Source organism: Chlamydotis macqueenii, chromosome 5 (assembly GCF_036417535.1).
Source record: "Chlamydotis macqueenii isolate bChlMac1 chromosome 5, bChlMac1.mat, whole genome shotgun sequence".
NCBI classification, from domain to species: Eukaryota; Metazoa; Chordata; class Aves; order Otidiformes; family Otididae; genus Chlamydotis; species Chlamydotis macqueenii.
This window is the reverse complement of record NC_141560.1, coordinates 60,681,561-60,753,471: the sequence shown is the minus strand read 5'-3', so window position 1 is coordinate 60,753,471 and position 71,911 is coordinate 60,681,561. Positions and strand designations below refer to the sequence as shown.

The window sequence follows — 71,911 nt, the reverse complement described above, 5'->3', positions numbered from 1 at the left end:
GGATCAATAATCATCCTCTCCATAATATAATGTAGCTTTATACTAGTTCTTCCTCATCTTAGTCAACTGATGTGACTACACCTAGAATCATAGAATCATAGAATCATAGAATCATAGAATGGTTAGGGTTGGAAGGGACCTTCAAAGGTCATCTAGTCCAACCCCCCTGCAAGGAGCAGGGACATCCCTGACTAGGTCAGGTTGCTCAGAGCCTCATCCAGCCTGGCCTTGAACGTTTCCAGAGATGGGGCCTCCACCACCTTTCTGGGCAACCTGTTCCAGTGTTCTATAACTCGCATCGTAAAAATTTTTTTCCTAATTTCTAATCTAAATCTACCTCCCTCTATTTTAAAACCATTACCTCTCATCCTATCGCAACAAGCCCTACTAAACAGCCTTTCCCCATCTTTCTGATAGGCCCCCTTCAGGTACTGGAAGACTGTTATCAGGTCTCCCCAGAGCCTCCTCTTCTCCAGGCTGAACAGCCCCAATTCTCTCAGCCTGTCCTCATAAGAGAGGTGCTCCAGCCCTTTTATCATCTTTGTGGCCCTCCTCTGGACCTTCTCCAACTGGTCCATGTCCTTCTTGTGCTGGGGGCTCCAGAACTGGACACAGTACTCCAGGTGGGGTCTCACCAAGGCAGAGTAGAGGGGGAGAATCACCTCCCTTGACCTGCTGGCCACGCTTCTCTTGATGCAGCCCAGGATGCGGTTGGCCTTCTGGGCCACAAGGGCGCATTGCCTGCTCATGTTAAGCTTCTCATCCACCAGCACTCCCAAGTCCTTCTCCTCAGGGCTGCTCTCAATCCATTCTCCGCCCAGCCTGTATTTGTGCCTGGGATTGCCATGACCCAGGTGCAGGACCTTGCACTTGGCCTGGTTGAACTTCATGAGGTTGGCACGGGCCCACCTCTCCAGCCTGTCCAGGTCCCTCTGGATGGCATCCCTCCCTTCCAGTGTGTCGACGGCACCACACAACTTGGTGTCATCGGCAAACTTGCTGAGGGTGCACGCTATCCCACTATCCATGTCGCCGACAAAGATGTTGAACAGGGCTGGGCCCAGCACGGACCCCTGAGGGACGCCACTCGTGACCAGTCTCCACATGGACATTGAGCCGTTCAGCACCACTCTCTGAGTGCGGCCATCCAGCCAACTCCTTATCCACCGAGTGGTCCGTCCATCAAACCCATGTCTCTCTAGTTTAGAGAGAAGGATGTCGTGCGGGACAGTGTCAAAAGCTTTGCACAGGTCCAGGTAGATGATGTCAGTTGCTCGTCCCTTGTCCACCGATGCCATCACCCCGTCACAGAAGGCCACCAAATTGGTCAGGCACGATCTGCCCTTGGTGAAGCCATGTTGGCTGTCACCAACCACTTCCTTGCTCTCCATGTGCCTTAGCACGGTTTCCAGGAGAATCTGCTCCATGACCTTGCCAGGCACAGAGGTGAGGCTGACCAGCCTGTAGTTACTTGGGTCTTCCTTATTCCCCTTTTTAAAAATTGGGGTTATGTTCCCTCTCTTCCAGTCATCGGGGACCTCACCAGACCACCACGACTTCTCAAATATGATAGCCAGTGGCTTGGCAACTTCATCCACCAGTTCCCTCAGGACCCGCGGATGGATCTCATCAGGACCCATGGACTTGTGCACCTTTAGGTTCCTTAGATGATCCCGAACCTGCTCTTCCAGTACAATGGGCAGTTCTTCATTCTCGCAGTCCCTGTTACCTGTTGCCTACCAAACTTCAATATCTAAGAACAAAAATGAAGTTTACGCTAAATAAGCACAATTTTTTTTTCCACTTTTAGTACACCCAAACACTGTAGCCTACATCACTAATATCTGTGCAGGAGCAATGTACCATTTGTTTTCCCTTTTACAAATGTTGGTGTTACCAAAATAAGCATTTTTTTCTGTACATATTCTACTTGAAATCAATCCCTTACAAGTTCTGATTGCCATGAAAAGTTAAACTGGGAAACATGGCTTAGAGTACTGAAAAAGGAAAAGAGTTTTAGAAAAAGACTCAAAGAATATAGCTATTGTTTCACTTTAAAGGCAGACAGCTTTGGTCCTTATCACCTCTATATGAGGTGAACTGCTTTGTTTAAGTCCTTGGACTTTCCTTAGTGGCTTCTATGTAGGTATACACGGGAAAAGTAATCTTAGTTTTCTTTTTAAATTACCAGTTCATCTGTGCTGTATTTCTAATCAGACAATCTCATTGCTCAAAATTAATTTGGTTTAACTGTTTTTTTAAAAATTTACTTAGAAAGTGCTTTAATAATTTAATTTAAGACACCTAGCTGAAAGTATCCAAGTTCTAATTTCAATTAATCCATAAACTCTGTGCATTTGGACTCATCTTCCAGAGTGTTCTCCTGCTGACACATCCTCAGCCTTGTACTTTTTCTATTTGTCATAGTATTATCATGATTCTGTATCTGTTTGGCTAAAAGACATAATGTGAGTATATTTACAATATGGTTGCTGGAAGCTAAATTAAAGGGGAGCTAGCTAGAAAGGTATTTATTACTTAAGAAAATTAGGACCAAGGAAGAGAAAGACAAGTGTAAGGAACACCAGAAAGCTTTTACCAAGCTAATTGAGGATGGAAATACCCATTGGCAGAAATAATTTTGACATCATTTGTATATGAATATTAAAAAGCTGAGCTCTTTACTGAAGTTTTCTACTGTAGCTTCTAATCTGCAAAGCTGGACAAACCAAACTGTCTCCTTTCATTAGAACAGGCTTTAAACTTAAATTACTGACTCCTGTTTTTCTTAAGTTTTTCCATCAATGTTATTTAGGAAACAACAGTAATAAACCTGTTATTTTCTAACGGAGCTAGATGAAAATCAGAGTTAGTATATTTGAAGCAAGCACTCTATAGCTCTCCTCTAAGCTTATTGAGATAGAAATTTAATCTCCAGAAATTCTGTAATTCAATCCAGTATCATCTCAATCTAGAGATCCAGCTACTCACATCTGAAATAAACATGTGTCTGTGTGCAGAAATGTAAGTTGGATCCACTCTATGTGCAACTTCTGTTTTGCATACCCAGCATGTAAATGCTAAGCTTGAAAGCCTTGCAAAATTAAAATCACTTCAGTAAACCATTTATATTAACCCGAATAACTACCTAGTATGAAATTATGCTTACATGTATTTTTCACTTAAAAACAAAGCAAAAAAAAAAAAAAAAACACAAAAAAAACCAAAAAAAAAAAAAAACCAACCAACCTACATTTCCTTTTTACCAAGGAAATCCACAAAAAAATGCCCCAGTTGGAGATTCTTCTGATGACAGGTATTTTATTAAAAGTATACATGCAGCTTACCTCCCACCCACCCACCCCCCTTTACCTTGCAGTCCTTCATGAGATTGCTCCCCAACTATAATATAGCTATCCCTGCAGCTGCATGTGAGGCTGTTGTCAGGTGCCAACGCCATACTAGCTCAGAACTTGCAAAAGAACTAGGCTTTTCTAATCTCTTCTTTTCAAACCTTCCATTTTTACTCAAAATTGCACAAGAGAGAACCCAGACAAATTAGATCTTGTTATTCAAATACATATCTTTTTACCTTTTGTTAATGATTACTCATTTCCTAAGTTCACTAAACCTGTGAAGCTGGCAAATGGGAAATTATTCTATGCTGCTAAAATGGCTTGTGTTGCCCCAGAGAACTAAGTATGTTCAATCCACAGAACACTTTTAACATTTTTCTGCTTAAGTTTTACTGTATGACATAAAATCATGCTGTATGAAGCCAGAAATATCTACTGGTTAATAAAAGCTAGCTTCAAAATCAGATTTAGATTTTTGGTGGGGTTGGTTGGTTTGTTTGTTTGTTGGGGTTTTTTTTTTTAAATATCTAAGGGTCTTCAGATGTTTGGCCTGATTTAGGTCACATTCTGATAGTGGTTTCTGTTCCCTTCCCTCGTCTCTCTTCCCAGAGTAGGTATAAGCAACAATATGGGTGTGAATGGGAAAAAGCCTCCTTTATGCAATTTCTTTAGAAACCAAACTGATTTCATCAAAATAGGAAAAAATTACATTATTTCAGTTAGTAGCTGCACTTGCTTTAAATGGATTAAGGACTAAAGAATGTCAATATAAAAATACTCTACAAAAATGCAAAACAAAATACTATAAGTAGACTAGATTTAATAATGGGAATAATAGGTCAAACAATGGAAATGCTGTTTATTGTAATCTAATGGTTTAATGTTCTTAAACCTATTTAAAAATACAGATTTGTAATAACATGCTCATATGTACAAGTAATGATCTTTTTATAGTAAGGAAAGGCTTTGAACTTTTCAGAGAGTTAACAAGGGAAAACAAAATTACTTCACTGATTCACAAAAGGTTAACCTGGATTTATAACTATTTGCCTGATTCTCTGTATTTTTGCTTCCTCTTGAAGACTGAAAATGCTAAGCAGCTTTTCCTCACCCTTTTTCTAGCTCAAGTGGACCTTTGATCCCTAAATAACAGAAAATCTGGCCCTTACAGAAACCTACCAGAGTATTAATGCTATGCTTTGTTATTAATAAAAATTACATTAAGAACAACCATTGATAGCTATTATGTGTGAATATTACCTTAAATTGTAAGAAGACATGCTATATTTCTGCCCATGGAAAAGTAAGGCAAACAGAAACGAGTAGTTCTCTACATCCAACAAAAACCCTTTTCTACAAGCAAATAAAAGTATACACATGTTCTGTGGTGTATTTCTAGGGCTTCCTACATACACAAACTGTGACACAGCATTTTCTTCAATGAAAAAATATTTTGATAATAGCAAGTGCAGTATTTTAATAATAGTAAATAATTTCCTATCCACACTTCTGAGTTGATCAATAATATATTTTTATAAAAATAAGAGTAATGCAGTGCAGCTATAGAACACTGATGCTCTTCCAACTCAATAAACTGTAATTTGTGTTCAGATCCAGTAGGCATTTATTAATATGATAAGTATTTCATATAGAAGATGACTGCCACAAAACCTCTTAGGCAGACAGATTACAATGGAAACAAGCCAACACATTTTAAAACTGCTACAAAGATTATTAGTTCTTAAACACCATACAATCAAACCACAGAACTCACTAAGACATGATATTGCAGGGGTCTAAAAGGTGTCAAAATTAGACATTAACATAGAAAATTGAATACTAGTAAGTATAAAAATTACGAATTATAGAAATGCTTTAAGGTAATTCAAAGATGAATTGGCAGTGGTTAGGAGAAAAGCTCTTCTCTTGGCAAATAATAAAAATGATAAATTTTAAAGCTTTCTGACTTTATTGTAAAGCTGCTGCTAGCCAATGTCAGAAACAGAACACTGCAGTACAGCATACTCACTCTGCTGATGCTAAAAAATATGAACAAATCTATCATTTTTAGACGACTAGAGAATGTAAAAGCTTTGCAGCATACATGTTTCACTGAACTAGACCTGCTAAGATGAGAATCACAGTTGGGTTGGGGTTTTGGTTGTTTTTTTTTCCATAAACCATTCTTTGAATACGTATGCAATCTTCCTCTTTGAAAGTTACGATGATTATGCATTAGTACAATTATATCAGCTAAAAATATTCACTGTTCTAAATGCAAGTCTGAAAGCAAAGCAAGCTGTACTGTTGTGGGCATTGCCCCACTTTGCTTAGTTGCCTGTATGAACATTCACTGATGAACTATCAGTATCTCCCATAATTGAGTATTCTAGGCAGTTTTCACTGTCTAATTATAAAGTCATACCCCAAATACTTTTCCAAATTTCTGACAAAGAACACCATAAGAATCCTGTGCAATTGTAACTGGCACACTAATTGTTTTAGTTAAGAAATCTAGCAAGTCTTCAGGGTCTTAAACAGAGAATAAGTAGGGGGGTTTAATTTATTTTTTCAAATATATCTGATGAAGTATAAAGGACTGGTTCTGAGCAGCAGGAAATCCAGGTGCTGAGTTAAGGTACAGGGAACAGCATTTCAGAAGATAACTGGATGAAAGCAAAATCATTGGTTTTATTAGATAGAAGACTCTGAAACCTACTGCAAAGGGTTTTCCAAAGAAAGGGAAAAGAGAAGTAACCTCCCAGTTAATTATAAGTCCACCACTGTTTAAAAGGGTTGGCTTTAGAAGGCTCTTGCCTCAGTGAGTATTGTTAAACCAGCCTCACTAAAGGTCATCTCCATAGACATTTAGAAGTTTGATACCAATAAATACTCTGCAAATTAAAATCCTGTAGAAAACAACCACATAGCCTTCTACATCACTTTCACACCACTCATGCTTATTGTACAAATTAGGCCGATAACTAATATATTAGTGCATTTTTCCAAAAGACAATGCAAACAGTTCTTATAGTAGTGCATCTGCACAGTATAAATGAGTTCGTCATTAAGAGCATTCTGCTTCAGTAGAAGTGCTTTAAAAGTTGTTTAAATTAAAAATATAGGTGTGTTCTTCATTTTGGGTTTGTTTTTTGTTTTCTGGTTTGGTTTTTTTTTGTTGTTTTTGTTTTTTCCCCAGGCCTTTTTTCTACAGTACAGCTCTCCTTGAGACAGACTGCTATCACAAGTAAAGTTATATGAGTACATTTGGTTAAATGTTTGTGCCAGCTGCTTCATTCATGGGATGGGTCAGGAACTATATATACATGGCTTTGGAGAAAAATGAGGCACACTTGAAAAGGCAGGCAGAAAAACTGTTAGGAAAGTAAGAAAGTGCAGGAGGTGATTATGTTGGAGAAATTAGCATGGAGTAAACTAGGGTGTGAATTTTCAGTGAATTAATTACTCAGCAGTAATTCTCTACATGGATGCTTTGGTTCATATTACATGCATATCTATACTACATTAATGGGGCACTCTGCATAAAAACCAACCTAGCCAGATCCACAACCTGTACAGTGATGAGATGCATTATTTACTGGAGATGGTACACTGCCACACTGCTACATCTACCCTGTCATCAGCACTCCGTCTGGAATCTCCACTCAGCAGGGCTCAGCTCTGTAATCACTGCAATGCAACCTACTACACAGGGTAAGTCAAAGTGATTCCAGCTTGGCAATAGGAAGGAAAAACTCAGTTCTGCAAAGCTCCTTTCCCACATTTTGTGGGTTGTTTTAGTAGACAACAGCAGCCAGTCCAGGTTCTGAGCTATGCCAAATGCGCAGCAAGAGGCATTGCTCTTCCTCTCAGGCAGATGCTGCCTCTGTGACAGTGAGTCCTGTTTCTGTGCCGCACAGTCTGCAACACAGTAGGTTCCTCATGACACTTTACAGACAACCCTCCTCCAAATAACCAGTGGCAGTGCACTCAAGTTAGAATTATCCATATCTTCTGCAAGTTCAGAAGAAACAAATCTAGACGAAATACCATGTCAATTGTAAAACATTTTATTGAATTAAAGCATCACTGGTGTTCAGGGCAAGTGGAAGAGAGAAAGGGGGAAATAAAAGGTGGGGGAGGAATTTGGACAATGCACTAAGGTGACTGATGGATGCAAAGTGATACTGAAATTGATAGCTATTCTGTTTGCTAGGGGTTTTTTTGTGTGTGTGGAGTCAAGGGGATAAATAGAAAAAAAAACCTTGAGATAAATTTGTTACTGAATAATCATGTAAACAATTGAGCTGCTACATTCTCAGGCATCAATAATGGTGTATTCCACATTAGTGGAATTTAAGAAGCAGGTGAAATGTATAAAATAGATGGCATTTCACAATCTTTTTTGTCTTCTGTACTACAGTTCATTGCCTTCATCAGTTATACTAGTGCAGCTGGTCTATGAGGCTGACAAATTGTGGCACAGATGTGAAGGAAAGCTATGAGCAGCCAAGCACAGAAACTTCTTAGGTTCCTACCTGCTGAAGCCAGTGTGAGCTATGGAATAGTATATATCTTACTGGTCTTAATATAATGCAGGATTGAGTCCCAAAAAAACCAATCACAGTTTTAAGAAAACAGTGATAATTTGCTGCTATTCTTTTCCCAACCAAATGCTGGGGTTTTTTCTGTTGTTATGGTAATATTGTATTTTATAGTATGCTTTAAAAGAAACAAAAAATGTGATACTTCAGTCTATCAATATGTACCTACCATGTTTTGCAGGTTTTCTATTCTCTTATCCCCTTCCTCCCCTGTCCCTCCCCTAAATGATAAATTCTCCTTAATTTTCACTTGTGGAGTCTCTGCCCTAAACAGTGTTGGAATGCTTATGCTGGAAACACTGCATGAGAATATTCTGCCATCCAATGCAGAATAAAATTATTCTTCTTCTTCTCACTTTAGTTTTTAAGATTTGCAAGTATTTTTATTACTATTTTTACTCTCAGAATGTTTATTTCAATAACATTAACTGGTTCTAATATTGGTTTAAATCTTGTTGGCTTTGCTGGTGCCTCTAGGCCCACTGACCCCTTCTTTCAAACTGAATTACATTGATTTCAACTGAGTTCTTCACAGTTCTGTTCTTGCAGATCCACATGCGAGGTCCAAGCTCTTGCAGTAATATGACTATCGGTAAATGCAGGGAAGTATCATTATACAAAATTCTGGTATGACAAGTACCTGCCACAGCTATGTTCAACCTTATGCAACATGTACATGCCCAAAACTTACTTTCAGGTAGTTTATTTAAGATTTTCTGTAACACAATCTGATAGGTAAACTGTCTTTAATGCTTATTGGTATGAGATGGGGAAATCTATCTTGAACAAACTTCATCTCAGACAAGATGCGATGTAAGAACTCCTGCATGACAGCACCCTTTAGGCCTGATACAACCCTTGGGACATTGTGGCACATGGTCTTGAAAGTATGAGGTTGGCTCTGGGAAACCGGAAGTTCTGCAATATCATTTGTTTGGACTTGCCGTCTATACAGTTCAAGAGTTATTACATGTATCACTTTCTCCCAGTCATCTGAACTATGAGTCACACAAACCGAAAGCGGAAGGTGTATGTGCGAGCAAAGCAGATGTGGATGTTTGTGGGGTTTATCAGGTTTACTTAGCTCATTTTCTGTCCTGCCCCATCTATGGCAAGTAAGTTCAAATCTTTGGCATGTCTAGGTAGCTGCTACCTCAGCGACAATCTGGGACTGAGACATGACTGTTAAAGGATAAAACACTGGTAAGTTTCTGGAAGTTTCCCAGGACTCAAACTTCCACCTACAACTATAAGCCTGGCCATCTTTGTTTTGTTTAACTGAGCAGGACCAAAAAAAACCAAACCCCACCAGCTGTGTGCTCAGTACAGCAAATATATTAAAATGTCTCTCAAGAATCCTTGTTGTCCCTGGTTTGCCTGCAGGACACTCTGCCACAGACAGGCCAATTAATAGCTAAAAGCACATGCAAAGATAGAAATAGTTTCCAAACCCAGAACGCAAACCTGAAATTGGATCCATACAGACAGGGTCCTGGAACTCAAATGGCAAGTCTCCTCTTTCAAATCCGATTGCAAGCTCAGGACCACAGTCTATAATCAGCTAATTTTTGACCTCAACCAAATTTGAAATGTGTCTGACTGAAGGGAAATTTATGCTTAAATAAATTTATTAAATAAAAAATCCTTATGAGAATACATATATATTAAACTATCCTTCATGAAGGTGACAGAATCGACTGTAACTCACACTCTAGGCTTTTAGAACTGGAGCTCTGTAATGGTTGAAGCACTGGAGCAAACTGCGAAGAAAAGAGGCACCCAAGCTGCTGCCATTAACTGGGTACGCCACTTGCGCAAATTTCCCTTCCCTCCTAGGCTCTACCGCCAACCATGTAGCGTAACGGCTTTCTCGAATACGGATGCTGCACTGCGGAAATGGCACAGTTCAACCAAACTTCATCTGTCCTCCTCCCACTTCAACATTAAAGCCACCCCCGCTCTCGGTTATGATTGGCAAGACGGGCGGAGCCCTTCGCGGCGATTGGCGACTGCTGGAGGGAGGTGGGGTAGGTTGCGTGAAGGGTAATAAAGTTAGTGGGGCTGCCCTGCTGGGCTTTAGACGCGGCAGCGAGTCCGCTGTCTATGGAGGCGTTGGAGGGAGGTGCTGGGCCGTTGCTGCTGCTGCTGCGGTGACTCGGGGACTCGCCCTGTCTCGCGCGCTCCCCCCTTCCCCTCCCCAGCCCCGGTCCCCGGCTCCCTTCCCCTTCCCCCCCTTCTCTTGCCTTTTCCCCTGCCCTTGGTAGCCGCCGGGACCCGGGGAAGCTGACAAGGCCTTAGGGAAGGTGAGAAATGCGGGAATGGCGGGAGAGTGATTTGGGCCTGGGAGGGAACTGGTAGTGCTGCGGCTGCCGCTTAAAATGGCGGCTGCCCGAAGTGGCCGCCATTTTCTCGTCGGCTTCTCGCTTTTTTTCTGCACAAAATGGCGGATCGGGTAGATGGCCGCCCTTCTTGTCTGCTTTCGGGTTATCGTCGGCGCTAAGCGAAGTGGTAGAGGGAGACGGCAGCCCCCGCTAGGTGCGGTAGGGACGCTGAACGGAAGCGTGTGAGGTTAGAGCCGCATATCTGCAGCGAGGGAAATGGGGTCGAGTAGTGCCTGTTCGCAGCTCTGCGCGTCAGGGGGACTGCAGGATCCTCATTTCCAGCTGCGGTCTCTGGGGGCTCCGGGTGCCCGAGAGGTTTGCCCTTGGAGAGGGGTAGCCTTGATGCACATCACGGGCTGCGGTCTTTGGAGCTTTTAGGATCCGCATTGCCCGGAGGCGGTGGCGGGGATTTTCGCTGAGGGCGAGAGGTTTTTTGGTCGTGTCCCCCCCCCCTTCTTGTCTCTCTGTATTAATTTACTGCTGTTTCCGCCCCTCGTGGAGGGGAAAGTGGACTGCCGAGAAGCCGTGTCTGTCGGCAGGAGTCTCTCCCATGTTTCCTGTCCAGGCTTGGGCGGCGAGTAAAGTGAAGGCGCTGCTGGGGTGAGGGTGGTGATGCGGCGGCGGGGGGGCGATACCGATTGCTTTCCTGTCACTTTCCAGACCGGGGCGGGTGCCGCGAGTGAAGGGCGCCGTTTTCCGCAGGCGGCGAAGGAGCGGAGCCTCCTCGCAGAGAACAAAGAACCTGGCGGCGCTTGAGCCTGGAAACGGGCGGCGCCCGGTGGGGGAAGGGGAGGCGGCTCGGTGCGCCTGGAGCCGCAGGCTCCATGTGGCAGGGTAGCGCCTGCCTCCTGCGGGGGGCGCCCCTCCTGCTCCCGCATCCCTTTTGTTCGGCGGCGGCCATGTTGGGAGCCGTTCCTCGTGCCCGCGCGGGCTCCGCCGCCTTAACGGGGAGAGTTGCTTCTGTTCGGCGTTTCTCAGGCTGGCTTTCCGAGGAGGTGACTGTGTGCTCAGAACTACGATGTCCCAGAGTGGATCTGTGATGGATCTCAAAATGCCTCTAGGTTTTTTGTTTTTTTAAGTGCTCCATACGCATTTCTATCCCATGTTAGCTTTCTGCTATGTGAGCAGTGCAATGGAATCTTTCTTCCTGCTGCTGTCTTGCAAGCTAAAATTTAAGTGGGAAGGGCCGATATTATTTCATTATTTAGTAACTTAGTTGGCCGTTAGGACTTGGATATAGAACGCATTTCTCTTACTACATGAAGTGTGCATCTTGTGATCTGGTACTTTTTGAAACTTGACTTCTTTGTCTTGCTGTAATTAATCATAGTTTGTAAGACACATAGCTGGAGGATTCATGCAATTATGCTGTACTAGTAGGAAGAAGGACCCTACACCTTATGTGGTTTGGTGGTTTTTTGTTGGTTTTTTTTTTTCCCTGCAGATGGTCTTGGGGATTGACAGGGTGAATTTGAGACTCTTCTTAGTCCATTATTTTCTTACCTCTCCTCCCCCATCCCCATTGGAAAACGTGACTGTAATGATGAAATTTGCTTGTCTCTTTTAGTATCTTGAGTATTGCATAAATAAGAGTTTTCTTTCTTTTACGAAGTCTGGTGTTTGAGAGTTTCTGTTCTCTAGCAAACGTTTATACTTTTATTGTAAGTTAGATAACTATGTCTGCTAGGAAAACAACTATAATATGAATGCTTGATTTGTCTTTCTAGGTTTTGTTTTTCCCCACTCCGTCAACTTAATTTTATTCTTTTGAAGATTCTTCGTTGTCAAGCCGCCAAAGTGGAGAGTGCGATTGCAGAAGGGGGTGCTTCTCGTTTCAGGTACTAATGTTTTGGGGTTTTTTTTGTGATGTGTGTTTTGGTTTTGTCTGAACTCTTGGCAGTGGAAACTGTCATTTGAGGAGAATTTAAACTTCTGTTTTTACCAAAACTGACATGTAATTGAAAGCACTGGGATTTTGAACTTACACAAGATTACATGGCTGTTTTTTAACAGTGCTTCTTCAGGCGGAGGAGGTGGTAGGGGTGCACCTCAGCACTATCCCAAGACTGCCAGCAACAGGTATGTCATCTTGATTTTCGATGTGGCTTGATTTTAGAGGTGGAGAATACTTGATGGTGAATACTGAGTTGAAAATAGAGTATCTTGAAAGTTGTACAAGGAATACCTACTGAGTTCATGACATGTTAATGTCCTCTGGTTTCTGTCAGGATAGCATATAGTCTGTTAAAAGTGTGTGTCATGACGTGTGTAGGATTTTTCATGCATTTAGAAGATTTTCTTGGGTGTCTCTTTCTTAATTTTTAAGAGAATACTTTACTGTGCAGCAGATGTTGCAGTGTTGATAGGCATAAGTGCATGCTTTTAACAAAGCTAGTAACAGAATTAGCCTAAGTAAGGCAATCCTGAAAGGTTAAAGTGCCAGTTCTTGAAATTGTTTGTTTAAAAATCATATTCTTAAAAACTTACAGCGAGTTCCTGGGGAAAACCCCAGGGCAAAACGCTCAGAAATGGATTCCTTCACGAAGCACTAGACGAGATGACGACTCCGCAAACGACAAAGAACGACATGATGCAATCTTCAGGAAAGTAAGAGGGTAAGTTATTGGTAGGATTATTTTTTCTTCAGTGATATGTGTTTCTAATGGAGAAAAGGAAAGCCTGCAGATATTGAGTTCTGTGGGGAGTGTGTGTGGGGGTGTGGTGTCCTTTGAAAGGAATGAGGCAGAAACTGAGAGGCCAGCGGTAGCAAACACTTGACAAGTAATTTTTATGAGAGGGTTAGTATTTTCAATAATACTTTACATTCCAGTTGAATGGAAAAACTCACTTTCAGTCTCTGTTTATTAGCCGTAAGTAAAGGTAAACTTGGATGTAAAATTACTTGTAGCATACTTACAAGATCTGTAAGCTGGATTTTTTGTTTTGTTTGTTCCTCTTTAGCATACTAAATAAGCTTACTCCTGAAAAGTTTGACAAGCTATGCCTTGAGCTCCTCAATGTGGGTGTAGAATCTAAGCTCATCCTTAAAGGGGTCATACTGCTGGTAAGCTGGCTGTACTTAACTTTAACTACAGTTTTCTTGCATGTTACAAATAGAGATTAGCCTTGTTACTTCCGTATCCCATCAAAACCAGCTAATGTGGTGTTTGATAATCCAGGCCTACAGTAATGTCATTCCTGTTTTTTATGTGAAAAGGATATACTGGGGAGGAAGTAGACTTAATGCCCTAACTTGGTTTTTGAAGTCTGAAGAATCACTAAATGTGACTGGGGATTTTTTTTTTGTTTGCTAACTACCATCTTGCATTATAAAACAATCTTACTTCCCTGGCCCCTCCACTTCCTCTTTTCCTGAAGAACAAGTGTGGTGATCTTGGAAAAGCCTCTTGGTACACTGATTTTTAAGTGTCGTGTCACTTTGTTTTATCTAAGATCAGGTTGGCGATACTAACTTTGATGTTCTGATGATAAACTTAAGATCTGTCCCATTTGTTTGCTAAGGATTATAGAAGGTCTTTGGTAGCATAGAGTAGGCCTTTTCTTTTGCTTCAGCATCAAGATTAGTGTTAAAAAAATCCATTATTTCTGTATGTTCTAATGAAGTAGCAAAAAATAATTGGATATTCTAGATTACATAGAATGGTAGTATTCCATTGTGTGTCTTACAACTCACTTTCCTAATAATGTGTGCATCCTACTACATCTACATTACTGAAAATAAATTCATTTAGATTGTAGACAAAGCCCTTGAAGAGCCCAAGTATAGCTCACTGTATGCTCAACTATGTCTGCGGCTGGCAGAAGATGCACCCAACTTTGATGGCCCATCAGCAGAGAGTCATCCAGGACAGAAGCAAAGCACAGTGAGTATATCTCAATCTGGAATGGTAAGTTTTGCTAGCGTGTATAGTTGCACTGATTAGCTTAATTATTTACTTTGTTCTTTTTTAGACATTCAGACGCCTCCTAATATCTAAACTTCAAGATGAATTTGAAAACCGAACCAGAAATGTTGATAGTAAGCTTTAAAACCACTTTAATACAGAATTTATTTATCTTTTCTTTCAACAGCCATGTTAAACAGGCTTCTTTCTTTTGCAGTCTATGATAAGCATGATGGTCCCCTCCTCCCTGAGGAGGAGGAACAGAGAGCCATTGCCAAGATCAAGATGCTGGGGAACATCAAATTCATTGGAGAACTTGGCAAGCTTGATCTTATTCATGAATCTATCCTTCATAAGTGCATCAAAACAGTGAGTGTTTGAATTGGGTTGGGGCTAAGAGCAAAATAGGACTTCTAAACTGAAAAAACAAATGTTCACGCTGCTTTGGGAATCTTAGAGTATAAAATACCACAAATGTTTCCTGTTAATTATACTGTTTGAAATAAACAGTCTTCTGGTGTGATTAAAAGTAAAATTTGCTTTATTCAAAGCCATGGGAATTGACTCCCAAGTGAAGATGTAGTTTGACCTAAACAGAAGTACCACAGGTACTTTAAAGTAAGTTCACTTAAGGATAAGTACTTCAATTAGCAATTCTTAAACTAGTTTTTGAGTCCATTTGTCTTCAGAGCAAGATGAAATGTTTTCTGCCTGTGCCTGTATATAAAGGTGGCACTTAAAAATGACAATTTATAATATGTTGAAATACCTAATTCCCCTTTACTATTTTAGCTTTTGGAAAAGAAGAAGAGAGTCCAACTCAAAGATATGGGGGAGGATTTGGAGTGCCTCTGTCAGATAATGAGGACAGTGGGACCTAGATTAGACCATGCAAAAGCCAAGGTATGTGCATATCCACTGCAGTCATTAAACTAGGTAAATTCTATGACTAATGCTTTAATTGCCTGAACCGCCTATATTCAATATTTTTTTTTCATAAATAAAAGCTTGAGGTCTGACTTAGAGAGCAAAAGTGCCAACTATTACTCCTATATCAAATCTCTTGATAGCAACATGAGCCAGTCTGAAATGGTGTTAAATGCCTTTCCAGAATGCCGTTAGGGTTATTAGGAAGTCATAAAAGCAAGAATGTTTTATTTCTAAATGCTGCTTGAAAAGATTATGTGAGGAACTGTACTCAGAACATAAATATATCTGTCAGATCACCTAGTTTGGACCTAGACTTGAGAGTTCTGAATGTAAAGATGTCATAGTGATGAGAGTTTTGGCAGGTTTTCACTTTTGACTCAGATAAGGTATCTTGATTGATTAACTTTCCTGAAGTTCTTCTGCTATTGAGGAGATAGAGGTGGCAGGAAAGGGCAGTCTGTTTTATTATTTGATCTTGGATATCTTCAATGTGGTCACCTTTTGTGAAAATACTCAAGACATTGGTCATATTAATGCTCGACTTGTGATGTCATTTTTATTCCTCTAGTCCTTAATGGATCAGTACTTTGCCCGTATGCGCTCCTTGATGTCAAGTAAGGAATTGCCAGCAAGGATTCGTTTCCTGCTGCAGGTATGATAAAATGGCTTCCTGTTTCCTTTTTCTTGCGAAGTTGTCTGGAATCCTTTCCTAGTAATTTGTTATGTTCCAAGGATACTGTGGAGTTGAGAGAACACAACTGGGTTCCTCGCAAAGCTTTTCTTGACAATGGACCAAAGACTATCAATCAGATCCGTCAAGATGCAGTAAAAGTAAGTGTTGCATGTAAAGGCTTTTGCTTAAGTGTTAAAGTGAATCCTTAGGCTGTTTACTCCTAGTCACAAAACTTATGAGATGGACTTTTATAGGTCAGGGCTAGAAACTTTACTTTCTCAGGGACTGTTACTCCAAACTGACCAAAACTAAAATTCCTATTTTAAAGGATCTGGGAGTTTTTATTCCTGCTCCTATGTCTCAAGGGATGAGAAGCGACTTCTTTCTGGAGGGACCCTTTATGCCACCCAGGATGAAACTTGACAGGGATCCACTCGGAGGGCTTGCTGATATGTTTGGACAAATGCCAGGTACGTGGAAACAGCAAGGCTGCTGCGATTATTGTAGTTGTACAGTATTTAAGAAGAACAAAAATTCTTTTGTCTCTTTAATACAGGTAGTGGAATTGGTACTGGTCCAGGGGTTATTCAGGATAGATTTTCACCCACCATGGGACGTCATCGTTCAAACCAACTTTTCAATGGCCATGGGGGACACCTCATGCCTTCTGCTCAATCCCAGTTTGGAGAACTAGGCAAATCCTTTCTGAAAAGTCAGGTAAGGAAGATGTTGGTCACAGGGTGACTTCAGCATGTTTAGAAGCTCTTCTATAGATGCGTATGTTACGGATTATAGATTGTTTATGTTGAAAGACTTCCTCAGATTTGATTCTGATAAGAACTGATGCTCAGCTGATACAAAAAATTCTAAACCACTTCTTAAATTGTGTAAGAGATGAAAGGAATACACTTTTTTTTTTTTTTAAACTGCAGGAAAAGGTGCATGTGGCTTTGGTGGGTCAGAATGGTGTGTTTTATTTAAAAGATAGCTCTGTTTTTAGGGATAGATGCTACTCTCCCACCACCCCTGCTCCTTCTTTCTCCGTTCCTGGCAAATAGAATCTTTATTCCTCTGGTCCCTCTGGTACTACTTACCATGTGATGTACACCACTCCATCATCTGCACTTCTTTCTCTATATCTCCCTTTCTGAAATAGGGGCAAAGCCAGCTCTACCATAACCAGAATCAGGGACTCTTATCCCAGCAACAAGGACAGTCGAAGGATATGCCACCTCGGTTTTCTAAGAAAGGACAGCTTAATGCAGATGAGGTACATTACATGCCTACATTACTTAAAGCCTATTCTAAATATTGCCCAATGATTATAGCAAGACGCGTTATTATGAGGACTAATGCTGGAACTCCTTTCTCCTTCTCCTCCTCCTTCTTTGTCCCTTCCTTTTTCACCTTATCCCTCACTTTCCTTAGGGTATCCAGCATCCTATGAGCAAGCCTGAGATATGAGGGCAATTTTTTGGGATGTCCCTCCCTTCCTGTCACACCTCCCCAAGAACACTACTCTGACATCAGTTCCCATGCATCATATTGATAACAATACATTTAATTAAAACTTAAGAAAATCTTGATCTTCAGAAACCCTGAAGTGCTGGACCAGGCTAAATTTAAAAAATTTTTTTAAGAACTGGCTGATAGGCAAAATGTCAAATGCAGAGTAAACTGCATTATTTTGAGTATTAACCAGACTTGTATCCTGATTTCTGAGCAATTGGTGGAGTTTCATCTCGGCTGTAAAATACATCAGCAAACACGCGAAGTATATTCTTGGGTCTCTAACATACTGCATCTAAAAGAAGTAAATACAGATCTTGCTACCAGTGGCGCTAAATACCAGTAACTTGCAGCAAGTTGTGATTCATCGAGTTGTGCTTTTGGGGGAATTTCTATAGACATGTGGCTGAATCTGTATTTGAGTGTTAACACTACAGAAATGGAAAAGTCACGCTTCAGTTGGTGTGAGTCCATGGCTGTATATTCTTGGTTAGAATACTTGAAACAGTTTGCTTTTTTTTTTTTTTGACTTAATTGTTTACAGATTAGCCTGAGACCTGCTCAGTCTTTTCTAATGAATAAAAACCAAGTGCCAAAGCTTCAGCCCCAGATAACTATGATTCCTCCCAGTGCTCAACCACCACGCACTCAGACACCACCTTTGGGACAGGTAAATATACAAATTACTGTGTATTGTTGGCTATGCTTAGTTTCTTCATACATGTAAGACTTAGACCAATTTCTGATACGGGAAGAGAAAGAAGTCTTTAATTGCATAAAGCAGGATAGACAAAAAGTGTATGGTAAAAATCTAATTTGACTTTCATTTGCCTTTGTACATATTTAGTGTTCCTAAAATTGATAAAAATGTAGGTAGAGGTTCTGCAAAAAAAAACCCCAAATTCTGTAATCTCTTTTCAGCCTCCTCAGCTTGGTCTTAAAACAAATCCACCACTTATACAAGAAAAGCCTGCAAAGACCACCAAGAAACCACCTCCTTCGAAAGAAGAGCTGCTTAAACAAACTGTAAGTTAAGTATGCAATGGTGATTCTTGAAGCCTTGTATATGCTTTTCAAAAATGAATGTTTAACTTTTTTTTTTCTCTAGGAAGCTGTTGTGACTGAGTATCTGAACAATGGAAATGCTAATGATGCTGTCAGTACTGTGAGAGAAATGAGAGCTCCAAAACACTTCATTCCCGAGATGTTAAGCAAAGTAATTATTCAATCCTTAGATAGGTCGGATGAAGACAAAGAGAAAGCAAGTACATTGATCAGCTTGCTCAAGCAGGAGGGAATAGCCACAAGTGACAACTTTATGCAGGTACTGCAATCTAGGCTCACAGTTCTTGTTGCTTGGCTGTTCGTGATGTTTAGCTTACATAAAGGCAGCATGGAAACTTCTTTTTAAAGTCCTGTTGATCTGAGGAGGTAAAAATAATGTATAAACCTGTGAGGGGCATAAGTAGTGATAAAAGGAAGAAATGTAGGTACAGGATTTCATGAACTGGAAATCAGGAACCTCTTGGCAGGTGATGCAGTGCCGGAAAAAAAAAACCATGAGGCTCCTGTAGAGTAAGAGTATGAGAATAAATAACTTGTAACTTCAACTTCTGTGTGTTTACTCTTCTTTAGGCATTCCTGAATGTATTGGACCAGTGCCCCAAACTGGAGGTGGACATCCCATTGGTGAAATCCTACTTAGCACAGTTTGCAGCCCGTGCCATTATTTCGGAGCTGGTGAGCGTTTCTGAACTGGCTCAACCACTGGAAAGTGGCACCCATTTCCCTCTCTTCCTGCTTTGCCTTCAGCAGTTAGCTAAGTTACAAGATCGTGAATGGCTAACAGAGTTGTTCCAACAAAGCAAAGTGAATATGCAGAAAATGTTACCAGGTAAGAGGTATCACGTAGGTTTTTATGACACCACACGTTAGCGTATGCAAGATGCTTTCTCCTAGTTTTTGGTTGTTTTGTTTTTTTTTTTTTACACCAGAGTAAAATAATGTACAGAATTAATTTGATGCAATCAACTGTTAGTTTCTTCAGAATTGTTTCTTATGAGGTGGTTAGACCTGTGAACCATTGACAGCTTTTGCTTAGCACCAGCACTTAAGTGTGTCTGTCTCCTTTACTTGTCAGAAATTGACCAGAACAAGGACCGCATGCTGGAGATCTTAGAAGGCAAGGGGCTTAGCTTCTTGTTCCCACTTCTGAAACTGGAGAAGGAACTGCTAAAGCAAATAAAATCTGATCCATCCCCTCAAGCCATCTATAAGTGGATTAAAGATAACATTTCACCCAAACTTCACATAGATAAGGGATTTGTGAATATATTGATGACCAGGTGAGATGTTACCTTAATGTAGGTTAGGCACACTTTGTTAAGCTACTAGTAGGTCACTAACTCTGTAAAGACTAACATGTAGCTCTGTGCAGGAAAGGGTAGAGTGCATGGGGAGGGGGATATATTGCTCTGAGTGACCCTTATCTGTATTAAACACCCTTTGTGTTTGAGAGGAAAAGTAAGTCTTCAGGCTTGCATCAGTATGAAGTGTTGCTTTTGCTTGGGAAGAAGTCTATACCTGTTTGTTTTTTTCTAAAATGCTTCAGAACCATAACAGAAGCAAAACTGGCATTTTCATGGTGCAGTCAACCACAATACTAACCCACTGCAAGTGCCTAACTTGTGATACAAGCAGGATGGTATTTTTAGTAAAAGCTAGCAAACTGAACTTGAAAGTAACTGTCTTCTTACTGGTTTAGAGCATAAAATACAACTACTATATCTTACTTTACAGAACTTCACTCTTTTTTTTTTTTTTCTTTCCTTCAGTTTCTTGCAGTATATTTCTAGTGAAGTAAATCCACCTAGTGACGAATCGGATTCTTCATCTGCTCCATCTAAAGAGCAGCTAGAGCAGGAAAAACAACTGCTTCTTTCCTTCAAGCCAGTAATGCAGAAGTTCCTCCATGACCATGTTGATCTGCAAGTGAGTGCTTTATATGCACTCCAGGTGCACTGCTACAACAATAACTTTCCAAAAGGTATGTGCATTAAAGTGTTCTCCAAAATTTAACGTATCTCCTTGCTTGTGTCTTGTGTACGGCTTTAAGACTTGTCACTATATTTCTTATATCCAAGTAAGCTGTTCAGAAGGTTAAACCTAAAAAAAAATTAAATTTACTTCTATAGGCATGTTACTGCGCTTCTTTGTTCATTTCTATGATATGGAGATCATTGAAGAAGAAGCCTTCTTGGCATGGAAAGAAGATATTACTCAAGAGTTTCCAGGGAAAGGCAAAGCTTTATTCCAGGTAAATTTGCTAATATTAGATATGTCTTCTGTGATCTTGCTGCACTGGAGTGTTTAAGAACCCTTTCAAACAGTGTTAAGATTTGTTAAGATGTAGAAACTTGATGGAGTATTTCACTAGGAAGGAGTAAGGCAAGATGATCCAAATCTTTCTTTATTAAAGACCTGCATTTAGTGTGAAGTGTGGATGAAAAATTTTAAAAGTAATTTGGGGATAAAAGTAGTGCTCTGCAGAAGTACATAGTGGGGAAATTACTTCTACTCCCTTAAACCAATTTTATGTAACTGCAGGTAAACCAATGGCTAACCTGGCTGGAAACTGCTGAAGAAGAAGAATCTGAAGAAGAAGCTGACTAAAGAACCAGCCAAAGCCTTAAATTGTGCAAACATACTGTTGCTATGATGTAACTGCGTTTGACCTAACCACTGCGAAAATTCATTCCGCTGTAATGTTTCACAATATTTAATGCAGAGGTATGTCAGTAGGATATTCTCTGCAAAAGGTTTTTGTAGTGTGTCTTAATAGTCTACAATAAAAATATTTCAAAGTATCTTTAGTGTTTAGATAACAGTGTATTAGCAGCATGCAATAATTACATCCTAAGTTCTTGAGCAGAAGCAGTCTGTTGCAAGGGTCTTTGCTGCCAGTTATCATAGGCTGTTTTTAAGTTAGGAAACTGAATAGCAACACTGAATACTGTAGAAATGCACTTTGCTCAGTGTAATACTTGAGTTGTTGCAATATTTGATTATCCATTTGGTTGTTACAGAGAATCCTTAACTGTAATCGATGGTTGTTGCCGTAATAGTATATTGCCTGTATTTCTACCTCTAGTAATGGGCTTTATGTGCTAGGTTTTAATATCCTTGAGCCTGGGCAAGTGCTTAAGTCTTTTAAAAAGAAACAGTTTACTTGCACAAAAATTGATCAGCTGAAGAGATGATATAATGCCCTTAGGAGAGGTTTTTGTGGGTGTGGAACATGACATGGTAAGAAATTGGAATTGGTCCCTCTCTTATAGTACTGAAATGAAGTCTACTTAATTTATCAAGACATGTTCATGCCCTGATTTTATATACTTGTCTCTATCAATAAACATTGTGATACTTGACTTCTTTCTGAATGTCTCCCAGCAGAAAAGCTTTTATTGGTAACTAGTTTACTTTTATGGAAGGAAACATCAGTGGGAGTTGACTGAAACTGGGACCGTCTTTAAGATTCTTTTTGTAGTAATTGTCTTAACATGCAAATAAATTCTAAATAAGGTCACAGACAAGATTAGACACTACAGATTTGCTATGACAGGAGGAAAGTTAAGGAGTTCTGCTGAAGAAATGGTAGGAGTTTTGCCTTGTGGCCCAGTGTATGCTTCATCAGTGAGTATGTGCTTTTTAACTTGCTAATACTTTGAACAGGTCAATGCATGTCTTTTAATCAAGTGGTACTATTAGCTGCTTGTTTCTGAAATCAAATTGGCAGAAAAACCCCATAAAACAGTTTAATGATATTGCATTGTACAGACTTGAGATGTCATCTATTAAATACTCAAAATACCTTACTTCCTAGAACCTTGTCCCTAGTGAAATTTTTTTTTATCCTTACTGATATGCAAACTAACTATTGAAAGGTGATGTATATGTAATGGCAAAACAGTCATCTGTCCTTGAATGGAACTTGTTTTTGCCAGTGCTGGAAGTGCTTTAGACTATGCACTGTCTTTTCCATTGTGGGACATCAAGAAGTTGAACACAGGAATACTACTTGAGATAGTAAAAGGGCTTGTTTTGAGGGGAGGGATAGATTGCATTTGGGTCTTGTTCTCTAAATTTGCTGGCAACTTGCTGTGAAAGGCAGGTTTCTTAACCTCCAGTTAAAACTAATGAGTGGCATCTTCTGTACTTCTAAGTTAGAGTCCTTCAGTGGGTTTCTTCAGATGCCTCAGTAACTTGCTGTAAAATGTGTAGCCCAGTAAATCAAGTTACTGTGCCTCTCTAAACCAAATTATGTTCTTCAAGGGTATTTAACGTGAATTGCTAGCAGAAATTCTGTGACGCTTAAAGACTGTTTCCATGTTTCAGAAAAATGTGGCATATCTAGCCATGAACAGGAGAGCAGGATATTTCTCTGGATTCTAGCTCAATTAAGAGAGAAAGGAAAGCATTAACTATACTTGAACAGCTTGAGGTTGGGAGCTGGCTGTTATTGATGTAGCTGCAACTTCAGTGTTAGTGACATCACAGGGCATCCAAAAAAAGTTCATAAAGGTATGTTTTCCATTTCCAAAGCTTTCCATTGCTTCAAAAATAGCTGCATGGAAAAACTTTGCTATCTAGTAAAATACAAACCAGTTACAGTATCTCCCTGGATCTGTTCCGATCCAGGTATAACAGAATAAGCTTCACTTTTAGATGACCAAGAATTTTCTGGAACAAAATTAGGCCTTTTTTTCTGAGGTTCAGGGACTGAATAGGATTCTTTAGGTAGAAGTTCCTTGAATGATGTGGCTTTTAATGTGGTGATGTTAAAGTGATATAGACTCATTTGGGTTGATTTTGTAGAGCTCACATCCATTTCTTCTGACAGATTCCATACAGCTGGTGGGTTATGCTCAGTTAATGAGTTAATTGAGCAGCCATGACAGCAGAGTTACACTTGGTGTAAATACATGGCTAGAGTGAGAAAAGCAACTATCTGAGTGGGATTTTCATCTTCAAATATTTTGAAGCTTATAACAATGTAAATTACATTTAGTATTTGTTTATGTTAGCAGTGGAAGTGCCTGAAGGATCTGATGTGTCAAGTATTCCCAGAATTTTATTATCTAAGGAGATATGCAAAACACTTAAGTTTGTGAGAGGAAAAGGGATCTTTAGCTGGTTTGATAAAGTGTGTGAAGAATGAAGAGTTTATGTAATTTGTTCTATTACAAAATAGGTGTGTTTGGTAGGATGAAGTGAAATTTGAGAAATGAAGGGGAAGTCAGCACAAACATTAGAATTCTTGAAATACAGGTGAAGGTTTGATTTGCATTTCTATGGTGAATTTGTTTAACCCTTTAAGGAAAGACTGTATTCTTTCAGAATTCATAGTTAAGATTTAATCACTTTTAAAGTGTAGAATACTGGGTGACTGGCCTTTCTTAGAGAGCACTCTTGCAGATCTGAATTAAGTATTCAAAATAATACTAAATTACACTGTGGTTAGAGTTTGTTGCGGTAGAGGCTTGTTTTGTTTCTGCTGTTAGCAAGGGCTAGTACTGTCCTCTGCTTCAGCTCAGAGATGCATGGTATGATCAGGTACTTGAAAATACAGTTAATTGGAATTGGTCTTCTAATATTTTTCCTATATATTAGTCAAATTATAAAGCCAATGTCTATTACATTTTGGTGTTGAGAATTTACATTCTGAGGAAATGAACTTCGCACATTCCTGTGATTCTACATTGCCATTATTATTCAGCAACAAGGTGACATCATACAGATACATGTCTGGAGAATCAGTTCACAGCTGCTCCTTTACAAAACAGTTGCTCTCCTCAGCAAAGTGATAAACAAGGTGCCAAGCATGTGTGTTAGGCCATCTCTGCATTCCTTCTGAGCCAGATGCATAAAGCAGGGGAAGTATGTAAAGCCTTGTTTTTCTCCATCTGTACACATATACAGATGTGTATTTTGTATATATGTACATCATATACATAGTATATATCCCCATTCATTTGCATTCCTTTAGTTCCTCTTAGGCAAATACCATTCAGTTACTCAATTACTTTAAGCTGGCATTGCTTGCTGAGTTTATATTTCAGATTCTGATTAACAGCAAAAGCATTAATTCTAATCTCCCCAGGAGCGTGTACTCAGGTGCAGCTGATGCTTTAGCTTTAAACATTCTTTCACCATGGAGCATGGTGAGCTAATCTGAGAAGTTAGGACTGTCTTTTTCATAGAAATAAAACTGTTCTGAAGTAGAGCCTTTGTCTTCAATAGGTGAAACCTGTGGAGGCCCACTGAAATCAGCAGGAGTATACTGCTCATAGCAGTCCAATGGCTGGAATATCTCCAATAAAATGCATCTGCAGTATAAGCCCTATTAAAGATGTTATCTTATCAACTGCCCTTACTGAATTCTTGCCACTACAAATTCCATTCCAAAGTCCTTCCATCATGAAGGACTGAAAAAGTACTCAATTCAGGAAGAATGCCAATATGCAAATAATTCAGTATCTTGCATATTCTTCTAGAAGACTCTGCACACTTGATCTGGCTTGTAAGAGGACATTTCATTGATTCAAACTCTTCCCTCTTGCTTGGTCAAAGAATATAAATTCAAGTAAAACTGTTATTTCTGCCATCATATGAGCTTTGGATTTCATCTTTACATGAGGAACATTCAAGATGATAAGAAGGAGCCAAATCCACATATTATCTGTGTAGTAAAAGACATAACCAGCATCTGAGAAATTGAACACTACACCCTGGAAACACACACTAGAAGCATGGGCTTTTCTATAGAACCTACTGCATGCATCAGAACAGCTCTGTTGTACCGCTGTGGTACGAGTACATATACCCATAGTGGAAGAGTCCCAGGCTCACTGCAGCACCATAAATTTGAGTAAGAGTTATACAGTGTATTGTCTTTGCATACCTACCACAGAACTTCTGAGAGTTCCATCTTGATTTCTCAGATGCTGATTTGCTAGATACTTTCACAGATGCACAAGAAATACTGAAGTTTCACCGACACTATGAGGAAAAACTCAGTGTTGATGTTTGCTGAAATAACATTTCCTAAATTTGGAAAAAAAAGTCTTAATTATAACACAAAAAAAAATTATAAAAGCCAAAATGTGAAGGGAACTAGTAGATGGACACCAACTGTACACTTTAAGTTTTAGAATGTGATCAAGCCTCACATAAACTCAATCCTACTTGACTGTTCTTGAGGGGAAAGAGAGGGGTAAATTACATCTAAAATTGGAAACTAATTCAAATGAATAACAAAGATAATGTCTGAGTTACTGTATTGCTGGGTGGGATTCCTCCTACTTAAATTTAACTATCCAAATGTTGAGTGTCTAGACATCTATACACTCCTTAGGCAACAGACAGAAACAGGTTCCTCAGTGATTCATTCCACCTATCTTAGATAATTATTTTGGGATAGGATGATTCACTCTCTGGGGATGCCAGTATGTGGGCCTCCATTGGCTCAGGCAAGGTGTCTAGACTGCTAATTTTTAGATGTCTGAAGATAAATGAAAGTCATCTAAATCACTTGGCTATATAACACTGTAATAAAATTTGCCATAGTTCCATATTAACACATAATTGCACTGTACTCAAATAGTGTGCTCTCGCAGTGTTCTACCATGATTGGGCACATCCATGTTCCTGACACCTGCTGAAGGCACAGCACAACTGTCCCTGAAAGTATTAACATTAAGAGGTTGGTTCATCAAGACCAAGTTTTTAAAAATATGTTTATTGTGTTTTTATAGGACAAAATAAAATGCAAGAACATAATAGGAAATAATATACATTGAAACCCAGTTTCAAACTGTATTGGTGGAACCAGCTAAACCTCCTGTTTCTCACAGTGTTCTGGAAATACAAATGTCTAAATTTCTAGAAATGGTGGAAGTTCAAATTGTTTGTTAGTCCACTTGGGTAATATACCCTAATAGAAGTTATCATTTGCTTTAAAGTTTCTGCCCCAGAAAACCTAAGCCCCACTCTGGGGATTAGCTGGGAACACTGAGACTCTCATACTTTGGCAATCTCCAACAATTTTCAATTACTTTTGTTATTAAAAATTTACACCTTATTACCTCTTTTAATCAAGTTATCCTGAACGTTTAGTCACTGAATCTTGTCTTGATTTGCTCTAAATATATTTTCTTTTTTCTGATCACAGTCTTTGATTTGTCTTGGGAAACAAAGTTAGAACTTAACGTGGGAATTTTCTCTATACAACCTTCACAGCAACTTATTTAATTAGCATTTTAAATTTAGATATGTGACCTGTGTAAGAAAAATGAGACGTGCTGCAGGAAATACATACATCTGCAGGAGAAAAACAAAAATACCAATACACAAAATTTTGACCATAATGTTTCTCAAGGTCTCTAACATCAGTATTTTTCAGTATCTCCTTTCAACTCTTATCTTTTCATGCTCTACATGACTTTCTCTAAGATAACTTTTTCATGGTTATTCTGTACAACTTCAATTTCCTTTCAAAATAATTATTTTCTATTTGACATTAACAATGGCTGTAATTCTTTTAACTGAAGTGCATTCCTTTTTACAACTCTAAACTTCATAGGTTACTATGAAGTTAATCGTAGCAATTTAGTTGTGTACTGGTTTTATTGAGGGGAGGGGCGAGGGTGGGCTGCAATGGCAGCTTCTGTAAGAAGCTGCTAGAAGTTTCCCCTTTGTTCAGTGGACTCGGCCGGGCCTAGGGTGGACCTGGCACTGGCCAGGGGCAGCCCCTTTGGTAACAGAATGTTCCCTGATAACACCTCTGCGATAACATGTTTAAGAAGGTGGGGGGGGAAACCAGGGGAAAAAAATAAACAAAACCAAGAAAAGACGTGAAGACGCTGAGCGGGGGCAGCGAGGGGGAGGCATGAGCCTTGTGGCCCTTGCAGGCCTCACCCTCTGGCTTCCCGCCAGGCGGCCGACTGGGCCCAACTCCGCCCAGCCTGGCTGCAAGAAGTGGAGAGGAGATGAGATGTGAAGGGAACCTGAGAGGCATCTGCCAGCCTGTTGTGAGGAACGGCTGCAGACGCCAAGGTCAGTGAAGAAGGAGGGGGAGGAGTAATGCAGCTCCTGGCCAAGATTTCCCTGCAGTCTGTGATGCAGCCCACGGTGAGACAAGCTGTGCCCCTGCAGCCCATGAAGGTCCACAGAGGAGCAGAGATCTACCTGCAGCCTGTGGAGGACCCCACAGTGGGACAACCGTTCCGGAGGGACTGCACCCCGTAGAAAAAGACCCCAACGCCAGAGCAGTTCATGAAGGACTGTAGGCTGTGGAAGCGACCCCACATTGGAGCAGAGGAGCAATGTGAGGAGTTCTTCCCCTGAGGAGGAAGGAGCGGCATAAAGCCGTGTGTAATGAACTGACCACAAACCCCATTCCCTTTTCCCCCCGTGGGACTCGGGAGGGGAGGTGGTAGAAATAATGTTAAGCCCGGGAAGAGAGAGGGGTGGGGGGAAGTTATCTTATTCTCTTTCTCATTATCCTGCTTTGGTTTTAATAATAAACAAATAGTTTTCCCCAAGTTGAGTCTGTTTTGTCCGTCACTGTAATTTGAGCAATCTCTCCCTGTTCTTATCTCAAATCTCTAGCCTTTTTTTTCCTTCGTGGAAGGTGGGGGGAGGGAGAGAGAGACTGCATAGTCTGGTCACGAGTAGGGCTAAACTAGGACAAGTTGTCAAATTACTGTTACTGACTTCTTTTGTTAAAAAAAAAAAAAAGAAAATAAAGCTCCAAGTAACAGGTTTCTAAACATCATTCCCAAGATTAAGTGTTTACAACCAGGGGCTACAGCACTCTGCCTCTCAAGGCAGCATGCACACCAGTTCACATGAAAGGGAAGAATCTTAACCCTCCTCACAGTGTTGATTTTTTGGTTGAGTGGTTTGGGGTTTTGGTTAAATACATATCCCATTAGCTACTTGGAGCACATACAACAAAATATATTCCACACATTGATCAAAATTGTCACACGCATCAGATGGATTTCTACTTACAGAAAAAGAAATCCATCTGTTGCCTATGGAATAACCAGCCTTGCTGTACCTTTTCTCCTGTATCCCCAAAGTTATAATACCAGCCCATTTTAATTGTAACAGATCTACTAATTCCTAAAAAGAGATCATAAAAATGCATCCTCTTAACTACTAATAGAAGCAATATCTGCATTTGTAGCAATTAACAGCATTATAAGACAGTGACTTCACAGCAAATATTACAATTGGGCGTTAAACAAAATCAAATTGGAAGGCAGGAGGAAGGATACTAAATATTAGGATAAACCCATAAGTCTAGGGAGATACACATTCATTGGACTGCATCTAATGCAGTTCTGATTCACATTATATCATCTGTGAGCTTGTAGGTTTGTCTAGCGAAGCTTTTCCAGATAATCCACATAACAGAATTTATGTCAGGATCTACCTGACATGTTTGACAGTATTCTTGATGTGAAGTCTACACCTTTCTGTTCAGCTGTTAGTTTTCTTCTTTTAAACTGTCTCAAGCACAGCTGCCTCCTTTTTCTCTTGAAATGGCTGCTCCTGGTCATGAGTTTCTGCCCAGGCTTTCTCTGCCTTTGCTAGAGCCAGAGACGCCTCCACTAAGCATGAAGCACAGATCTACTTTCTACTGGGAAGCATATAGCTGCAGCCTCAGCTGCAAGAGGTCCAAAAAATGAGATGAACATTTCTATAACCTAACCTCAAGCACAACTGAAATACCAAGAAGAAATTTCCTAGACAGTTGTTTAGTTGGGTAGCTTCTTCAAGAAATTCTGAAAGAAACATCTAAGCTGAAACACATCTGTCATGTCCCTTGCTGTCAGGGAACGAGGGTTACTCGGGTATGACTGGAACCCTTTGTACTAGCCACCTCTGAAGTGATTCAGAGCACTACAGGTGCCAATACCATAGGAACTGGAACTTTAAGTCTTAGTTACCTCCGGCACCAGGTAGGGCTTAGCATGCCTCAGGCATCAGGAAAGTATCTTCCTTTTCCCCTGTACACTAGAAAAGCTAACTACAGCGTGATAATTCTGTTAGACTAAGTTAGCTGTCAGTTTTCCAGTGATTTACAAGCTGCTTATTTATACTCATCTGGGTTCTGAGAGGTTTTTTTGGTGGGTTTTTTATTCTACATCTCATCTTTCCCCCAGTGATTGATTGTGTTTCATTTTTGGGTGGTTTGGTGTTTTGTTTTGGCTTTTTTTTTTTAGGTTTTATTTAAAAAAAAAAAAAAACCAAACAAAAACCAACAAGTAATCATGGAAATTTTCCACAAACCAAATAAACACATGTGATTATTTGGCACCCTCAATGATTGTGCCACTATAACCACAGCCTATGCTGAAACTTTCCAGAAGATATTGATTAATTGCCTACAGAAAGTACTCTGTAAAAACAAAGCAGCTTTGCAAGCAGTTTACTTAAGACAGCAATTTAATCAAGGGATGCCTGGCCCAAAACCTAGCTCTTCAACATGGAGATCAACAATGAAGATTAGCTTTTAGCAATAAAGGTTTAATTCTGTAAGACAATTCTCACCCCAGTTTGTTTGCAAGTCATACTCTTGGCCAGGACTTCAACCTTTCTAATAGTAAAATTATGTGTTTATATTCTTCTCTTTTTAAATTAATACACTCAAAACCAAAACCAGATCATTTTCACTATCCTTTCTATTATGAAGGAGAAGAAAGAGACTGTTGTACATGTTGGAGACAGTATTCTATTATTAATCAAGCAACAATGCTTGCCATTTTATAATCAGGTAAGTTACAACTGATACTCCAAGGACCTTGTAGATCAGACATAAAGGGTCTGCCATGAATTACAGGAAACTATTCTCCTGTTTTGAGTTAATGGCTAAAAAAGTGTAAGTCATCTAGAATTTAAAAGACACTGACCCAATCTATATTATTCTATTTTTGTAAATACTGACTACATATGCTTTCAATAATCTAACTAAACATAAGAAAATTAAATGGTTACAAACAGTACAATAGCTTAGCAAAATTTGTTACTGCATTATCATTAAAACCAACAACCACAAAAATTAAAGTAATAATAAAATTTAAAAATAGCTGGAGATCAGAACAAGTTTGGGTTCCAGTATTTTAGGTACACCCTGGCAGTTTAAATTCTATTCAAGTCACACAAGTCATGAAAGGGTTAAAAAGACTGAGTGATTTTTCCTCTGCACATTGGTATTAGGAAAAACATACTAAATGAAATTCAGGTCTCCTGACATAAAATTTGTAGCCCACCTTTTTGCCATCTCCTTGTCCGCTGTGCTTTCTCACACATTTATTAAAAGTAACATCAAAGACAAAAATGTATGAAAATAGTAAGAAACACTACATCACTTCAGCTGGAATAAAGAAATGGGACAATTCACAGAAGTACAGTTGAAGGTAACCGCTAATATTTGTAGGCAATTTACACCAAGACAGTGAGCAATTTAGAATTTGCAATTCTTTTTTACTGAGAATAATTTCTAAGCAAATACTATAGATGTTACCAACCTTTCTCTTCTGTACAAGCTTGCATTGCAGCCAGCTCATGTGAGCCTTGGGTTCTTCTTGGATCACAGCACTATTTGAACGAACCAGACAAATCAGCTTAGATCCATGATGTAGGTACAGCATGGCAGTTGAGAGAGGTGGTCAAGGCATGTTTTTCTCCACATGGTCCACTAAAACTTGTTTCCATTAGGAATGCACATAACTCCATTGATAATGCTGCTGCTTATACAAGAAAGTACCTCTGCAACTGCAGCCATGGACTGCTGTTCTTACATGTGAATGACTTTGTCCCTAGATGATGTCTTTTGTGAATTTTTTTTTTCAATGTGTATTTTTGTTTTATTTTACTCTGACATTTTCCACTCTCTGGTTTTATAGTTGAATAGATCAATAGCTCCTTTCCCCTCCACTGTTTAAAGACCATGGAAATCAAAACACTCATGGCCAAAGTGAGTGTCTCTTTGGGCATTAATTATGAATAAGTGAGTGCAGAGTTAAAGAAAGCCAAAAAAGAATATCCAAGTTAGAAATCTGGAGATCCAAGTAATTAAGTAGCAAGACCATAAATAACATCTATTTTAAGCACTAGTCTGACACATCCTTTCTTTTTGTTTCTTTCCTTCCCTGTCCCTTCCAGTAATACCATTTTGTTTATATGGCAATACCTAATTACCTTATATCCATAACTCAGCTAATGCCTGTAAGGTTCTTTTGCCTTGCACAAACCACAAACAGCCTACAGACTGAAAAAAACAAATGAGGAACCCTCCAAGAAAGTTATGGGTTAAGACTCCTGCAAGTACACGTTAATTGCCCTGTTGCAGTGACCGTAGAACAAAACAGATGAATGAAGACGAGGACTAGTCTGTACAAATACTAGGTGGAAAACCCAGGGCATTCAGGTATACATCTAGGTAAATGCTTTTCACTGTTTAACCAGCAGAGTCCTCATCTACAAGGAGCACTTAATAAAAACTCAGCTAAGTGACAATAATCCGAAAGATATAAGATCTGACCAGAAGTAAGCTCTGATATTCAGAGACAAATTCCATTTTTTTTTTTGGTAGCTCATCAGGAGAGTGAACGAGTTGAGTACCTCTGTCAGGACATCATCAAAAGCAGACAAACATACCCCAGCAGCAGTCTGCTCCCACCATTAAGTGCATGTATTATTAACGAGTATGTCCTTGCTGAAATTTAGAAATAAGTATGCTGGAAGTTAAAAATGTATATCTCTGGAAAGTCAAGATCATTTTGACTAAAATCACCAACTTGAATTTGTGCATGAATATGTTTAGCTCCTGCAAACCCAAATGAGACATAATTCCTCTTTCCTTTTTAGTTCTAGAAAATAGTTGCTGACAATAATTATTCCTTCCCAGCTGGTCCAGGACAGCTTCCCACAAGAAAGAAGAATGTTACCTTTTGCTTAGACAGATTCCCATAACAATGGGCCATGTACTAGACATAATTTAGTACAGCATGGCAGATAAAGACAGCAGAGCCAGTTTAGAGCAGCTCAAACTCCTCTGAAAGTTGGAACAAAACAGAGTTGTCTTCAAAGAGTGGAGATGGACAAAGAGATGTTTCATATTCTCTGATGCATCTTCCAACTGTCATCAGTGCAAGGAAAGTAAAAATTGGTGTTTATTAGTACTTTGCCTCTACTTTAAAGAGTCCTGCTTAAAGCAGTCTGTTGACTTAGCAGTGCCTATATAGCCAGAACCTTCAGGTGCAAAGCTAAGCAGACACAGAAGACAATTTTCTCTGAATAGATTTGTGGAAACAGCCAAAGGCAATATAGCATTGCAAGAGATTCTTCTTAAACCACCTCTGTCCTATTGTTATAGACTGAGCAGCTAGCAAAGATTAAGTTCTCTACTACTATCTCTGTGACCTAAATTAGAAAATCACTTAAGCATTAGAAAACAGCTCTGAGCCAGAATGTTCCAGACTACATCTGTCACTGAAGGTATTGTGTGACCAGTGAACTGCACCTTTGACATGATGCCAAGGATCTGAGCCCTAAAGACGAGACTGGGCCCACAATATTCCTCAACGTCTCCAAGAATGCTTTGGCTGTTGCAATTAGCGTACAGTATTTGCACAGCCTTAAAGAGAGGCAAGGGAGCAGATGCATTTGCTAAGAACTCTGAAGGGTTCAAAAACCTTTAAAGAGCCAGAACATTGCTTGGACTGTTAAGGCAACAGAAAACACGACTGAAGTCACTGCTATGTGACACGCACTCTAAAGTGCTGAACAGAAACTGTTTCTTTGGCTAAAGCCAGGTATTTGTAATTTTTATCAACAAGGAATTGGTGGGAAAGGTATAAGACTCTTGTGTTTAGCTCAGGAGCATACAGCACATCTGGAGTTCAAGCAACACCATAACAATGTTGGAGACATCTCCAAACAGTCAAATACAGGGAAATGCATACGATAAGAATGATAATTATTTAGATGGAGCAATATGGACTCTTTAGCATGTATCATTTCAAATGGAGCTACAAGAAAAAGGTGAACTCAATTAATTTGACATAGTTTGCAGACCAAATACTTAGCAAGTCCCAGCTCTGGACATTGCAGAGAAAGGGGGAATTTTTGCCTAAGGGTAAAGGCAAAATTAAAAAGGGGAAGAGAACAACCCAGAGAGACAGGTCTATTCCTGACAATAAAATAAACTTAATTCAAAGAACATGACTATGATGGGTATTCTTAACTTCTTTAGGTTAAGAGCCAAAGGAAAAGAAGACGTTATAAATTGCATGACTATACAATTGTACCAGGTTCTGCTAAGACTAAAAAATCCTAAAGTTTCAAGTATTTCTAGTTTAAATTGTGCAAACTTTGAAAAGATGTGTAGACTGAAATTCACAGACAGGACAGAAATACTACATACTTATTTTGCATTTCTCTCCCAACTTATTTCTTCTATTTGATATTCCCTTAGATTCTGTCTGCAATTCAAATCCTCTATTGCAGAGCAACTACAGTGTTTAGCTAAACAATAGAAGACTACCATTAGGAAAATGGCAAGTACTACTAGCTATGAGAAGAATAGGCATTTGGGTTACATACCCCTTTTCACATGCATTTTGTCAACTTGTTTTGTTACCCATTTTAATATTGAATTTGTCCTTGCTGACTGCAGCTCCACCTGTAGGAATTTTTTGAGGTAACTTCTGAATTCAAAGATTCACTTACTGTAAGTTAGCTATTACTATCCATCGAATAGATCATCAGAGCACTACCTCATAAGAACAAAGAAACTGTAAGAAACAACGTAGGGAGGAAACTTGTTTCAGAAAGCCTGGAAGTTTTAATATAAGATGTGAACAGTATGAATCAAATCCTAACGTAACAGTTTAAATCTATGCAGCAGGAAAAGGCCTTGTAACAACAAACATTACTCTAAACAGTGAAATATTTAACATGGAAAGCAACTTATTCCCAGAAAGAGGCCCTTTCCTTTTAAAAAGCAATATCAGAATTTTAGCTGTAGCACTCCTACCACAGGTCTTGCCTTGTCCAAAGCATTCCTTGGCAGCACATTCCCATATATATTCCTGCACCTTGCTTCTATGTGGATAGACTACTGTGGTTTTCAGAGTTAAATTAGCAGAAGTGGACATTTAGAAAGAGAATGAGTCAGTTTACACACAGATGCCTTGTTCAGCAGTGATAGCTAGTCCTTCCCACCAAGTACTGACCTGGAAAATTTTCTGAAAGAGAAAAACTTGCATAGGTGTATTAAAAAAAAAAAACAACAAAAAAACCCCAAAAAAACCCCAAACACAACCACCAAAACAAACAAACAACAAAAACACTGAGCAACAAAACAAAAAACCACCCAAGATCACACTCAGCCACTTTAATTTTCTTTTTGAAGTTACATGTGAAATGTTTGTTCTGTGAAGGGCCTAGTCTATAAGTTTCAGAGCTTTTTTTTTTTTTTAATTAACTCCTTGCTCACAGCAAACTCTACATGATCCTTTTTTACTGGATTCTAGAGAAGACATGCTCACATGAGGAGCGCAAAATGCTAAGCTGCAACAGAGGTCAATAGGAAACACTTTTCATACTGTCATGCAACTTGTTAGTGGATGCATAACAGAAAGTAGGAATAAAACACTTCTATAGCAATGCAGTATTACACTTCTAAGTCTCTGTATTTTATTCGGGAATAGACCACTGCTATAAATAAAGGAATTTAATAGCTGCAAGCCAACCACCTACCTCAGAAGGCAAGGAATGCTGCCAAGAGAGAATGACAGCAACATTGTTCTACCACTGCACTTTCAAAAAACAAGCATTAGAAAACATGAATTAAGCTAAAACACAGCTTTTGCTGCAATTACAGCAACGTTACGTTTTATATAACCTTAATCCTCCCATTAACCCTCTTAATCAATGGGAAGAAAAAAGAAAAGTTGACTCTTGGGTTTTTTGTTTTTTTTTTTTTACCTTTTGCTCAGTAAAAGCAGGATAAGAGAGAAGCAAAAGCATCCCCTGCCCCCTTCTTCCCCTGCTGACTGGCCGCTTATGTATCACACATTTCAAGCCCTTTCAAGTCATAACCTCTTCTTACAAGCCTCCTTTCTGATTGTGGAAAGCTCAAAAAATACACTTACTCCTCAGACAACAGATGTATGGAAACTCATTTTATTTTACACTTACTGAAAATATTTCTCTCCAATTGGATGTTAGATCTGAAGACCCACTCAGCACTTTTGATAGAGCTTTTACCTACAGAAAATATATTTTGCTACACGCAACATCAAACTAAGACTTTCAGACCTTTCATGAGACAGACATAATTAATAACATGATAGAGAAGGCTATGATAGTGGTGGCGTATTTAAGGCAGAAAAGTTTCTAAGATCCTATAGTAAGTGCTGTACATTTCCTTTTTCCTTCCTATTGTTAATAGTTGGTTACTCTCATACTTGTCGTTGCTGCCCGTGCTCTGTTTCACCAGCATGTATTAGATTTCCTTAGTTGCATTGATTTCCTCGCACTTCTTACTTCGTAGCTTCATAAGTGAAGCAGTATGACATCAAGCATACATACCTCATCTATCCACTGCTTCCCTATGATTCTGAAAGAGGTGAGCACCTGTGTCATTATTCTCTTGATATGAGAATTATTTCCTACAAGGGCCACAAATTTCCCTCAAGTGCTTTTCAAAGCTATTTTGCTCTCAGTCTTGGACTGTGGCAAATCTTCCACCTATGCGACTATACCAACAAGAAGACTGAGTTAAGATTCAGTTTTGCTGTAATCCAACAAGTATGATAGCTATTCTTATACTCTGAATGTTACCAAGAATGTAAGTTTTATTAAGATCACATGTAGAAACTTGATACTAAACTGAGCCACAAAAAGAGACCTCGACGGAGTGACGGCATTGGTGGACAAAGGACGAGCAAGAGACATCATCTGCCTGGACTTGTGCAAAGCTTTTGACATTGTCCCGCACAACATCCTTCTCTCTAAACTAGAGAAACATGGGTTTGATGGACGGACCACTCGGTGGATAAGGAGTTGGCTGGATGGCCGCACTCAGAGAGTGGTGGTCAGCGGCTCAATGTCCATGTGGAGACCGGTCACGAGCGGCATCCCTCAGGGGTCCATGCCGGGCCCGGCCCTGTTCAACATCTTTGTCGGCGACATGGACAGTGGGATAGAGTGCACCCTCAGCAAGTTCGCTGATGACACCAAGTTGTGTGGTGCCGTCGACACACTGGAAGGGAGGGATGCCATCCAGAGGGACCTGGACAGGCTGGAGAGGTGGGCCCATGTCAACCTCATGAAGTTCAACCAGGCCAAGTGCAAGGTCCTGCACCTGGGTCATGGCAATCCCAGGCACAAATACAGGCTGGGCAGGGAATGGATTGAGAGCAGCCCTGAGGAGAAGGACTTGGGAGTGCTGGTGGATGAGAAGCTTAACATGAGCAGGCAATGCGCCCTTGCGGCCCAGAAGGCCAACCGCATCCTGGGCTGCATCAAGAGAAGCATGGCCAGCAGGTCGAGGGAGGTGATTCTCCCCCTCTACTCTGCCCTGGTGAGACCCCACCTGGAGTACTGTGTCCAGTTCTGGAGCCCCCAACACAAGAAGGACATGGATCAGTTGGAGAAGGTCCAGAGGAGGGCCACGAAGATGATAAAAGGGCTGGAGCACCTCTCCTATGAGGACAGGCTGAGAGAGTTGGGGCTGTTCAGCCTGGAGAAGAGGAGGCTCCAGGGAGACCTGATAGCGGTCTTCCAGTATCTCAAGGGGGCCTATAAGAAAGATGGGGAGAGGCTGTTTAGTAAGGCCTGTTGCAATAGGACGAGGGGTAATGGTTTTAAAATAGAGGGGGGTATATTTAGATTGGAAATTAGGAAAAAATTTTTTACGATGCGAGTTATAGAACACTGGAACAGGTTGCCCAGAAAGGTGGTGGAGGCCCCATCTCTGGAAACGTTCAAGGCCAGGCTGGATGAGGCTCTGAACAACCTGATCTAGTCAGGGATGTCCCTGCTCCTTGCAGAGGGGTTGGACTAGATGACCTTTGAAGGTCCCTTCCAACTCTAACCATTCTATGATTCTATGATTCTAACTGTTCTACATTCTGCTTTGTCTGCTATGGTTACCAACAGCCCATAAACACATGAAAAAAACCATAGACAATGAGAACAGCTAACACTCACAGCAAACCAGAAATAGCAGCACAGGAAACTTAATTTTCAGTTAGCACTCAAAGTGAACTACCACTAGTGACAACCCCGACCTTCTAAAAACAAAGCAACATAGTTTAGGCTATAAGGTCTATTAAAAACAGTAGTAATACACTATTCAGATCTATACAATCTTCTCTTAGCAAGTGCTTAACATAGGACCTGATGACCAAGAAAAAGTTAGAAAAAAATTTTTGGACTGGTACAAAATACTGTTTTTTTTCAGAACTGCAGGAAGAAATCAGATTCACTTTAGTTTACAACACAGCTATTTTTCATTGTTGTTCCTGAACATAGTATATGAAAGGACGTAATTCCAGAAGCCATGTACGTAAGCTAGAATAAAGTTAAGACTACTTCCTTAAAACAAATTCCTTTGTCAAATTTAACATGTTCACGTTTTCTGCTTAGACCTTTTAAGGGGCAAAATAAATCATGCCAAAGTAAATAAGCAGGAACCATTTATTGCGACACCAGCAGCTTTACCTTTCTCAAGTAATACGGAGTTCTCTTTTTTTTTTTTACCTGCCAATTTAAATATTTCATATACATCTCCATCATTACTTTATAAAATTTCTGTAATATCTACATCTTTTCACCTGATTTAATAGAAAAACAGAAGCAGAAGAACAAACTCTTGGAAACATAAGGAGTTGAATCATGGCAAACGTATTCTTTAATAGAAAGTAAGAAAAACATCCCTGTTGACCTTTATTCAGAATGAGGAAAAACATAAATATCCACAGCTCTGTTGCATTTGGTAGGATTTTAAGATCCATCTACGCATGTATTAAGCATAGAACACACAGTTTTAGCCACACTGGAACCACCTAGACAAGGATTTTATGTTCCATAGTTTTTCATGCATTCCATCCTTGGTGTGCCGATTATAGTACAAGGATTCTGTTCTTCATCTACAGCAGTTTCAATTTAAGAATACACCATAAGCCAACTTAGAGAAACATCCATTAGTTGCTAATACAAAGAATCACAGGAAGGTCTCACAATAGTTTACTGAAACATTAAGGTTTTTTTTAAATCTCAGTTTTCAAATATAAAAATTGGATTTTCCTTATAACTGAAACATATTTACATGATGGTCTGTAATTTAGATCTAATCACTGTCATCTGAACCACCTTCCGATCCCTCATCATTGGATCGTTCTGGTTCAGACTCATTACCAGATCCTCTGCCAGATCCCTCGTTGTCAGATCCTCTCTCAGAATCTCTGTCTGAATCAGCACTACGAGAAGCTGGGCGAGATTCATTTTCTGAACCACCAGAATGACTTCTCCCCGACTGTACAGACTCATTGTCAGACTGCTCTGAATCTGACCGCCTCCTTTTTCTAGCCGACCTGTCACTGTCAGAATCTTCCTCAGATGGGTGGACACTGGACCTCTTCAGACTACCTGCCTCACTACCAGATTTGTTTCTGTTATCAGAATCACTATCAGAAACAACGCGTTTACTGTGCTGCTGTTCCCCGTCATCTGAATCACTGTTGCTATTCCTAGCATGTCTGTAGGGAAAAGAATAAAAATCCAGTATTAAAAAACACTATCCTTAGCTGAAAAATAAAATGAGACAACAGGATTTAAGTAATGCTAGCGTTATCAAAACGAGAAGAATGAGTGGAATTAATTTGCAATGGGAAGTGATGTTGTGAGTACAATGACAGGCTTCTCATTATCTTTGCATTATCTCATTATTATTAACACTGCAGTTTCTCTTGAAAGCACGCATTGAGACTTTAGTACATCCAAAGTTAATTAAGATTCTTACCCATCATCAGCAATTTTGAGTTTATCCTCATCAGAAGAATCATCACTTGATGAAATGATGGCTTTTGATTTGATCTTTCCTTTCATTGAAGGAGGCAGACGTTCTGGTTTGGGCTGTACAGGGGAAAAACAAAGGATTGCTTGTTCATGTGGCTGGTTAAAGCATTGTGCCCAAATGTAGAGATATATTCAGAAAACCAGACATGCTTTTAACAGTTGTTCTAAAGTAAGCAGATGGAAAATTTTCCATTTACTATCACTTAATTCTACATAGCTTCGGAATTATCTGTTTCATCCTTAAAGCAGCTATAGCAACAGAGGAGGAGGACAAAAATAAGCTCAAAGGCAGTCTGCTACAATAAATTTTGTTGTCATTTTCAACATTAATAAATCCCTCTACACTAGGGTAATGCTGAAGTCCAAATGCAAATTTAGAAAGTGATGCAGTTATTCAGCTTAACTTACAGCTTTCTTTTTCTCTGCTTTTGGTGGACGTCGTTTTTTAGGTCTTGGACCATTTTCATGTTCTTCATCATCGCTCCCCTCATCTGCCTTCTGGGGTCTTAAACAGAAACATGTTTTATATGATGTAAAACATAACATCATGAAACTTAGCAAATACAAAAATATCAGTCTCAAGAAATGTCTAGTTGATCAAGTGTTACTCGTACTTCTTTTGCGGAGTTTAACCCTTATAGTGTGTAATGTGTAAATAAAAATTAATCATGTGACCTCTTAAAAACAGTTAATTTTTTAAATCGTTATGAAAGACTGCATGAGAATATACTTAAAAGCCATACTATTTCTCAGGGAAGTCTAACATTAAAGTATCACTTGCCTCCTCCTCTTCTTCTTTTTTCGCTCACCCTCCTCTTCTTCCCCATCTTGTTCACTACCACTGCCCTTCCTCTTCTTTTTCTTTCTAGACACAGGCAGATCTTCATCACTGTCATCGTTGACAAACTCATCAAATTCCCCTGCTCCTTTTTTGGAACGCTGTAGTAAATAAAAGCCCCACAATATAGGCTCCAATTAAAAAAGCTTCCAGAAAACACGCAAAAATGTGAAACAAACTTTATCTGAACATGTTTTTGAAGATATGAAAATACAGACCTTCTTGTGCTAACTTTCCCATAATATCTAGAGTGACATCATTAAGAAACTGATTCCGAATTTGCAGATAATCAAATAATAATCTTCTGTTATTTTAACAGCTGAATAGAACAGATTTTGGTGATGCCACCATGGTTGGCACTTCTAAGTATTAGCTTCCAATTTTTACATTTGGGTATTAAGGCTGTGCAGTTTCACTCAGTGGAGCCTAGGAGCTTGAAATCAAAAACCTGTGCTACTGCAAGAGACTATGTATCAAAAGAGGAAAAAGAAGGAGATTAAAAACAAACAAATTTCTGTTCTACCCTGCCTCCACCGCCACCACGTTTTTTCTCCTTTGATCCTTCTACTTCACCAGTGAACATAAGAATATTCTTGGTTTTCTCCACATATTGAGCTCTTTGTTCCAGAAGTTTTTTCTGTTCTTCTTTTTCTCTTAGGCGCTTCTCTTCCTGAATCAGAGAGAAAACTAACCATTATTATTGTATTTGCAGCATCGCAGTGATTATAATTCCACGCATAGAAATTATTTGCTGACAAGAAACTCGAAAGGCTAGGTTATAGCAGAAGGTCCAAATGGGGAAAAAAAAAAAGTTTCTAGATGCCTGTGCTAGAGTAGGCAGAAGTCCAAAAGTACTGTTGCACCAAGTGCTTCCTCATCCAGCCTGCCAGTACAGAAATTTAATGGCAGACCTTCTGGGGTACCAATTCTATTTCATTACAAAAATAAAAATTAAAATCTATTTCTGAGGCCATGGGGAAGAAAGAGCAAGTATTACCTGTTAGCTATAACATTTTCTGCTAGCACTTACTATAACTAAGAAAAAAAGCTACTAGACATTTCATCAGTAACATTAGGTACCACCAGACAGTAACAGGGGCATATATATTGTTGATAGATACACTTTTTAAAAAATAAAATATACTTTAAAAAAATCTAATATACATAATGTAACAGAATAAAACCTGTTCTTTAAGCAGTTTTTGGCGAAGCAGCTCCTTTTCTTGTTCTTGCTTTGCTCGCAGCTCCCTCTCTTCTTCATCCTGCTTGCGTGCCCGAGCCACATGATACTGGGCTTGACTCAGTAAGTCAGAGCATTGCCTGTAACATGCAATGTTTTCAAGTAAAGGAAGGTGACAGGCACATACTACAAAAAGAAACAGTTTTACAAAGGGTGTGCATCACAACACTACGCTCATATCACCAACAAAGTAAAAAAAGCTACTTGAAACGGCACAATAGCAGAGTAGAGTAGTACAGATTTTTGAGTAAACTAAAGCGCTTTCTAGTAAGTTAATGTATCTTTAAATTAGCAATATATACAATTTCAGAACATATTGATTCACACTTAAAATTTAGCCAATTCATATACAAAAACCCCCACATGAACAGAAAAGGAATAATCCCAACTAATTTGGACAGCTTCAGAAGTATGGTTAGTAAGAACTTGTATTTAATCACAACATACTAGCAAATCTAATCAGAAAGGTAGGTAGAAATTCTATCTTAAAAAACCCAATTGTGTAAGAGTTAAGGCTGCATAAAGCGTTCAATTCTCATGAAACATTAAAGCAAGGCACTTTCAATACCCTCTCAGCTAATGTTACAATGACATTTCTTTTAAGATTAAAATTTTCCTCTCTGTACAAAGTCCTTTAACGATACCCACTTGGGATGCACAGTGCACGACGGCCAACACACATTATTTGTATATGGCTATGAAAGTCTTAGAAGAACGTGCAGTAAAAGAAACGCAGGGCACACTGAGTGAAAACCTAAGGAATAAGCTTACGACACTGATTTGAATAGGCTTGTGTGCAAACTCATTATCCTGAGCAAAAGCTAAAGCAGACTAGACTCTGCAAAACAAGTTTTTCATGTTTCAATAACTGACCCACGCTATTCACCCATGAATCACCTCAAAAATATCCATGAAAGCAAACCTGTTGTTAGATTGTTATCTAACAATCTATATATATATAGTGTTATCTATAGTCAAAACAGTGAGAGCTAGAGATGTTTAAACAATGTCACTGCACTCTCATTGATGGAAAAATTGCCACTGAAACAGGCTCTAGCTAATGGCAGACACCACATGTTAAGAGTTTTGGATGAGAGAAAAATATTAGAAAACAAAAACAGGAAAAGAATGAAACAGTAATAGGAAATAACCTTGCACTTCTATTTCTACTGTTCTAAGAAATTGTGAGTTGAAATTTTGGAATCCAGTTTTATTATGAAAAAAAACAAGACAAAAATATTCCACTTTGTTTGTTTGTGGGTTTTTTTTTGGTTGGTTGGTTGGTTTTTTTTTCTCTTTTTTTTTTACCTGGCTTCCGTAGCAGCAAGTGCCAAATCAAATCTCATCTTATCACCTACTTTACTCAAGTAACTGAAGTACCTGAAGGAAAAAATGACAAACCAAACTAAGCAAAAATGACATTACATATTTATTGTAATTTTGCCTTAAAAAAACCAAAGCATTTACTACTGAATTACAATCCTATAAAACTCAACAGAAGGGGAAGCCTCACCAATTTTCTGTGTGCAGCCTCTTTTAATACAACAATATAAAAGTACATTCAGAGTTCTCCAAATTTAAAACATTCTGAAACATTTAGAGCAGAATAAAAACACAGAAAAATTCTGAAGAGAGTCCTAAGATTTCATTTACTGGCTCCTAGCAATACAGACATTGCTGACCCCATTAGATTTATTCCTAATCTGCCACAGCTTAAGTGCTTGAAACAAGCATAAGAAAAAGAAGGAAAACTTATTTAAAATTTTTTTTTTCCAGAACAGCCTCCTTGAGTCTAGCTGACAGGCCCTACCAAATACAACGTACCTTCAAGTAGATGGGTAAGCTGTGATGATCAGTGTTTTGAAAACAATTTCTCCAATTAATCTAAAGATTTAAAGGAAAATGGCTTTCTAACTCTTTCAAGGTTGCCACAGTTTCTTCCCATATTCTATCAGAAACATTTTATATGAAGTGTTTTGGTGCTAGACTGAACTCAAATTCTTGTGCATATGAAGAAAGTAATTCCTTGCTCAAGTTTTCTATTATTATTTCAATATTATGTTATTATTATTTCAAGGCCACATTCGATAGGGCTCTGAGCAACCTGGTCTCAGGTTGGACATGTCGCTGCTCCTTGCAGGGGGGTTGGACTAGATGACCTTTAAAGGTCACTTCCAACCCACAATATTCTTTGATTATGGAAAATATTTTCCAAAGGGTGTCAGACATCTGAATTTTTTGTTAATTGGTACAAAATAAAGGCTTTAATGCAACATTCTCTGGACAATAAATAACAAGCTTCTAATTGAATTTAAGTTAGAATTTGTGTTCGAATGTCTACTTTGCATCTTGTAAAGCACTAGAATTGTGAAATGCTTGCTTGTATGAAAGGCTTGCTTTAGTTGACAAAATAACTGAAAAGCAACATCTATCCTCAACATAACAGCAGAGCTAGGAATGCATAAAGCAAGCACCAGCTACACCAGCAATACCTAAGAGGAGAATAAACGATTGAAAGCTTTCTGTTCAAAGATGGTGAGGATTGGATCAGACTATATCTGTTTTCTGCCCAGAATTATTATATTTTTCTAACAAGAGAACAAAAAGACCTCAAACACACTTAAACTGCCTCTGTTCTTAAGCCATGAGAGTCCTTAGGCTTTATTTTCCAAAAGGAGGGCAGAATTAGTTTTCAAGGACTGCCAGTAAATAACTAGGCTTATATAATATAAATAGATTTGCTTTTGAGTCTTATAGGTTGTTTTGAAAGAAATAGTTTTAAAAAGTATTAAATTTGTAGAATAATATTTTTCAACTATACTCTATCAGGAAGAAGTGCATTTTGGTCATAGTAATACAAAACCCTTTGAGAAATACACATTGGCCACCTGGCCAAACAAAACTGGAACTGAACCGAAGTCTGAAGAAGTAGTTTTATCAGTCCCAATCTTTGTTTTACTATTAGAAACTCTAGAACTACATACAGTGTTTCATAGGAGATGATTGCTCTTCTAACTAGATTTGTGAGCTATACTGCAAATTTACTTTAAGGGAACAACAAAATAGATTATAATGATTGTAAATAAATCAACTTTACCTGTGGGCTAGCTCTAGTTCTTTCACAGCATTAAGCACCTCCTTCAGATTGCTTTTTTCATCTTTCAGGACAGAGGTAGCTAGTCTTTGTAACACTAAAGCCACGTTAAACATAAGAACTGTATCACTTGGTGCTACATGCCTGGCCTGTAAATAAAAAGCACGTTTTTAAGATACTCTGCAACATGATAGAGGTGTACTAAACTGACATACAGACAACAAGCACCATTATTTCAATCACACACTACTGACTTTGAAGAGATACAAGCTACATCAACTTATAGCAATTTTATTCTGTGATATATGATGCTTTATATTTGTACCTTTAACAAAGTTTGTTTGCATTCCTGTAATTTGCCACATTTGAAGAGTGCCCGGGCCAAATATAACAATACTTCAGTATTTTGATGCTTATAGAACTTTCTGAGGCAGTTTTCGTACTGAAATAGAAAAAATAAAATTAAGAAGTGACAATGGTTAGTTATTTTGGTCAGCTAACTCCAGCAAATGCTTCTGTTCCTAAAAAGCATTACTGCTAATATGCCTTTTGTTTTTTGAAGAAGTACGTCACGCTACATAAATGCCTCCTTTTCAGAAAATTCTTTCTGCTATTCCAGAGCAAGTACCTGATTTTTCTGGAAACTGGCAGGAGTCTAGAATGCTCTGTAGGTCTTAAAATACAACTGAATACAGTTGTCAGGCAAGGACCATCTATTGTAACAAAGTCCAACAAACATGACTCGCTTTAAGAGCACTCAGTTATTCTCCACAGTATTGGGGTAGGGGAAAGCCATTTTATTTATTCATATGAAGTATTTTACAAATTGAAATATATTTAATGTAGTAATTGAATATATCTGATTCAATTAGTTAAAAAAAAATTCACACCTTCCAGATAACTCAATGTCAAATTTGTTCTGTCCACCTAGTTGAATAATAATGGGCATGCCAAGGGGTATCTAGTTGTTCTAAAGTATAAAAGAAGACTTGTTACTATAGGTTTTGTGCTTCTAGAATTAAAGCTTCAAACAGTTAGGAAACTTATCCTTTTCAGTAACAAGCACCTTTTGTTTGGATATACCCTTTTCTCAAGGAATCATTCACCCTTTCTAAACCTCCAAAATAATAAGAAATGCAAAGTCATTTTTAATTTCAGCTCAAATACACAAACTGTTCTGAATCTGAACAGTGCCTGAAGTCACTACTCTTGCATCACACTGCGTTGTGATAGCCCAATTTTCACTCACCTTTGGAGTCAAAGATCTTGTATTTAACTTAAGTCTGCCTTGGATTTGTATGCTATATGGAAGAGAACTCACTAGAATACCTACTGTGGTTTCAGTAAGCTGGGCTACTAAATTAATTTTGTCTCACTTTGAGTAGAGTATCCCATATTTCAGACTGTGGCTTATATCGACCACACAGCAGAATACAGAGAACAATAGAACACCTCAGTAAATAAACACATTTCTACTAACAGCTTTACTTAAATATATTAGCAAATAAGTACAATATTTTTCTGACGAATCAAAAGGTGAAAATGATACTCAGTGTCCCACTTGTAATTCACTACTTAAACAACTGCTAAAATTGTATTTTCATCAGGCTTTTTGTCAATAAAAACAAAGTGTTAAAAAGACAACAGACTCCATTTAAACAGAGTGAATCTGATCACGTTACCAAGGCTTTTAACAGTAGTTCACTGGAGGACAGTGACTACCCAGATCTTAATCAGGTAAGAAAGGCCCAGGATGTCTTCCTTATAACCACCACAAAAAGCTTCGGGACACCTCTGAATTAAGTATTTTTGAGCCTCAGTGTAGACTCGGTCTTAATGAAACAAGTTTGTTCTGAGCTTCTGTCCTGTCCAACATACATTTTTCTGATCTTACTTGTAGGCTTTTGATCAATCAACTAATTGAGTGAGCTTAGTTAGAATAGGTTGATACTTGGAAGTTAACTTTCTTGAGCAGGTTGAACTAGATGACCTCAAAAGATTTTTTCCAACATGAATTACCTTGTGATGTTAACTGTGGCGAAAGAAATCATGGCACAGTCAACTTTTCAGACAGCTCTCATTGTTATTTATGAAATCATTTGCAAAAACAAACAAACAAAAAAATTACTATAAAAAAAATCCCAGCAGCAAATTGCATTTACTTACTTCTGTAACATCTGAATGTAAATCACATACAAACCTCTCTGACTGAAAATAAATTTTAAGACCAAAATTCTAACCCAATTGTTTTAACTCTGCTACCAAAAAAGTGTACAAGTTGGCTGGTGCTTTGTTACCCTTTACCTACATGCGGCAGTTTGGTTTTAAATCTAGACTTGACAGCCAACAGCACGCTAGAAACAGACCTATAACTTGTTAAAATATTATTCAGAAACTTTTACAGCTGCTATGACAGCACAGAAACATCCAGAAGTCATCTAATTCAACATATTGTATGTTCAATTTAGTAGATGTTACCATCTGCACAGCACTGATGTACTGTTTCTGTTCTACGTAGATATGTGCCAAATTCAGCCACACATCACTGATATCTGCTGTTGCCTCTCTCACTTGGGCAAAAACATCACGAGCTTCGCGGAAATATCCTTTATGTGCCAAGACAGCTCCTAAGGGGAAAGTAATATGTACAGTGTAAGCTTCCAGATTCACATACTATGTACTCCTACCAAAGAAAACAAAATATTGCCTGAATTAAGTTCCCCATTAAAACTAAGCGACATATGAAAGCTATTCTTTCTTGTGCTCCACTACATAGCATTCAGACTCTGTAGAAACAATTCTACCTTAAAGCATGAAAGATAAGAATATCTTCACCTCTGATGGAAAATTTAAGTCTAATATTCACCTATGCCGTTAGCAGCATACAAATTCTTTGGATCATTTCTGAGTACTTGCTTGTAGATTGCTAATGCACGGTCCTGATGACGCTTTTCCTGCAGAAAGAAGTATCCTAATTGATCAGTCATTTCTATAATGGGGTATTAAAATATCTACTCAGAAGTTTTATGGACTATAAGATGCCAGACAGGCATTAAGAAAAAAGGCTCTGAGTAGTTAAGAGCATACAAAAATTAAATAAATAAAACCACACACAGAGCAGACAGACAGCCATTACCTTTTCTCTGTCTCTTGTGGGTTGATGTAGAGTCTGCAACCAGACGTTGCCAAGAGCCAACATGGAATAAGTATCATTTTGTGTGGAGGGCTGCTTCAATATTCTTTCAAATTTCTTTTGACCTGGACCCCACTCTTGTTTAGCCAAATGAAGATTGCCAATCAGAGACCAAGCATCTGGATGGTCCTAAACAAAAATTCACTGTAAGTTGCAAAAGCATAGTTTTCCCTTGCAAGGTTACTTTTTCAAGTATAAAATACTATTTTTCTTAAAAAGAATTCCACATTTAAAAAAAAAAAAAAACAACAAACAAAACACAGAGAGAGCAGATTACAGTAGTTCTTTCTTCTTCCCCTAGTTTATGCGAACAAACAAAATAAAAATGCAGCAAAAGGAAAAACTGAATTTGAAGTTAAGTTAGTATTTCAAGTGTTTTAACTTTAAACACTTAAAGTGCTACAAACCTGATTTATCTGAAGTGCTTCTTTAAACCAATCAGAAGCCTCATAAAAATTTCCTTTATCCCTAGCCATAGCTCCCAAGCGCAAGTAGCCTAAAAGTAAAAATAGAAAATAAAATAAAAATCAGGAAACAGGTTAAAGTAATCTCAAAGAAAGAAAATATTAGCCATGCATGAATTTCAAAAGCACTTTTTTTCTTGATCTGCTAAGGACAACAAACATTAAGACACCTTTCATATTCTATTCACAATGAGACACATCATATGTGACGAGGAATGTCCATCCACAATGGTGATACAGAAACTGCAGATTTCTAACAGTGAAAGTAATGTAAATGCTTTTAATTGGTTTCAAAAGTTAAAGATGATTGAGAAACCTCAAAGAAAGAGCAATACATCAGTTACTTAAATTCTCCTCCCTGCACTTTATACAGCTCTCCCATCTCCGCAAGCTTTGGGAAGAGTACCAGTCAGCAAGTGACAAGGAAAACAAGCAGGGAAAAGGCTATAGATTAGGCTGGGGCATGCTGTGTGCTGCAACTTGCTGAGCAAGGGATACCACCTCGCCTTTGCAGCAAATACCACAGGTCAGCTACATAGGGGAAAGAGGAAGAGCTGAGTAAGGGGAAAAAAACCAAAAAAAAAAATAACAGGATGTGCCAACAGAAGCCATGCTGACACCTTCCAACAGTCCTTCTTCCCTGGCAGGAGGCCAAGATAAAGTGGTTCTCCCAATGGGTTCTCTGTTTCCACCAACATAGGTAGAGTTGCAGAGCCTGGGCATATCAAGTGAATGTCCTGATTGCATCGAAGTGCTGAGGTGCTAAGGCTTTGGCGGGGGTGGGGAGCAAGAGAGCTAAGGCATGCAAGTCTAGATAAGCTAATTTTGTTAGATTTTTGGACTACAGTACGATTTACCAATAACTTGAAGGCTTAAAGCTAGAGATTGGACTACAACGATGATACAGGCCTTAAAACAATACAAACAAGGTAGCTGGTAGGTAAGCAGGCCCCAAAACTACTACGAAAAGAAGTGAAGACAGATATAAGGAGACAGAAGATGCTGTAAATGGGAAGATTTTTGGTATTATAAGGAGGACTGTGGAATTAAAATAACAAATACTTCTTACAATCAACGTAATTAGGATGTTCTCTTAAAATGTTTTTATACAGCTTTTCCGCTTCATGAAATTCACACATCGCCTCATATAGTCTGGCAAGGTTATACGACGTTGTTACAGAAATAGCATTGTAATAATGCTCATCATGTTCAGCTTCTGCTTTTGCACGATCCAGTGATGCCAAAAAATATTTCTAAGGTATAAAAAGAAAAAAAAGGAATAAAGCACTCCAGAATTTTCTTAAAGGAAAACTTTTGGGTGATGAAGAAACTAAATTCAAACTTTGAGTAATTACATACCTTTGCTTCTCCTAGGTTTCCCAGTCTGAAGTGCAGAGCACCCACATTATTCAAAATCTCTGGTGGGACATCAGCCTGTACTTTCTCTTGCAGAATGCGTGTGGCTGTACCATAGGCTGACAGCGCACCCTTTACAAAGGAAGAGAAAGTGGATGAAAGAAATAAGAGAATGACCTTTATGTGCTCTTATGAAAAGGACATACATAATTCACCAAATGTATATTAATAATACCTGTATATCAGTCTGTTCTAGAATTTGGGCTAGCTCAATCCATGCCTCTACATCATCAGGATATTGCTCTGTGACTTTTTTTAGATGTCCCTGAAAAACAGGAGAAAATAGTTACACCTCTTTGTGGACACACAAAGGTGTTAAAAAAAAAAAAAAAAAAAAAAATCAAAAGAAAGAATGGAGGTATTAACCTTAACACTAGAAAGATATATCATATTGCAAAAGAAAACATCCTAAACATCAGCACAATTTGGTCACAAAAAAAAAAAACAAACACTAGTTTCCTTCCTTCATTATTGTTCCTTGTTCCTGTAGAACACAACATCTGCCTGAAGTCTTAGAGAAGCAGAAACTACTATACCAACATGAGAAGCTAGAAAAGTGATTTTTTGCATTTATTTACATAACATGAGATTTAAAAACCCTTTCATTTAAAAAAAAACATAACATCATAACATTGTCCTTCCAGATAAGCTAAGACAAGTGTTTTCTGGAAATCACTAACTTGCTGTCTTCAGGAAATCACTAGTTAACTTCCCAGATATGTTAAAATTTGCTGAAGAAAGTAAGAATTCTGCCCTTTTCATAGCACCAAATACAAATGTGAGGCTGGGGCTCCTCTAAATTCCTGGACTTGCTTTAGCCAGAGCCCAGCAGAAGTCAGTTCTGTCCAGAAGCTGTGTCTCTCCACAGTTAGGAGAATCTCTTATAAAGGTCAATATTAAATATTCTATACCTACCGCCAAGTAACCCTGAGTTTTATGCAACTTAATGTACAGCCTAATTTTAAGTCTGATTTTCAAGTTCTACTCTTGTATGTAGAAGTATGATGCTAGCAGAAGCAAAACTTACCTTTGCAATATCCCGTTTCTCCTGGTCTTCTGAAGCTGCATAAAGAGATCCAAGGATTTTCATAGTCTCATAATTGTTAGGATAGGCCTTCAAAACTTTTTCAAAGCATTGTGATGCATTCTCTTTGTCCCCTCGATAAATGTACATTTGACCCAATCCAAAAAATGGAAGTACAAAAGAAGATGAAGCAAACTGAGTGGCCTGGTAATAATACTGGAACGCTTGATCATAATCTTCCTAATCAAAAAGAAGCAAATAAAGAACAAGTAGTGTTTTCACAGGTAAGCTTTGTATGAACTTTTATAACACAGATGTTTAAGTGTAATCTCAAAAAGGGCTTTAAAAAACTGCCCTACCTGTACATGAAAAGATCTAGCCAGCTGATAACAACTCTCCGCCTGCATTGCTTCAACTTCTGTATTATGGAAAGCATGAAGAGCCAAGTGTTGTACTTTACCATAATCCTGAAAAAAAAAGAAAGTTAAATTAAATTTGAAAGCCTTCATTTTTTCTTTATAGTCAAATGATTTCTTATTTAAACAAGGATAGCTGGAAAATACAAGAAAGCTTTAGCCATAGCAGTGACTAAATTAAGAACAACAGACCTAGTTCTAGCAGTTACTGTTCTTCTCTTTATTTCATATTTTAAAGCTTGGAAGGGATGAGGGAAGAAAAAAAAAAAAGTAAGTCAAAAACTTTATTCTTGTCCATCAACGGTTCCATATTAGCCTGAATCTAACACCAGAATCCTTGCTGTTCAGAGTTTATCAAGCATTTAACAATAAAATTCCATCGATATCTTACCTTCTTGAAGAAAAAGTGATTAGCCAAGTGATTCAACACCATTGGATTACTGGGATCAATTGTGTAAGCCCTAGAGAGGAGCTGAACACCATTCTTGATGGAATCAGCCTAAATGAAACATTGACAGGTATCAGCAGCATCTCCATAGTTGGACCTTACTAACACCTCCAAACTATTCTTCAGACTAGGCTGCTGCAGGACCTCTGACAAAACCTTTCTGGGCTCACAGAAGAAAACTAAATTCAGCTACTAGCTTTTCTCCCTGCAGCACACAGATGGAAAATGGGAAATGAAGCCATCACAAAGGGATGGAAAAAAGGCAGAGCAAGACTTTCTAGGGAAAAAAAAAAACAAAACAACACAAACTTCATCCTGGTGTCCTTTGACGTTTCACACTCACACCCTGATAGCCTTCCTTCTACTGTTCAAAGTTTCCAGTCCCTGTTTTGTTTAGGTTTCAATCTTTTACACAATTTGTTCAACAATGAAATGAAAATATTCTCATGTTCAAATTCTAAACAAGATTTTGAGATGTTGAAGTAAGAGCTACTAGAACTTAAGTTCTAATTTAAAAAATGGTAGAAGTTCGCAGTGTTTACATAGGGATATCATTACATCAACTTACTCTTTTCTGAAGAAACTTTACAGTTTAAAGATAGTTTTGCATGGGTACAAATTTACCTACAAGACCAATTCCATAACTGATAAAATAATTGCTATTTATTTGGAACACCCACAAGATCTATATCACAAGCAGCTCAACTTAAATCTGTAATAATTTCTGAACAGAAACAGCAAGAATGGTATCTAGTAATCATGTAACATCTGTGCTTTATTTTGCAACTACTATCAGCAGAAAGCTATCTTATTGAATAGATTAGGTTTTATGAGGTTGAGACATAATATAAAGTCCAATAGGTAGCTAAAAATCATAAGTTCAGTTTGAAAAGGCATTATCTTTACAAATCTAGCATAACAATATACCTTGAATAGGAGATACTAAATCATTCTTGGTTTCATTTTCAAAGGCAAAGAAGTTTTATAACCACACTCTATATATGTCTGAGTTCTGTGATAATTTGAGTCTCGTGTCCAATTTCAACCAAATCAAATTCATGGTTAGCGGTCTCTAAGCTCCTAAGCGCTTTCATTAAAGAAAACTAGAGACGAGACAGATCTCAAGGAGAACACAGTGTAATCTCAACCCCGATTTGACATCATAACACCTTCTAGGAGGGAGAAACATTACAAATATCCAAGCACCGAAAATATGTCAATTAGTAGTTTGCAACTCAGAGAGAATCTTTTCCCCTGAGAAAGTGTTCTCCCTCCACCATGTCAACTCTTTGACATTATACTAACTTTGCAGTCCAAGTTGTGAAAACAGTTTGAAGTAAAGCACAGATGATACGTTTCTTACAAAGAAAAAAAAAAAAACATTTGAGTGGGTTAGCTTTTCATCCCAGCTCTTTGAAGCTTAAGGTGAGTGGCCTCATCCCTTGACTTTACTCAAAAGACCTTCAGGAAAAAAAAGAAAGATACCATGTTTCATTGGTTTCTCACCCATGGAACCATTTATTAAAATTTGACTTAAGAATATTTTTGGTTGTCTCTGTAATTGTAGGAAAGAAAGCTCTCATGCCCACATTTTTCATAATTCTTCATGGAAGTTTTAAGAGTTATTTTTTTCCCCCATGATGTAGTAAACTAAAGTAATTTTCAGACATTCTATGCTAACAAAAAAAATCTTTCTAGGGAGCTACATGCTCTACAGATAGCTTAACACTAATTTTTAGCAACATAAAATTATGTAACATTTTTTTCTTTTTTAAACACTTAAAGGACCCATCCTCCACTGCTAACTTCCTTAGCATAGATTAACCATCTCAGATCCTACGATCCCAATTAAGCTGTATAAGCATATGTATTTTTCTAGTGATACAACATCTAGAGAGCTAGGATCACCACTTTATTATAGTTTCATCAGCCTAATTAAAATTTCTTCTTGCCTACTCTTTGGTTTACCACGTGGCATGCATACCAAGATAGCATGAATACAACTTTAACAGTTGTTTGAAAGCTTATGTTCCTTAAAGCCCAGGATTAATCTCCTGGGAGATGCCTCTTACTTTGACCTTCCTGTTAGCAGAAAGTCAAAAAAAGACTTTAAAAAAAAGTTCCTGATGCTCTGGAATAGAGCTGCAATTGCAAGTGAGGTCTCCAAGTATTCAAGGAGTTTCAGAGCATCCCGAGTACAAACTGATTTAGTTAATCCTCACAGAGCTACAAATGACTAAGTAAGGCTGGCTACTATGCATACTATAACTCATTAAAGTAAGATTTAGAAATCAGCACTTTTGGCTTTTTGAAGTGACTAGACATGCATTCACACATCTCACCATGGATTTGTATTATTTTAATTAAAATAGTTAACTTTGCACTGTTTTTCTATAAGCAACAGAATTTAAGATTTTTAATAACAGAAGGAAGTTATTCAGAATGTGCTGCTCACATCACAAGTGCATATCTATAACATCATTCAGCAGTTATACAGATTTAAAATGATTTAACCACAAAAGTTATTATCCCTTTTAAAAACTGGACTACCTTTCAAAGGATAGAAAGTTTGCTTTTCCAGATAAGAGGAAAGTAAACTGAGCACGGATTCTTGTTAAGTCAAACGCACCTCTTTATTATTGAGTTCCAGAACAGCCAGTCCAACCAAAGCCCCTACGCATTTTGAATTTAGCTCCAGAGCCCTGCTGAACGCTAAGCGAGCTTTTTCCAACTTGTTCAGTTTCACGAAGCAATGGCCCATACCTAATCGAACCTCAGCTAGAGAAGAAGATTACACCATTCAGAATCCCAGAATTTCAACTTTATGACTTTTTAACATTCTGAAGATCAATTAAAGTGAAAACAGAATTTTTAGTATTTCTTTAAAACATGTAAAGCCACCTAATAATTCGCTGTTTTTAAAGGCAGCCTCCCACACTTGCCAGCAAAACTAACTTTAACAGATTAGTAACACCTTATTTCTTCATATATCCTAAAACATTGTCTATATCTCCAAAATACTGATACTAAATGAATAAAAATTACTTCTATGGAAACACATTAAAAATAATATTGAAAGGCATTAAAAAATTGCCAGATGAAAAGGCTGGAAATTTCTTATCCAGAGTAAGTTCACCTGAGACTAGTAGGCCTTCAGAAAACAACAATAATAATAATAACAAATACACAAGTTAGCTAGACATTTCTCCTCAAATGATCAACTGATTCACTGCTAATAAAATGCTGTTTATCATCCTATCGCTTCCATGGTCATGTACAGCTAATACAAAGAATTCACATCATATTGCCCTTTCAGACTGCCTGTGAACTAAGAATACACAGATATTTATATACACCAATTTCAAATCTGCGCCTGTGTGAAAAAGGGGAGTGAATGAAGATGTTTGCTTAAAAGTAAGGCTTGTATTTCTAAATGCACTTTTGCAGCAATGATTCTTATGCTAAATGAGACTACAGAATACACATCAACTTTGTAATAAATTTTTTTCAGATATGTTATGACAAAGTATACCACATTCTGAAGAGACTTCAGAGTATTTATGATCCTAATGCAAATACCCTGAATTAATAACTCTTAATCACATGCATCGCTTTTACAGCCATTACTGATAGCTTTCACAGATTTTTGCATTAAGAAAAATCATACAATACCAGGAAAACTCACATCATGCACTATAGGTAGAATTTTACTTTTTATGTCTTGTTTCACTATTAACACTAATGCATCATTTTCTTAACCCTTACTCCAAGAGCTCACAGATAGGTTCTGCAAGTCTTGAACAGTTCTCCTGCTCCCAATTTTAACTTCTCTTACACGCAACTTCTCATTTTCTAATAGCTCTTTAAAAGGTAATAATTAGTATAAGAATTAGTATTTTCCTAAACACAATTTCCTTCTCTAACAATTAAGGAACACTTCAAGTCAACAAACATCTGAACTCCTCTGTAATGCTGGCTGGGGTTTTTCTGATAGATAAATATCCCAAAAAAAGCCCTTAGGTATTTGAGTTAGGAAGACTTGAGCTAGTTTCCAAGCACAGCAAATATTTCCACTAGCAAATACTTTGTCTTACCTGGGCAACCTGGATTAGTACGCAACGCTTTCTTGTAGTAAGCAAGGGCTCCTCTATAATCTTTCTTGTTGAAAGAAATGCATGCTTTACCTGTTATAACATAACAGTTACAAGTAAATCAGAAATACAAATGAAGCTATAAATCAGAAGCTCATAAGTATTATTTGGTAAACTTGTGCTGTGCTGATTTTCAAAAGTTACAATTAAAATCTAACAAAATTCAGACAACTACAACATTTATTATTTTGATAATGTCAAGTGTATATATATATATATATATAAAAATCAAACATGGGAACAAATTAAATTTACATTTTTGTGTTTTTTTGGCAGAAGCTTAATTCTTTCCCGGTCCAGAGGAAAGACATTTACTAAGATGAGATTAGCTAGCGAACAAATTAAGATACATGTGTTACAGCCTACTGACTGGTATCTTCTACCTTCGAGACTATACAGCTTCACTGGGATCATCAGGGAAATATAAAGTAGTTGGACCGGATGTATGCCCGCAGGTCTCAGAAGATACTAGCTAGCATTATATTCTTTGCTAGCTTTTTCACCTATGTATATTTCCTAAGTTGAAAGTAATTGCTGTCATGTGTTTCTGGTCAAAAGTGTACACTTCTTTATCACATTCTTTCTCTCTACACTTGTACACACCCTCTTCTTAAGCACATAATTTATTCTGAAACTCAACTGGAGAGACGAGGTTTTTACACAAATACCCACAAACTCATACCAAGAAGGGCAGGAATATTATTTGGAGACTGGTTGAGCACAAAGTGGAACTGCGCATCAGCTTGGTCCATCTTATCACCTTCAAGCAGACAAAAGCAGGCTCTTCCCAACAAGTGATTCTAGACAAGCAAAAAAGATTTGCGATACATTTATCTTTGTAAAATACAAAGATTAGACTATGTGAAAGATCAATTGGCTATACTATAATGCCTTCTATGATTAATTTATTTCTCTTACATCAGGAAGAAAAATAAAACCAAAAGTGTCTTTATCATCCACTTCTAAAGTTCATTATTATGAAGCAAGAGAGCAACAAACAATCCTTCCTTCCCAATCCCCAAAAGCTGACTGACGTAGTTCTGTCAGGTGTCCCAAGCTAGAGATAATTATTCCTGGTGGCACCGCACACATTTCAGATACTTACAAGCTCTACTTACAGGTACTACACTAACAGAATCTACACCCCGAGCAATTTCTATTTTCCCTTTAATGAATCAATAGTTGTTTTCTTTACAATCACTAAATAATTTACCAATATGGATTTTTAAACAGATTTTGTTTTACCTGATCATACATGATAATTTTGTCAGCCATAGTATACAACAAGGTAGCTTGCGTAATGAGCTCCTTCTTGTTATCTTTGTTCTTCTCCTTTCGAGCCTGCTGTACATAGTATGCTGCCAGCGTATCCAGACATGTCATCTGATCTTTTTCATGGTCTCTATAGTCTAAGTTGCCATCTATGCGTGCAGCTTCCAATAGCTTCACAAAGTCTTCTGTTTTCCCTTGTTTGTAGTACTCCAGCTATAAAACATACAATACTACCCCAGTGAGTTCATAGCATACCAAGTTGATGCTTTAGGTGTCACACACATTCTTTTTCCAGAATGCAGGGATAAATCAGATGTAAATGTAGGGATAAGCAGACAAAGGCATTCCAATACCACCAAATATTTTTCTGTCATCATCCCAACTTAGTATTTTCATATTAAAACACAAGTCTTACAGCTGTTTATAAGTGAAGAATCAACTGTTTTTCCTCTGAACTTCTTTGACTTTTTCCATATTTCACCTTACTTCCCCTAGTATAGATACTGCTCCCTCCTTTTTTATGAGGTGCATAATCAAAGGCACAAACCAGCAAAAATACAGATTGAGGGGAAAAAAAAAAAAAAAACAGAAAGCAGGCCTCAAGCAGCACAGCTTAATAAAAAAGGTGAAATTAAAATCTTAATGTGCATATGCCAAATTAGAAATATCTGGCCTAGAATCAATGACAGAACAAGCCCATTAAGTTCTTGTTCAGAATTCAGTTATCTTTGGTCATAAAAGTAAAGAAGTGGTAATTATTATTTGATTACCTGAATATAATATTTAAATATAAAATTTGTATATATACTAACCGCTAAGGCAATCCATATGTGCAGTTGAGTGTGTTCCTGTTTCAGTATACTTATAACTTCATCACCCTCAGGTAACTGATCGAAGTCAAGCTCAATAACCTAGAACCAAACAATACAGATTTTCTTCTCACAGATCATTGCGGTCAAAGGGAGCTGGACATTTCAGAGCACAAAATATATATAATTATTTGTGTTTAAACAAGCTGATGGACAAAGAAAGAAGTAATAATGTACTGTATTCTGTAGAAGACAAAACTTACAGCCTCTCACAAATATCAGAGAACAGACAGCTCAATATTTGGGATACTAGTCCAGGAGAATAAGCAGAAATGCTAACTCAACTTCTTCCACCATAGACTTCAGGCTCAGAATATTTACAGTTCAGATAATAACCAACTTGACTGCACACAGCTGAATTTCTAAAACTTTTCCTACAGATAATACAGAGATATAGGATATAGTAAAAAAAACTTCCACTACATTACTGAATATTAACAACGACAGTCATCATGCGCAAATGACATAAAGAACTTTTCATCATGCAAGCATTATTTTGCAAGTTGATCTACTCTTCTGATACAGAAAATGAGGAAAAAGGACCAGATATTACTAAGGCGGGATGTCTGGGAACACAATTTAACTGCCTGTTAGTTCACTTACTACTCAGTCATGCTGCCTTTAATACTAGTCATCTATGTTACATTTTAATTTTAAGTGAGGAAGAGGTGCAGTTGTCGTACCCTGATTATCAATGCAAGGACTCTTCTCTGAAGACTGGCTTAGAGCAATTCAATTTACAAGGGCTTATAGTTTTGACTATGCAAAACTTGAGAGTACAAGCAAAAAATATTTCTGCTACTGTTGTCATTTTTAGTTTGAGTTTCTCTTGCACAGTACCTCCATTTGACAGATAATGATGTTTTTAAATTTGGACAACCCCCGTCTACAAACTAAAATAGTTATTAATGAGAAATAGATATTACCAACAAAGCAAATAAATACTGAAGCAAAAAAAGGTAGGTTTTTTTTTTTTAGAAGTATTTTGTAGCAATCCTTAGTGATTAATTCAGAACTTCAGGATCCAAGTAGTCCTACCCGTAACTTCAACAGCAGCAACAAGATCAACTACGGATGTTGACAACTCAGACAGAAATTTCTGTCACACAGAAAAAAAAGCCCTCTGACATGTAACTTACAGAGAGCAAAGTACCTTCATGAGACTTAAACACACAACAGCAGCTGTATGGAAATTTGTTAGAGTATGGTCACATGTGGTCGCAAAAAGCATTTTTCAACCTACAAAAAGTATGTTTCAATATCTTATTTAGCAAAGCTGTTAACTTATTATCTGCTACGGAATGATTACACTTCTAACTTTATAATAAAAGTAAATTTCCAAATACTTCTCTTAAATCTTTTTAACCTTGGGTTGTGACAGTCTACCTTAAATAAAGAGCTGAATAAATTTCTAAATCCACACTAAAGTAACTTTACAGAATGGACCATGCGCCCTGTATGTGTCTATATGCTGATTTAGGAATGTACATGCTGTTTAAAAATCACTGCAGTCAGAAAAATCAGTGTCTAATGAACGAAGGAGATAATTTAGCTGGACAACGGCACTGTACAAAAACACAAACTAAAGATTAGATACTGTCCCAACAGGATCTTCACTCCTGAGGGCTGCATGTGCTTGAAGCATATACTGTGGGAGAAGAGGCTGCTCCTTCTTCACGGACGTGCAGTACCGACGGCGCCCGGACAGACGGCCCGACTGCTCCCAGCGCTTCTTCACCAGAAAGCCACCAGGCACGGACAGGGAGGTTACAGCTAGCAGAGAGCAGACACCGTTCACCGAGACGCGTTGGCGAAGGCAGGTTGGGGTGTTTCCGCAAAGCGATGCACCTGCGACCCACCCCGCTCAGGGAAGGGAGCCACATCCCCTTGAGCCCGGGACAAAACTACGAGAGGAAGAGACAAACGCCCGGCACGGATCACACAGCGCAACACCTTCTTGCCCCTTCCCCGAGGCCCGGCCGCGCCGCCGCCCCCCAGCCCCCGACTCGCCTCATCGGTGTCCCGGAGAGGGATCTCAATAGACCCCCGCGACATGATGGCGATGGCGATACCGCTGTCCGCTGAGCCGCCCAGCCGCCAGCACGCAGCGGACCGTCCCGCCCGCACTTCCCCTCACAAACACCTACTGACCCGGACGTACTCGAGCGAGGGGCGGGGGAGGGCTGGCTCCGGCCCCGGGGCGCAACGAGCCAATGGCAGCGACGTACGAGCCTCGAGGGCCGCCTCGCGCCCGTGCGTGACAAGGAGGGCGGGCTTCGCGGCCGGGCGCGCGCGGCCCTGTTGCTGTGGCAACGGCGGTCTCGCGGGCGCCCCTCAGCGAGCGGCTAGGCATCGGCGGGCCCGGGCACCAGGAGCTGGGCGGGCGGCGGGAACAGGCGGCGGGGTCCCCGCTCCAGGGTCCCCGCTCCAGGGTCCCCGCTCCAGGCTGGAACGCTGCGTGGCCTCTCGTGCGGCAGCCTTTTAAAACGTGAGCGGGCTCCTTAGAACAGAGTGAGGGCTTACAGGGGGTTTGCAGACAGGTATTAGTCCCGCAAATTTATACATATGTATCAAACACTTACGTATAGAAATATGTCTGTCTAATACCAAGAGATGATGCTGTGTATTTATACACATACACTGATAAATTGGATAGATTTCCACATGGTTGCTCTCTGGTCCTGACGCTGCAACTCCCTCAGGCTATGCTGCTTCTCCTGTCATTTTAAAATTGTTAAAGATTTCCAACTGAATGCATTTAAATGTGTAGATTTTCCCTGTCTTTGTGGAAAAACAAATAATGTGTAAATCCAAATACATATTATCTGACTGGCTTAGGTGGTGTAATATTGTTGATACATATTTACAATTTTTAGCCACAGCTTGGCCAACTATTTTCAAATTATCCAAGTGATTTTAATTACAAATACTGAATCTGATAAAATGCTGAATCCTGAACCTAGGCCCTGATCCTGGAATTTGTTTTGTATGAGGCATTCAGACACATGGAGGTGCACAAGTAAAGAAGAAATTACAAAACTGAGTGTCTAGCTTTTTTTTTTTTTCTAATTATGATGGCAAATGCACTGATGTATTTGGATAAAATACACGATTCTATGCAGAGCAACATATGACCAATCTTAGTTATTTTTGCAGCTGTACCAAGGGAAAAAAAAGGGTAGTAAGACTAAAAGATCCTCTCATACATCTCTACTAAGATGATTAAAAATAAATAAATATGTGACATATTACTTACGTGGCCTATTAAATCCTAAAGCAAACTTGATTTTGTCCTATGGCTAACCATCCACAGAATACAGAATTTTGACTGAACTGGTAGTCACCACTATAAAGCATTAAATTACTAAATTTTATTTTTAAAATTAGTTGTTAATTACTGTAATAGTATATATTATAGTAGCTTACTTGCAGTGTCACCTATTCTCTGAAGCCAAAGCAAGTAGTGTTTTTAATTACTTAACATTTTGAATCTCAACTTTTGATTTTTATTTATGCACTAATTATTCTGAACTGAGTTACCTGGTCCAATGAAATGTTAACTAGCATTTCTCCTGCTCAGGTCTTCGAGTAGGTATGTACCGTAAATACCTTTTATACAGAATCTTTTGCATGTGGCAGCAAAGCAGAGTAACATTTAATTAACAGGAGTGAAAGAGTATGAATTTCTTCATTTAAAACATGCCAAAACCAACATTCTGCAGAGCAAGACTGTAATTAACAGAGTTCCTAAGCCTGCTTTTCTGATTTAGAGGCTGATTTTTTTCAAAAAGAAACTGCTTTTTAGGTATTTTAATTAATATTGGAGCAATTTGGTCTGAAGAGGCAACTGTACCAACTATTGTTTTTATATTATTTGAAGCAGGAAGATTCCTTTTATTTCCATATGCTCTGAAGCCAATAAATCACTAGCAGATATGTAGAACTTCTTTAATGTATAAAGTATCGTTCTGGTGAAAATAGCTCCACCCCCCCCCCCCCCCCGAGTCTTTAGGAACATTTCAAGACAAGACTTGTTTCGTCTTGCTTTTTTTTTACTTAATTGAAATTATTATGAAAATTTAGATTACTACTTTCAGACCTCAATTTCTACAAATATAAAAAATTCTGATATAAAGTCATCTATAGCAAACTGAACTTCCACTTGTGATATGTTATGACCGTGAAATATAATATTTAAAACTTCATTACTACTATAATTTAAGCATTTTTTCAGGATGAAAATCAAGCTTAAATAAGCTACTTCAACAAATAAAGAAAAGGCGTCTAACTACCTGACCACTACTCTTTGCAAGCAAATTACCATTTATGTGTGAGGTGCATACACTTAAATAAATAAGCCTCTGTTGGGAACAACTGGGTGGTCAGAGCAGGATATTTTAGCAGCAAAATTTCTTTGCTTTTGATTGTTAGAAGTAACTTTTTTCTTCAGGATTTTTTTTTAGAGTAAAGATAGGTATGATTTTAGAAATCTTCAGAGTGCAAATTAATTCTTTTCTAACAGCATGAACCATTGCTCCACTAGTCACTTGTTGACCTTCACATTCTGAGCTGTGAAAAAAGGAAAGAGATCCTATATTGATAGTTTGAAGAGTTCAGTGTTGCATGTCAAGGAGCAACAAGAGCTGCTGCTCCCTCAGGGAGGTAACCCAGGAGTTGAGCACAGTCAGCAGGGAAGGGGCTTTGCCAGTGAGACCCACCCCAAGTACCTGAGCACAACTGACATTAGGGAAGTCCACTGTGATGAGGCAGGTCTGAGGTCAAACTGGAAGTACCAGCCAGTGAAGCAGGGTTTAACACCGCCTAGCAGTTGGCAGGCAGGTCTTTACTGACAAAACAAGTCTGAAGTCAAGGTAGAAATCAATCCTTGGATAAAGGTCCAGATCAGAGGAATATCTGTAGCTTGGTAGGAACCTAGCTATAATTAAGCTAGAGATTAACACTTTTACAGTGTAACTCAGGCCAGGAGTCTGGGTCCTGGGGTGTGGCAGAATAGACCAGGTGGGGCTGATCAGGGCCATTAAAGCTTATTAATGCACTTAAGGCCCTGACATGGTATGTCTATTTTAAAGAGTAAAGTGCTGGGGTTGTTGGTTTGTTAGTTAATTTGCTTTTAAAAGTGCTAAAATTGAGTTAATAAGTAAATCAATTATTTTATTAGATAGTTTAATGTTGTATTAGTTCCAGAGGCTATTGTATTAACTGTGCGTCTCAAATGGGCTACAGTAAGGAGTTAGGAATTTGTGTCCTGCTGGTAAGGAATGCTGAAGCAGGCTCTATTAAATGTATGTTGAGCAATGTTATAGGCATTCTTTTCCTGGAAAACTAGATCTTTTAATAAAACAATGGGAAATGTAACAAGACAGAACAGTAAGAATAGATGATTTAACCAGGCAAATAGATGATTTAACCAGGCAAATAGATTATTTAACCAGGCAAATAGATGATTAACCAGGCAAAGTGCAAGGTCCTGCACCTGGGTCATGGCAATCCCAGGCACAAATACAGGCTGGGCAGGGAATGGATTGAGAGCAGCCCTGAGGAGAAGGATCTGGGAGTGCTGGTGGATGAGAAGCTTAACATGAGCAGGCAATGTGCCCTTGTGGCCCAGAAGGCCAACCGCATCCTGGGCTGCATCAAGAGGAGCGTGGCCAGCAGGTCAAGGGAGGTGATTCTCCCCCTCTACTCTGCCTTGGTGAGACACCACCGGGAGTACTGTGTCCAGTTCTGGAGCCCCCAACACAAGAAGGACATGGATCAGTTGGAGAAGGTCCAGAGGAGGGCCACGAAGATGATAAAAGGGCTGGAGCACCTCTCCTATGAGGACAGGCTGAGAGAGTTTGGGCTCTTAGCCTGGAGAAGAGGAGGCTCCAGGGAGACCTTACAGCAGTCTTCCAGTACCTCAAGGGGGCCTACAAGAAAGACGGGGAAAGGCTGTTCAGTAGGGCCTGTTGCAATAGGACAAGAAGTAATGGTTTTAAAATAGTGGGGAATAGATTTAGATTGGAAATCAGGAAAAAATTTTTTACAATGCGAGTTGTAGAACACTGGAACAGGTTGCCCAGAGAGGTGGTGGAAGCCCCATCCCTGGAAACATTCAAGGCCAGGCTGATGAGGCTCTGAGTAACCTGATCTAGTTGGAGATGTCTCTGCTCCTTGCAGTGGGGTTGGACTAGATGACCTTTGAAGGTCCCTTCCAACCCTAACCATTCTATGATTCTATGATCTTTACTGCTTTATGTTAATATTTTATTTGAGGGTTCAGTATTTTTACGGACCAAGTAACATTTTGTACACCTACTAAAAATATTATTTTAGGCTGCCAGGATTTGTAACTTTTTTTGTTGTTGTTCACCCTTCTTCATGTGAGTGTGTCTGCCTTATTTAAGTGGTAAACATAATTATGTGCTACTGAGTTATATAGTCACCTAAATCTAAAGAATTGGTTTACAAGCAAAAGCTTTAAGGAGTGTCTGTGATAGCTTGTGTTTTGCAAGCAAATTGTGTATTTGAAGATGGAGAGAAGATACTTTTGTATTTAAAGTACAAAACCATGAGATGCTTACACTTCATGCTTAAGTGTACTACTGACTTCTTTCGAATCTCTGTTTGTCAGTTAACTACTTGCTAGCCTTTATTAGCGCTCTCATTTCTATTAACTGTATGCTTATTTGAATTCCTAGCATCAAAAACACTAACAGAGAAGTAACTTGAATTTCAATTTTTAACATCAGCACCTAGCATTAAAAACTTTTCTTCTGCTCTGCAGACCTGCAAGGTGCAAGTGGTGTAACACTAGTCTTGGTCTAAATACTCTAATATATTCTGTGAGACTTAAAACGGCTACCTTGCAGATCCTATTACCTAGCACTGGCATGCCAAGTATTTCAGCTTTGTACAGGTCTGCTTTTTTTTACTATACCATTGGTTGTATTATGTCTGAGTTGCATAAACAGTAATATCGCTGTACTCAAGGATATTGTGGAGCTGAAACTGTAGCTGCACTTCTTTTCAGTATCCTTCTTTGTGTGGGGTGTAGGGAAGGATTTCTGTTTATTTTTCTGTGGATGCAGAACCTGATCTGACCCGAGTATAGTTCATGGGTTGTTTTCGAAGTGTGTTTTTTTTTTTTTTAATAGTTTTTGCACTGATAACCTTCTACCTTCTGTGTATTGCATTTAGCTTTGATTAGTAGGTATAAAAGTGTGGTTAAAAAAAAAAGTGAGGCAGTGTGGTCTTGGTTTTGCTTTGCTTTATAGGGTTTCTCTGAGAAAACTCTAGAGAGGCAGCTGTAGGGTGCAGGAGATTTTCATTCTGTCTTATGGGAGCCAATGGAGAATGAATAGTGCCATAAAAAGTTACCAGCACAAGTGTGATTCTATAAAGTTAATTTTTCAATGCTGAAAAACTCAGTTTTCTAAATATAAAACTGTCAATTAAATGCTTTGTAAGGATGGTATCATTATTGCCACCTTCAGGCAACAAAAAGAATGATCCATTTTCTGAGTCACTATTCAGAATTCTGTTTACAAAGTGTTTGGGCTTACACTGTGGAGTTAAGTTTAGCATTTTTTTTTCTAGTCACAGCCTTGTATTTTCCTGTTGGAGTAATAATACATATATATATATATATTTTTTTTTTCTTCTTTGGCCTTAGTATCTGCCGACATGTCAAAAACATGCTTGCTTGTTTCAGGAAGCTGTGATTGATAGACATGTAATTCTTCAATGGTGAATATTATTTGAATGATAAACACCTCATATACAAAGAACTACTCAGCAAAGGCAGGTATTCCCTCCCACTCCACTTCCTGGTGAAGGCTTTTTCAGGGATTATGCAATAGCATTACAGATTTAAAATGTGTGCCAGCAATTAATAGGACAAGCAAGGATTATACAAAAGACTGTTGACATATCAGATGAAATTGCAGTGCTGAAATGTAAATAATGGAAGTATCACTGATTTCTAATATAGAAGAATTAGTGTCTCTAAGATTTTAATCAGATTTACATCTAGATAGAGAAGAGATTTTTCTTTACTTACGATGAACTTCAGGAATTTTACCATTTTTTATTCTATCTGTTTTAAAAATACTTAGTTTTACAAAAGCTTGCACTTGAACAGAGAAAAAGTTTTAAAGAGGGAAAAAAAAAGTTTGAGAGGGAGACTACTCTAATTATTCTTTGCCAAAGCTTTCTTCCAAAAGGACTCCTGAGTTCTGATAGCATGTTCTTTGAAATGGAATTGCTCAAAATATAGATCAAAATTAACTAATGTTTTAACAGAGATATTAGGAGCTAACCCAAGAACATTGAGATTTAGCATCTCCATAATCCTCTAGTCTTTTTCATAAAATATTTTTGACAGGTACTTCGACATAAAATAATGACATTTAATAAGGACAGTTATTTTGTCATAAAATGCTTAAAATAAAATATATTCTCTGTATTCACACAAATACAGGATGGGCGGAGAATAGATTGACAACAGCCCTGAGGAGAAGGACTTGGCTCTGGAGCCCCCAACAAAAGAAGGAAGTGGACCTGTTGGAGAGGGTCCAGAGGAGCCACGAAGATGATAAAAGGGCTGGAGCACCTCTCCTATGAGGACAGGCTGAGAGAGTTGGGGCTGTTCAGCCTGGAGAAGAGGAGGCTCTGGGTAGACCTTATAGTGGTCTTCCAGTACCTCAAGGAGGTCTGCAGGAAAGACAAGGAAAAACTCTTCAGTAGGGCCTGTTGCAATAGGAGTAGGGGTAATAATATAATAGAGGGAGGTAGATTCAGATTGGATATTAGGAAAAAAAAAATTTACAGTAAGGGTGGTAGAACACTGGAACAGATTGCCCAGAGAGGTGGTGGATGCCCCATCCCTGAAAACATCCAAGGCCAGGTTGGACGGGGCTCTCAGCAACCTGATCTAGTGAGGTATGTCCCTGGTGCTTGCAGGGGGGTTGGACTAGATGACCTTTAAAGGTCCCTTCCAACCCAAACTGTTCTATGATTCTATTAAATGGAATGTTATTTGTGTACTACAGAATAGGTACAGAAATCAGTATCTTCTGCTACTATAATTGTACTTTTGAAAATGTTACAAAAGTAGTGGAGGAACTACATCTTATTTAAAATATCTCCTGCTGGCTTTGTATCACTGTTAAAACAATTATTTTCATTCTGCAATCTGTGCATGCTCTCTAAAAACCCAAGTTTTTAACGGAAAGTTTAAGGAAAGGAAAACACATTATACAAGCAAGTACTTGAGTACAGAAGTCAGTTCCAAAAATAACAATGAACACTTGTGCTGAAATTCTCAGGAAGGATGAAGCCTGAGAATCAGCCTGAAGATGAAGAAAGCTTTTGGGAATATGTCAACAAATCTTTCTCTGTTTCCTGGGGGTGGCTGGTTGTTTTCAACATCCTTTTCATTAATATGATTTGTAATAGAAACTATATACCGACTTCTATACATAGAGATGTGAAAATTAATTGCTTTTTAAATTTAATTTCTAACACCTATAGTCTCTTCTCTGATGATTTACTTTTCTTCTGTCTCTCCCTTCTTTTTTTTTTTTTTTTTTTTTTTTTTTTTCCTTCTACAGAGCCCTTTCCACTTTTGTTTAAGCACTTAAAATGACAATGTTTCCCAGAGGAAAAAGTGTACTTGTAAAACTTGAGCTTTATGCCAATGATTCTCTATAATGTATTAAGATGCATCTTACTATTAATAATGGACAACACTCTTTTTTATCATCTTACATTGTGTATTGAAAATATAAATCAGATTACTTTAAAACTCCAGTGTAATAGCACAATGTGTATCTAGCTGTTAATTTATTTAAGAAATGTCTGTTCTGCGTTTCTGTCTAGCACTTGATGTGTTTATTTCCACATTTTTCTTAGAAGGCTGGGGACATTTTGTGCAGTTATTTGAGAAGTAATGTGGATGGATGCCATACTTGAAGACTGTTTTCATACCTCCTATCAACATATAACTTAAGTTTACTGTTAACTTGATCCATGCAAGTAGAGCCATTGATTCTTAACTTGACTAGGCATATGCCTAGCTATCTTCTTGAATTAAAGCCTCAGATTGGAAAAGAACCAGTAACTTATCAGCCAGAAGCAAATGTTATTTTAAGATGCGAGAGGGTATTCCAGGCACTAGTTCACTAGATAATTTGGAACCTACTTCTGTGTATTGCTCTGAGTATACTTTCTTGCTCAACTTCTGAAACCATATGACAAGTGGATAACACCAGTGTGTGAGCAGCAATGAATATCCATTTTAAAGTCATTTAACTGAACAAGTCCCTGTTAACTGTAACTTCCAAGAAATAAGTAACAGCATTTAGAAAGAAGATTAATGTACAGTTGTAAGTTTTCAGGCATTCATTTCCCCCTTCTGAAGGCATCTTTTAAAATCAGTATTCCCTGATACGTCAGGGTGGTTATAGAGGTAAATACTGGGCCTAATATTCTCAGCTCATGTTGTTAGTGGAGTCTAGGCTACAGTTCACAGCAGTAGCAAGCTACCAGGCTAGAAATACTGTATTGCAAACTGCATGGAAATTCTTAGTTTTGCAGATTAATAGAACAATATGTATCTTCCTCAAAGTGAGCAAGACTGTATAGTGTGAGGAATGAAACCGACCTCTCTCAGTAAGCTGCATATGAATGTCTGCCTGGAGTTCAGAGCTGATTTTGTTTGCCAAAGGGCAGTAGTGATACTGTTACTGTCTCGTAGTCCTCTGCTGTTGGAATTGCCATCTGTGATGCAGTACTTTCACAAATAAAACTGTTTCTATCTGCAAACTCAGCCTGGGATGTAAAGTCATGTTCTTTCTGGCTTGCACATCACTGCTAATAGAGCTGCTGCTGTAACTTGGTCAAGAATTCTGTTGATTCAGAAGCCAGTAAAGAAACTCAGAACTATGTTGCCTCGGCAAGTATGAATAAATGTTTATTTATATCAGTCAAGTGACTATGCCTGCATACAGATAAGATCACTTAAAGGAAGATGCAACTTTCACAAGTTACTCCTTCAGCTTATTACCTCACTGGATAAAGAGAGGCTCCCATTTGATATATAGTTTTGTTTTTTAGATGCATCCATTTTAACTGTGCATTTTTGATGTTGCCCTCCTAAGTAGAACCTGCCGAGAGTTAATGACAATAAATTACATCAAAGTCCTTTATTTACTAAAGATTTTAATAAGTTTACTAAGTTCTCTTCTCTATTACTTGCATTATTTTGTATACATAAAACTATAGCTCAGGCAGCTGGAGATTAATAGCTGCTAATTCTTCTGATCACTCTGATCTTCCAGGTTTGGGAGCTTTCTCCATCCTATCCTTTTTAATCTCCTCCAAGTTACCTGCATGGACTTGCTATTGTTGTAGTAAGGAAGGATGATAGTTCTCTTTGGTTGTTTTTCCATGCTCTGTATAGAGTTGTTCTGTAGCTCTGAAGGCTGCTGTGAAGTATCCTGAACTTCTATGGCATGAGGGAGAAGAGACCTACTTTGACCTTAAATATATATACACTTTCCAGACTGACCTGGCAACGTATTGATTACTTACGTTCTCTACCATAAACCTAAAGATTCAAACTCCTGTACTGATTTTAATAGTAGTGATCAAGAACATTCTTCAATTGTTTCCTTCCTTCATTGACAGGAAAAGTGTTTAAAACATTCACATAACGTAGCCTCATAATTTTTCTGTGCAAATAATCCAGCGGTGTGAAGATCAGCAGAGGGCAGTATTGAGATATAAATAGAATAACAATGACTTGAAAATTAAAAAAAAAAAATAGGGTTGCCATGTGGTTTTTTGTTTTCCTTCATAGAATCAGAGAATAATGTACAATGAAAGGCGTCTCTGAAGGTCAGCAGGTCAATCTCTGGCACAGAGAGCCAAATTTAAAGTTAGATACAATCAATCTGGTGGTGGTAATAGTATCATTAGGGTTGGAAGGGACCTTTAAAGGTCATCTAGTCCAACCCCCCTACAAGAAGCCGGGACATCTCCAACCAGATCAGGTTGCTTAGGGCCCCATCCAACCTGGCCTTCAATGTTTCTAGTGATGGGGCATCCACCCACCTCTTTGGGCAACCTGTACCAGTATCCCACCACCCTCATGGTAAAAAATATTTTCCGATTATCTAATCTGAATCTACCTCCCTCTATTTTGAAACCATTACCCCTTGTCCTATTGCAACAGGCCCTACTGAAGAGTTTTTCCTTGTCTTTCCTGCAGACCTTTAGGTGCTGGAAGGCCGCTATGAGGTCTCCCTGGAGCCTCCTCTTCTCCAGGCTGAACAGCCCCAACTCTCTCAGCCTGTCCTCATAGGAGAGGTGCTCCAGCCCTTTTAGCATCTTCGTGGCCCTCCTCTGGACCCTCTCCAACAGTTCCACATCTTCCTTATGTTGGGGGCTCCAGAGCTGGAGATGGGTGGACTCCAGGTGGGGTCTCACCAGAGCAGAATAGAGGGGCAGAATCACCTCCCTCGTCCTGCTGGCCACGCTTCTCCTGATGCAGCCCAGGATGCGGTTGGCCTTCTGGGCCGCAAGGGCGCATTGCCAGCTCATGTTGAGCTTCTCATCCAGCAGCACTCCCAAGTCCTTCTCCTCAGGGCTGCTCTCAATCCATTCTTCACCCAGCCTGTATTTGTGCTTGGGATTGCCATGACCTACACGCAGCATCTTGCACTTGGCCTGGTTGAACTTCATGAGATTTGCCCGGGTCCACCTCTCCAGCCTGTCAAGGTCCCTCTGGATGGCATCCCTCCCTTCCAGTGTGTCGATAGCACCACAGAGCTTGGTGTCATCGGCGAACTTGCTGAGGGTGCACTCTGCCCTACTGTCTGTGTTGCTGACAAAGATGTTGAACAGGGCCAGGCCTAATACAGACCCCTGAGAAACACCACTCGTCACCAGTCTCCACCTGGATATTGAGCTCTTGACCACCACTCTCTGAGTGCGGCCGTCCAGCAAATTCCCTATCCACTGAGTAGTCTGTCCATCAAACCCATGTCTCTCCAGTTTAGAGAGAAGGATGTCATGTGGGACAGTGTCAAAAGCTTTGCACAAGTCCAGGTAGATGACATCAGTTGCTCGTCCCTGGTCCACCTATGCTGTAACCCCATCATAGAAGGCTACCAAATTGGTCAGGCACGATCTGCCCTTGGTGAAGCCATGTTGTAATGTGTTTCAGTTGTTGAGTATTCTATAATGATCTGCAATCAGATTAGTTTTCTCTCCAAATCACTTTTACATCCAGTTGTGAGACTGGATGTAAAGCATGCCCAGTGCTGAAGTGCAGTAATTTTGTCTGAATAATACCAGAAAAAAAATATTTAGCCATTTTTGTTTAGAAAGTCAGGAAATAGTATTTTCTAACAATTGCTCTTATGTGTCCTCCTCAATTTTAATAATAATAATAGGCAAGCATCTAAAAAAAAAATTAGTCCTACAAGTATCTTTTCTGTTACTTTTGCAAGGCAAGATTGACAAGCATGATTGTATCTATGTAGCTTCTGTTGAAACAATGTCATAGAATCATAGAATTGTTAGGATTGGAAGGGACCTTTAAAGGTCATCTAGTCCAACCCCCCTGCAAGGAGCAGAGACATCTCCAACCAGATCAGGTTGCTTAGGGCCCTGTCCAGCCTGGCCTTCAATGTTTCCAGGGATGGGCCTCCACCACCTCTCTGGGCAACCTGTTCCAGTGTCCCACCACCCTCATGGTAAAAAATTGTTTTCCTGATATCTATTCCGAATCTACCTCCCTCTATTTTGAAACCATTACCCCTTATCCTATTGCAACAGGCCCTACTGAAGAGTTTTTCCTTGTCTTTCCTGCAGACCTCCTTTAGGTGCTGGAAGGCCACTATAAGGTCTCCCCAGAGCCTTCTCTTCTCCAGGCTGAACAGCCCCAACTCTCTCAGCCT

At 38.7% G+C, this 71,911-nt stretch overlaps 2 protein-coding genes and 1 non-coding gene across 3 annotated transcripts; 2 read left to right on the top strand and 1 right to left on the bottom strand.

The window, feature by feature from the left end:
- Positions 1-6,960: 6,960 nt before the first annotated feature.
- EIF4G2 (eukaryotic translation initiation factor 4 gamma 2) lies at positions 6,961-22,242 on the top strand. The gene is made up of 23 exons (XM_086749632.1): positions 6,961-7,070; positions 9,940-9,987; positions 12,069-12,179; positions 12,355-12,420; positions 12,831-12,956; positions 13,303-13,405; positions 14,094-14,225; positions 14,314-14,380; positions 14,464-14,615; positions 15,039-15,149; positions 15,745-15,828; positions 15,909-16,007; positions 16,178-16,319; positions 16,406-16,566; positions 17,006-17,119; positions 17,903-18,028; positions 18,280-18,384; positions 18,467-18,682; positions 18,994-19,252; positions 19,499-19,703; positions 20,193-20,404; positions 20,553-20,674; positions 20,965-22,242. Exons 1-23 carry the CDS (start codon positions 6,961-6,963, stop codon positions 21,028-21,030), a joined length of 2,937 nt encoding a protein of 978 aa, XP_086605758.1. The 3' UTR covers positions 21,031-22,242.
- Positions 17,161-17,319, top strand: LOC147600604 (small nucleolar RNA SNORD97). The gene has a single exon (XR_015258855.1). It is a non-coding gene; the product is annotated as a small nucleolar RNA SNORD97 (small nucleolar RNA).
- A 16,088-nt stretch (positions 22,243-38,330) lies between the features above and the next one.
- Positions 38,331-59,999, bottom strand: CTR9 (CTR9 component of Paf1/RNA polymerase II complex). Its single transcript, XM_086749631.1, has 26 exons — positions 59,804-59,999; positions 59,542-59,717; positions 57,888-57,986; positions 57,049-57,288; positions 56,486-56,603; positions 55,747-55,836; positions 54,282-54,430; positions 51,596-51,703; positions 51,148-51,255; positions 50,792-51,028; positions 49,940-50,029; positions 49,708-49,836; positions 49,418-49,601; positions 48,292-48,380; positions 47,828-48,013; positions 47,558-47,645; positions 47,170-47,318; positions 45,017-45,133; positions 44,695-44,840; positions 42,906-42,977; positions 41,542-41,677; positions 40,881-41,027; positions 40,301-40,458; positions 39,928-40,024; positions 39,464-39,576; positions 38,331-39,200 (listed from the first exon to the last, which is right to left on the bottom strand). Exons 1-26 carry the CDS (start codon positions 59,997-59,999, stop codon positions 38,792-38,794), a joined length of 3,831 nt encoding a protein of 1,276 aa, XP_086605757.1. The 3' UTR covers positions 38,331-38,791.
- Positions 60,000-71,911: the final 11,912 nt, after the last annotated feature.

What these genes read in the sequence shown, in the direction of transcription:
- EIF4G2 (XM_086749632.1), top strand. Translation starts at nt 6,961, where the DNA reads ATGGTACACTGCCACACTGCTACATCTACCCTGTCATCAGCACTCCGT. An exon ending in TTCATAAGTGCATCAAAACA is followed by an intron (nt 14,616 to 15,038) that starts GTGAGTGTTTGA and finishes TTACTATTTTAG; the next exon opens with CTTTTGGAAAAGAAGAAGAG. An exon ending in AATCCTTTCTGAAAAGTCAG is followed by an intron (nt 16,567 to 17,005) that starts GTAAGGAAGATG and finishes TTTCTGAAATAG; the next exon opens with GGGCAAAGCCAGCTCTACCA.
- CTR9 (XM_086749631.1), bottom strand. Translation starts at nt 59,999, where the DNA reads ATGTCGCGGGGGTCTATTGAGATCCCTCTCCGGGACACCGATGAGGCG. An exon ending in GTGGTGGCGGTGGAGGCAGG is followed by an intron (nt 40,459 to 40,880) that starts GTAGAACAGAAA and finishes TATTTACTACAG; the next exon opens with CGTTCCAAAAAAGGAGCAGG. An exon ending in CTCAAAATTGCTGATGATGG is followed by an intron (nt 39,201 to 39,463) that starts GTAAGAATCTTA and finishes TTTTCCCTACAG; the next exon opens with ACATGCTAGGAATAGCAACA.